At 35.1% G+C, this 69,295-nt stretch overlaps 2 protein-coding genes and 3 long non-coding RNA genes across 16 annotated transcripts; 2 read left to right on the top strand and 3 right to left on the bottom strand.

Moving 5' to 3' along the window:
• Positions 1-17,420: 17,420 nt before the first annotated feature.
• On the bottom strand, positions 17,421-26,631 carry LOC128194059 (uncharacterized). The gene is made up of 2 exons (XR_008245339.1): positions 26,383-26,631; positions 17,421-17,814 (listed from the first exon to the last, which is right to left on the bottom strand). It is a non-coding gene; the product is annotated as an uncharacterized LOC128194059 (long non-coding RNA).
• Positions 26,632-27,280: 649 nt separating this feature from the next.
• On the top strand, positions 27,281-33,507 carry LOC108347452 (uncharacterized). The gene is made up of 5 exons (XR_001833898.2): positions 27,281-27,797; positions 31,019-31,063; positions 31,350-31,987; positions 32,545-32,722; positions 33,072-33,507. It is a non-coding gene; the product is annotated as an uncharacterized LOC108347452 (long non-coding RNA).
• Positions 33,508-43,826: 10,319 nt separating this feature from the next.
• LOC108346653 (uncharacterized) lies at positions 43,827-48,081 on the bottom strand. 3 transcript variants are annotated; one of them, XR_008245343.1, is made up of 3 exons: positions 47,849-48,081; positions 46,192-47,766; positions 43,827-46,100 (listed from the first exon to the last, which is right to left on the bottom strand). XR_008245343.1 is itself a non-coding variant. In XM_017585714.2 (2 exons), the coding sequence occupies exons 1-2, from the start codon at positions 47,909-47,911 to the stop codon at positions 47,308-47,310; spliced, it is 522 nt and encodes a 173-aa protein (XP_017441203.2). In that variant the 5' UTR covers positions 47,912-48,081; the 3' UTR covers positions 43,827-47,307. The 3 variants fall into 3 exon arrangements, 1 of the variants encoding a protein (XP_017441203.2); XR_008245342.1 differs by having other exon boundaries at positions 43,827-46,517; positions 46,596-47,766; XM_017585714.2 differs by having other exon boundaries at positions 43,827-47,766.
• A 3,115-nt stretch (positions 48,082-51,196) lies between these two features.
• LOC108347560 (uncharacterized) lies at positions 51,197-57,467 on the bottom strand. Of its 7 annotated transcripts, none has more exons than XR_008245346.1 (4): positions 57,375-57,467; positions 57,191-57,248; positions 56,464-56,979; positions 51,197-56,379 (listed from the first exon to the last, which is right to left on the bottom strand). It is a non-coding gene; the product is annotated as an uncharacterized LOC108347560 (long non-coding RNA). The 7 variants fall into 7 exon arrangements; XR_008245347.1 differs by having other exon boundaries at positions 57,388-57,463; XR_001833907.2 differs by having other exon boundaries at positions 56,464-56,536; positions 57,375-57,461.
• A 665-nt stretch (positions 57,468-58,132) lies between these two features.
• On the top strand, positions 58,133-64,522 carry LOC108346339 (50S ribosomal protein L22, chloroplastic). 4 transcript variants are annotated; one of them, XM_052868865.1, is made up of 8 exons: positions 58,133-58,227; positions 58,311-58,447; positions 58,561-58,634; positions 61,323-61,490; positions 63,222-63,332; positions 63,682-63,748; positions 63,918-64,241; positions 64,385-64,522. In XM_052868865.1, the coding sequence occupies exons 2-7, from the start codon at positions 58,318-58,320 to the stop codon at positions 64,196-64,198; spliced, it is 831 nt and encodes a 276-aa protein (XP_052724825.1). In that variant the 5' UTR covers positions 58,133-58,227; positions 58,311-58,317; the 3' UTR covers positions 64,199-64,241; positions 64,385-64,522. The 4 variants fall into 4 exon arrangements, with proteins under 4 accessions (XP_052724825.1, XP_017440890.1, XP_052724826.1 ...); XM_017585401.2 differs by having other exon boundaries at positions 63,918-64,522; XM_017585402.2 differs by having other exon boundaries at positions 58,142-58,216; positions 63,918-64,522.
• Positions 64,523-69,295: the final 4,773 nt, after the last annotated feature.

Below are 69,295 nucleotides of genomic sequence, written 5' to 3'. Positions count from 1 at the left end.
GTGTTTCTGAGCCTATTTCGTCCAAAGATACAAACCCTAGGACGTGTGTCAACACTCAATTTCGTCCGGATTGACTAAATAATTTGTTTTATTGTTTTATCCTCATAAAAGGAAAAATTAAAAAAATGTGTGTATAAAAATATATATATATATATATATATATATATAATAAAAAAAAAAAAAAAAAAAAGGGGATCAGACGTTCGTCCCCTATGATCTCGCGCTCGTCCAAACAGTGACCGTTCGTCCTTCCCCACTGTGGCCGCTCGTCCAAACAGTGACCGTTCGTCCTGCCCCACTGTTACCGCTCGTCCAAACAGTGACCATTCGTCCTTTCTTACTGTTGCTGAAACTGTTCGTCCTTCCCCACTGTCACTATGGCCGCTCGTCCAAACAGTGACCGTTCGTCCTTCCCCACTGTGGCCGCTCGTCCAAACAGTAACCGTTCGTCCTTCCCCACTGTTACTGTGGACGCTCGTCCAAACAGTGACCGTTCGTCCTTCCCCACTGTCACTGTGGCCGCTCGTCCAAACAGTGACCGTTCGTCCTTCCCCACTGTGGCCGCTCGTCCAAACAGTAACCGTTCGTCCTTCCCCACTGTTACTGTGGACGCTCGTCCAAACAGTGACCGTTCGTCCTTCCCCACTGTTACTGTGGCCGCTCGTCCAAACAGTGACCGTTCGTCCTTCCCCACTGTGGCCGCTCGTCCAAACAGTGACCGTTCGTCCTTCCCCACTGTTGCTGTGGCCGCTCGTCCAAACAGTGACCGTTCGTCCTTTGCACTGTTCAACCGTTCGGCATTTCCTCTGGACGTTTGTCATCAACCGTTCGGCCATTTGTTCATTTTACACGTTCGTCCTTAATCTTTTTATTCTCGGAAATTGAGTTTTAACGTTCGATCTTGGTTCTGTATTGTGAGCGTTCGATTTAGACTGCGAGCGTTCGGTTCATTGTTTTGGTTAGCGTTAGACCTGGACCAGTTGTTTTACCTTGTGAACGTTCGGTCTCCACTATTTGAACGTTCGTTCTTAATGTGGTTGGTTCTCGGTTTAGCGAGCGTCCATGCCGAGCGTTCGGTCTGTATCAGATTCTAAGCGTTCGGTCATGTAATATGAGCATTCGTTCATCTTTGTAATGGTCGTTCGTTTTGGTAGCTGGCCCCGTATTTGACCGTGCGTCCAAACGTTTTTATTGGTCTGACAGTAGAGGTTCCCACCTATCATCATTAACCTCCATGCTCCAACTCTTTCACGTCTAGAGCAACAGCTCTAAGACACACACAGCAGTAAGCAGATTTTCCCAGGAACACGTGTAAGTGGATGCAGTTTGGTCAGCACATGCACGTGAAGGTGGAGGGACATGGAAGAAGGAGAATAAAATGGTGTTTTGATGACATGGAAGAACCACTTGACAAGAAGGCAGTCAATGAGCACATATTGGAGTGTCCCACATGCAACAATAATGAAGTAAAAAATGAAGAAATCAGAAATAATGCAAAGGGAAGCAACCACACGCACAGGGTGTCCACCGTATGAAGAAGAAGACAAGATTGGGAGGCCCTCAACCTATTTTCTCACGGCCAAAAAACTGTAGCTCAGCATGCAAAGAAAAGAGGATCACGGGAAGAATTCTGAACAGATTGGGAGGCTCACGGGTTCTGAGATTTGGCTATAAAAGAAAGCAAGCAGCAGAGGAAAAGGCGGGCGCAGGGGAAAACATTTTTTTTTGGGCTTTTGATCACTCCACAGATTCAGAGAATCCTTCTATTTTCCAGTGCTTCCTTTTCACTCATCAAAATCTAGCTCAAACTTCCAGGAACCATCCCATAGAACCCCTCACCATCGTCCTTTCCCTCATCATTCCGCAACAACATCTTCATCCCTTCAAAAGGACCCCACAGCCAACGTCCATCATCTTAACACCTGCGATCACAAAAAGTAAAGGAAAAGGGGAGGTCAATCCAAAAGAGGAGGAGGCACATCACTTGAAGAACTGGGGAAGGAACTCGTTGAAAAAAAAAAAAGGAAAGCCAGAGAGAGAGGAGGAGACCATCGGAAAGGAGCTCCAAGAGGTAAGTAATGCCTTCCACTCCATGTTTTTCTGATTTTGTTTAATTGACCTTGAATATGCCTCTGTTACGTTGTCTTTGAATATGTCTCTTTGGTTGCTGAGTTTTGCATGTTGCTGTTAAATAGATGCTTAGTGTTGTGAATATTTGTACATGTATGTTCTTACTGCACGATCATCTTGACACCCACGGCTATGAAGGCCAACATCCATCTTCATCGTTGCCATACGGCCAATATCATCATTTCCGTTTCCAATACTACATCATCACTTCCGTTTCCAATACTGTTCCAACACTGAACCTTTAACCCTTATACACAACCAACTTCATCACTCTCACATCTAGCACCTCACAGCCATCACCCTTATCTTCATCCTTCTTCATCTTCATTTTTATCTCTAAACACTTATTCCCACAGCCACCTTACAGATTACCAACTTCATCATCTTCTTTATTATCTCACCCAACATCTATCTCCTCACCCCTATGCCTACTGCTACTAGTAACTGCCCATCCTCCGTATTCACTCACTATCACGGCCATTGTTAACACCTTACGGCCACTACCTATTCTTCACCCATCATCTCTGAATCGGATCCCAACATTCATCTCCATCCTTATACCCGTAATCACCTCCAACTTCCATTCCTCCATCCAATTCCCCACCCCTCTCACTACTCACCTGTATTCACTGGAAACCATCAGAAACCACCATTCAACCCAATCTCACCGTCCTCATCATCTCCTTCTACGTTCAACCTCCCTGCCACCACGACACACATCTTCTTCCTCTCCTCCAACCACGGCAGCTACCATCACCAGCCAACCTTCACCTCCCAACTTCATCTTTCCTTGTGCCTCAATCACGGTGAACAAAGCATGGCCACTGTAAGCCACCACCGCGAGTCACCACTGGACTGACCCCCCCACCTCAGCTCATCTGCAACCCAAACCCACTCCGCCTTCACCTCACCACCGCGAGTCACCACTGGACTGACCCCCCCCCCCCCCCCACCTCAGCTCATCTGCAACCCAAACCCACTCCGCCTTCACCTCACCACCGCAAGCCACCGTGAAGCTTCCATCACGCACCACCACGTTAAAACTCTGCATGTAGCAGTCTTCATCGCAGCCTCATCCACCGCCACACAAACTCACCATTTCCTCCTCAATATATGCTTCTTCGTAACCCCATTCTCTTCCGCTATCTTCATCCCTTACTACACGTCACTGCACCACCACCAACCATCACCAATCTTCATTTTCATCTTTCCCTCATCTTCACCCGCGAACCGTTGTCGCCCGCCACCAAGTTGACCACCACCACCACCTCCGAACCTAGTCGCCGGGGATGAAGAAAGAAAGTGTCCTTGGTTGTTGGCTGCTAGAAGAAATGTTTCTCCAGAATGAGAGAAAGGTGTTGGACCGGCAAAGAGAGGGAAAGGGCCTGGCCCGCTACAATTGAAGAAAGCCAAGGATTTGGGCCTTGGGTCATTTCCTTTCTTACACCTGAATCTTCCATACACACCCCTGACAGTTGGCAGAGAATTCTCCCTCTGTTTAGCCCATTTCATTACATAATAAAAATTAAAAAAAAATTTAAGACATAAAATCATAAAATCCAAAAATAGTTTTTCAAGCTTTTATTGTTTGTTTCTAAAAATAAAATAAAAAATATAAAAATTACAAAAATATATAAAAATTGTAAATAATAAAAAAAATATATATAAAACTTTAAAAAACATTTAATGTAATAAATCGGTATGAGTACTCGTGCAATCGTACGCATCAGCCTAGTACTTATTGCCCAAATATAAAATAAATAAAAGCCGTGTGAGTGCTCGTGCGATCGTACGCATCAGCCTAGTACTCATTACGCAAAACAATAAAAGGAAAAAAGCCGTGTGAGTGCTCGTGCGATCGTACGCATCAGCCTAGTACTCATTACGCAAAAAAATATGTTTCAAAGGTTTAGGCACATGTGTGATCGCACGCATCGTCCTTGTGCTAAAAACCTTTTCTCTTTTCTAAAATTAAAAATCCAAAAAAATATGTTTTAAAGGTTTAGGCACACGTGTGATCGCACGCATCGTCCTTGTGCTAAAAACCTCTTCTCCTAAACAATAAAAATACCAAAAAAATATAAAAATCCTCAAAAACTAAAAAACTTCTACTTTTCAAACTCAAACAATATCGCCTTTGCAGAACTACGTGATCCTTGATTCTCCATCAAAAGTGGAGATACGTAGGAGCAAGGTCAGTCCTTGTCAGGCTCACTCTCCCAAAAAATCCAAATCATTTTCCAAACAATTTCCCAAACAAATTTTCAAACATTTTCCAAACAAATTTCAAGCAGTTTTCTAAAAGAACTACGTAACCCTGATTTCTCACATGAGAATACGTAGGAGCAAGGTCAATCCTTGTCGGGCCCAAAAAAAAGCTAAAAATATTGTTTGTTTCTTTTGAGTTTTATTTTAATGGAAAGTTAAACATTTTGAAAACCACATCCACATTCGCGCATTTAGTTAAAGGTACTGCCTTAGGGCAGGCGTTGTAGGGTGCTAATACCTTCCCTACACGTAACCGACTCCCGAACCAAGAATCTGGTTCAATTTGACCATGCCTTATCATTTTATGGTTTTTCCGTAGTTTTCCAGAATAAACTATGGTGGCGACTCCAAAATCTCTTTTTCAATATATTATTCTTCCTTTTATTGGATCGTCGTCCCGTCGCGATTCCGGTTGCGACAACGTGCAAGTTCTTAAAGAGAACATAAAAATAATAGAAAACGGGTCCAAACCCACAAGACTGGCGCCCAGCGCCCCACTTATGGCGCTCAGCGGTATGTGGGTCAAAAGTTGAGCTTAGGGTCAGCTTAGAAGGGCGCCCAGGCGTGGTGCGGAAAGAAAACTGGCGCTCAGCGCCCTTTTTCTACGCTCAACGCCCTTTTTCTCCATTCTGGTTGACTTGTTTGCACTCTGGTTGACTTTTCTACACTCTTGTTGAGTTTTCTGCATTCTTGTTGACGTTTCTGCATTCCAACTATTTGGTACTTTAACTCTTCTTTCAAATCATTCCAATAGCCTACAAGTGATAAAATCATCAAGTATAACCTCAACTCTCTTATTCACAAAACTAAAGCAAAAACATGAGTTAAAACAAGTTTCTAAGTCAAAAAGGGTGTTTTTAGTATCAAAATTAAGTAGTAAATAACGGTAAATTCAACCGTTATCAGTGACAACACATTAATAGTAACAACACATGAACGTTATCATGTCAAAATAGAAAATTGTTTCTATGTTGTGTTAAACAATGTGGAATATGTACATGCTTACTGTGATAAATGCATATATGTGGAATATGTGGACATACTGTGTTGGTTATGCATACTATTGTGATTATATCTGTATGCACACTATATGTTTCTGTGTAATGAAAACCACAAGCACAAAAATATATCTGCATGACATAATCGATTATAATGTTGTGGTAATCAATTAAGGTCATCAGAGAGTTTATGTTTTTAATTGTGGCAAAACAACTAGTTTGAATTGATTATATTAGTTGTTAAATCGATTAAAACTTGTGTGTTTGCATATATCTTTTTCAAATGTGCTGTGATGAGTTTTTGAGAAGAAAAGTTATCAAAATCTGTTTAAGTGTTAAGCTTAATCAATTACATATGTTGTGTATTCAATTAAGTCTGTTATGTTTTGAAAATTGATTTCATGCTAGTCATAACTACTTTAACGGTCATATTTTTAAATATGTTTGACTAACATTTATGGCAAATCGATTACATTAATTGAGCATTCTATTAAGAGTTGAGTTTGTTTTAATGTAACCGATTACATAAGTAACGTAATCGATTGTTTTGCGTCTGAACTGATAAAAACTATATATTGACGCACTGCTGGCAATACTGTAACTTTTGATCAATTGTAAACTGTCATATATGATATTCTCGTGAGAAATTTTTTTACAGGTTGCACATATGCTCCAAGAATCAAGAACGTGAAGAATTTGAAGAATCTTGAGGCATTCTTGAGAGGAATTTTCGTGGACTACATTGGCTGATCACATTAACACTACTACAGGTGTATTTGTTTTGATCATAAGAAGTCTTTGCAATCTTTGATTTGTTGTTTCCCTAGAAGTGTGCGTCAGGAAGAAGAGTGACGAGCTCTTGGACTTTGAGAGCGGATTCTCAAAGGGTTTCTGCAACAAGGACAAGTGATTTTGTGTATGCATGTGTATATATTTTATTGAGAGTTTGGAAGGTGTTTGGATTTGAGAGAGCTATGTAGAAGCTTTTCTATAATACTTTGATCATTATAGTGAAATACTCTTCATTTTGTGGTTGATTGGAAGGGTGGGTGGATGTAGGCATTGAGGCCGAATCAGGATAAAAATTGTGTTTGTTTTTCTCTCCTTATCTATTTACATTTTCATTGCATACATACATTGCATACTCATAATTTCTAACAATTGGCACCAGATCTAGTTTTTAAAAGTTATTTGAAAAAGAAATTGATTACCCTTTTTGTATAATCAATTATTCGATCCTAAAATGGCTTTTGTTTCTCAAACTTTGCTGAAGGTGCATACAAACCGACCACCTCTGTTTGCGGGTGAAAATAACCCTTTTTGAAAAATTAGAATGAGGATCTTTCTTGAGTCAGTGGACAAAGGTGTATGGGATGTTGTTCTTAATAGTCCCTTTGAACCCACCAAATTGATTGATGGAAAACCTATTTTGAAAATTTTTTCTGAGTGGAGTCAAGAGGAAAATAGAAGAGCACAGTATGATATTAAGGCTAGAAATGTTATATCCTCTACTCTTACTATTGATGAGTTTTTCAAGGTATCTACTTGCAAGAGTGTCAAAGAGATGTGGGAAGTACTTGAAGTAACACGTGAATGTACGGATGAAGTAAGAGAGCAAGAAAGAATTCCTTGGTGCAAGAATACGGGATGTTCCGAATGAAAATAGAAGAGACAATCTATGATGTGCATAAGAGGTTCACACATATTGTAAATCACTTGATAGCTCTCGGTAAGGTCTTTGAGAAGGAGGAAATCAATATCAAGATTTTAAAGAGTCTCAATAGGATTTGGCAACCAAAGGTAACAACCATTTCTAAGTCTAGAGATTTAACTACTATGAATATGGCTACACTTTTTGGTAAGCTTAGGGAACACGAGCTGGAGCTAGGGAGATTGAAGGAAGAAGAGGAGACTTAGCAGAAACAGTCCATTGCCCTCAAAGCTACTAGAAGGAAGATCTCTAGAAGGATTGAGTCAGATGAAGACTCTGAAGCAGACATTTCTGAAAAGGAAGTTATGAACATGATGGTAAAGAAATTTACTAAGCTTATGAAAAATAGAAATGCTGCAACTAACTTTGTAGGAAACTCAAAAGGAGGAAGAAGAAATGAAAAGATCACTACTGTCACTTGCTATGAGTGTAGGAAGGAAGGACACATCAAGCTGGATTGTCCAGACTTGAAGATCAACCAAAAGGTTGATGTAAAATACGTTCAAGATAGGAGGAGGAGCAAACAGAGAAAAGCTTATATTGTCTGTGAGAATAGTGGCAAGGACTCCTGCATTGATGATGATCAGAGTCTAGAGGAAGAGACAAATTTGTATCTCATGGTTGGTTCTGTATGTTTTGAAAGCAGCAACGACAATTTCGAGAATGAGTCAATCGAGGTCAAATATGATCTTCTACTAGACGCATTTTAGGAGTTGCATGGAGAGGCAATGAAACTGCAGTACAAGGATAATCGATTAAACTTTGAAAGAAAGGACTTTGAATATCAAATCAATAACCTTGTGGATGATAATGATAAGCTTAAAAATGAACTTGATATTGCTTTGCAATCTGCTAATAATGTTAAAACTGAAATTAAGATTGTAGAAAAAGATTGTGAAAATTGCAATACTCATGCTGAAAAAATAGAATACCTGACCAACACATTAGCTAAATTTACTCTTGGTAGAGATAATTTAGAAGTTGTGTTGAGGTCATAGGGCAGAGCTATAAATAGGAAAGGAATTGATTATAAGGCTAAGAATGAAAGAATCAATTCTAAGAAATTTGTTGATTTAAGCAAACCTGTAACCACTGCTTGTTTTTACTACAATATTATTGGCCATACTATAAGAAATTGTTATTATAGGAAGGTTGGTGTTCCTAGAGGAAAATACAAATGGGTTTCTAAAGAATAACCTTTTGTGACTAACAAACAAGGCCCCAAGTTCATCTGGGTACCTACAACAAAACCATTTGAAAGTTTTGTAGGGAAGTGAGCTGATCAAGTAGCAGACAAGTGCTCAAGGATGAATTGCAATGGGACATATGAAAACTTCTTGAGTAACATTGTCAATCCATGCATTCATGCATCATTGTTTCTGTTTGTGAATGTATATTGATGTTTATGAGTGTTGCTCACTTGTCTATTTCGTAAATTTGAATGAAAAATAGTTTTAACGAATTTTAACCGATTATGTTATTAATGAAATTGATTATATTTTTTATGTTTCTCTGTTTTTGTGTGAAACTGTGATACAAAACTAAATCGATTACAAGATTAATAAAATCGATTAAAAGGGTTTATCCGGGCTTTCTGTTTCTAAAGCTTTTAAATGGGCCTGATGCAAAAATTAATGTGTGTGCTGTGCAATTAATTAAATAATTTTTGCGTGTAAACTCAAAGTTTAAATTCCCCTCCAAAATTAAATCTGTTGTATTTTAAGCCCCAATCTAAGAAATTTGCCACTCTTACTTTCTCTACAACTCTGAAATCTTACTCTCTTAATACACTTTGCAACCCGTCTATACAAAGTACTAGATTATGGCATCCTCGTCTTCACAAAAGAAAAGAGTCAGGACCTTGGGCAAGAAGAACATATTTCGATGTGCAAATCTTGATGGTTGGATTAGTGATGACAGTGCGCAAGTCAATTTTGTCGACAACTAGAAAATGAGGAAAATAATTCCTCACAAATACACAAAGCTGAATTTCTTCAAAAGAGAAGGATTTAATTTTCAAAGCTCGCTTGGTAGGCAAGGGCTGAAAAAATTTGTAGAAAGGGTAGATCCTTGGTATCCAGAGTTGGTCAAAGTATTCTACTCAAATCTAAAGATTAGTGATGGAGCACTTTGTTTCAGAGTAAAAGGAATAGACATAAAGTTGACAAATATAGTTTGGATAGAAATTGTCGATTTTTGACTGAGAGATGAGTAATGCCATTTGGGCATGGAAGGTTCCAACAAGTTCACTGTATATCAAGATTGTTTAAGGAACCCAGATGAGGTGAGGAATTACTCCTACTACAGAATAGGCGGAATGAAGAAAGATGATCGTCTGTGTGCCTTCATCATCTCTTGGATTCTGATGCCAAGAGGAAGCAATCGTGCACAGGCAACAACTAAGGACTTGTGCCTTCTATATGCTCTCAAAGAAAATATCTAAACAGATTGGGCAGCTATTGTGTCTGAAAACATCCTAAAAGTCACAAGGCTTGAGTTTGCAAGCTTGCCTTAATGTGTATTCATCTCCAAAGTGCTGATACATTTTGGTGTGGAGTGTGTGAACAAATCATGTGAATCATACGGGAAAAGTAATATGATTGAAAAATCTACATTACACCATATGGGACTCCAGCATGGTCTAGATGGGTGGCTGTTTAAGGATGAGCATGTTGGGGAAGAAGAAGAAGCTGCAAATGCATCATCAGCACCATATAGACCTCGCTCTGAATTTTAAAAGAACATGGTGAGGCAGATGCACTCTTTATCCGTCCTATGTCAAACCATTCGTCAAGATATCAATGATATAAAAGAAAACTTGTAGATGAATGCATCAAATGATGAAGATGAAGAGGATGAAGAGCATGAAGAAGAGAGTGAGGCAGATAAAAGTAATGATGACATGTTGATCTGTGAGATGAAGAAAAAATAAACATAAGAAAAGAGTGTAGAAGTAGATAAATTTGAATTAAAATCTTGTGTTCTATTTTTGTTTGTTTTCTTTGTTTTCTATTTTGTTTTGTAATCAGTGGCTCTTAAGTCATCTTTTGATTTCTGGTTATACCCTTTCTTTTGAATATTAATGAAATTATCTTTTGGTATGAAATATGTGAATGGTGATTGATTGATTGAATTGGCTGAGTTAATTAAATCTGATTATATCACTTGTATGATTGCAGTTGAACATTTCAATGTTACATAATTACATTGCATATTATAAATTAATCTATGATAATGGTTATTTCACATTTATACTACATGAGGACTAATGCTCAATTTAGTTGAGATGAAAAGATTATGCAGGAGTGCTGATTGATAACTACGATGAAAGGGATATTTCAAAATGCACTACGGAACCAAATCGATTAAGGGAGATTCATAATCGATTAAATTTCGTCAACTGGTTTGAAATTTCTAAACTGCTGAAACATTTACTTTAAACCATGACTTCTGATTTCATGTGTGTTTACTCATCATAAATCTCATTGTTTGAAATTCGTTGTGAATCTGGTATGAGTTTATGGATGATAATACCAAGATGTTTTGTATCAAGCTCTATCTGAAATGCTCTGATATTTGTAATATACTTTTGATACACTGCTTGAAGATGTTTGAAAGATACATACTCTATTATATCCCTATCATGCAACTCTGATACTAAAATTTGATATGCATATCGATAGGGGGAGTATTGTATTTTGTTACATGTTTTGATCACATGTTAAAAAGGGGAAGAAACTAAAATCATGTGAATATTGATGATAGGGGGAGCATCATATTTTTCTGATAATATGTGTTGATGCATCTCTGTGTAAATCAATATCTCTATGTTTCAATTACATTTTTGCTATAAATCCTTTTTTTGCTAATGCCCAAAGGGGGAGAAATAATTGAATATTGAATGAGATAGTTCAATGTGTATGACATATATGTGTCAATATGTCTATGTTTGAAACCGTGTGAAACAATTTTTTGAATGTGTATTCTACCTCTTGGTTGTTTTATTATTCATAGTTGTGCATCATCAAAAAAAGGAGGAGATTGTTGATAGGGGGAGCAATGTGATAATTAGACAAAATCCCTGTTATGTTGTTTTTTATGATGACAACACATTAATAGCAACACATGAATGTTATCATGTCACAACAAAAAGTGTTTCTGTGTTGTGTTAAACATATGTGGAATATGTACATGCTTACTGTGATAAATGCATATAATGTGTCAATTACAATGATTCTGTGTAATGAAAACCATACGCACACTATATGATTCTGTGTAATGAAAACCATAAGCACAAAAGTATATCTGCATGACATAATCGATTACAATGTTGTGGTAATCAATTAAGGTCATCAGACAACTTATGTTTTTAACTGTGGCAAACAGCTAGTTTGAATCGATTACATTAGTTGTTAAATCAATTAAAACTCGTGTGTTTGCATATATCTTTTTCAAATGTATTGTGATGAGTTTTTGAGAAGAAAAGTTTTCAAAATCTGTTTAAAGTGTTAAGCTTAATAGATTACATATGTTGTGTAATCAATTAAGTCTATTATGTTTTGAAAACTAATTTCATGATAGTCATAACTACTTTAACGGTCATATTTTTAAATATGTTTGACTAAAATTTATTGCAAATCGATTACATTAATTGAACATTCAATTAAGAGTTGAGTTTGTTGGAATGTTGTTACATCTATTTTAATGTAACCGATTACATAAGTAACATAATCGATTGTTTTGCGTCTGAACTGATAAAAACTATGTATTGACGCACTGTTGGCAATACTGTAACTTTTGATCAATTGTAAACTTTCATATATGATATTCTCGTGAGAAGAGATTTTACAGGTTGCACATATGCTCCAAGAATCAAGAACTTGAAGAATTTGAAGAATCTTGAGGCATTCTTGAGAGGCATTTTTGTGGACTACATTGGCTGATCACATTAGCACTACTACAGTTGTATCTGTTTTGATCAGAAGAAGTATCTGCAATCTTTGATTTTTTGTTTCCCTAGATGTGCGCGTCAGGAAGAAGAGTGAGAAGCTCTTGAACTTTGAGAGGGGATTCTCAAAGGGTTTCATCAACAAGGACAAGCGGTTCTGTGTGTGTAGGTGTATTTTGTTTCTATATTTGATTGAGAGTTTGGAAGGTCTTTGCATTTGAGAGAGCTTTGTAAAACCTTTGTTGTAATACTCTGATCAATATAGTGAAATACTCTTCAATCCGTGGTTGATTGGAAGGGTAACTAGATGTAGGCATTGAGGCTGAACCAGCATAAAAACTGTGTTTGTTGTTCTCTCCTTATCTCTTTACATTTTCATTGCATACATACTTTACTTACCGCGCAAGAAAGATTTCAAGATCATTCTATTTCTGCAAAAAGATTTTGAAAGTGAACGATTTTATAAAGATGTAAAGAAGTTAAGCTCCCTTATGAACAATCTCCCCCTTTTTTTATAATGACCAACAAAAAACTATGTTTTTCATTTACTCTCCCCCTTTGGACATTACCAAAAAATGACAGAACAATCAATTATAATGGAATTCACATGTGTTGAACATCGAAATAACTTACAAACCAATGAAGTATGTGATGCTCCCTTTATCAAAAGGAGTTAAAGCACTATAGAATAGTGTGAGCAATTTTATGAAGTATGCCAGGATAAGGAATAACTCAAAATTATTATTCCAACTTGATGGATCAGAGTAATTTTACATGTATCAAATTAGAATTTTCTTAAGACACATGATATAGCAATGTTATCAAATACATTTTTCAATACTCGTATCCAGTATAGAAGGTAGATTTATGCATGGAGTATATAATAGCATAAAAATCATCTGTTATGCAGTAGAAAATATGATGCATGGCAGCAGATATATGCAGCAAAATGTATATGCTTAAGTTGGATCAATATGATGCGTATAACTTCTATATATTATGGATTTCAATGTGAATGTGTAATAGATCCAACATATAATGTGTATTGAATTCAAAACAGATATTTAATGACAACTTAAATTTGTGCAGCAGACCAGAAATATAGTTAGATGCTCATAAAAACAGAATTTGTCACCTACCCGATTACATTATGGGTTTACTAGATTAAAATCTGTAGAAATGGTCTTTTAACTAATTATACCATCTGTTTAATTTGTTAAAAATGTGCAGTTTGGTCTGAACAAAGCATAATGATGTCTGAGTCTATTTCACTCAAGTTTTGACCTGCAGAAACATCTTTCACTATAATAAACAGTGTTAGTAGCTCAAGAACAAGTATGTACAGGAGTTTATGCTACTATGAATGAACATTAAATAACAGTGAACATTGAGTCATATCACTAAGTGCTAAATAAAAGATTTACCATTCTATAACAGAACAAACTTAATAGTTGAATATATTTAAGCAAGCACCAATCAGTTCACTCAATCATACATGATAGTCAGTATCAATAGAACTTTTAAACATTAAACATATATCCATATGATTCACCAATAGAATTAAAAATTTAAGACATTGTTCAAAACAGAGTATTTCTGATAAAAGACATATCCTAAACAAAAGTGTTTAAGCTGAAAGCCTTATGGCTTGAGTTACAACAATAGCAAACAAAACAAATTATTATAGACATTATATAGTCAGATTAGTTGTCATTTTCTTCGTCTTCATCTCCTTCTTCACCATCTTCTTCTCCCTCATCTTCTTCCTTCCATTTCCTATCCTTCTTGATTCTTATTTTCATTCTCTTCTTCTTCACTCTCATTATCCTCATTATGAGCCTCATCACCTTCATCATAATCATTATTGTCCAGATTTTGCATACCCAATTTTCATTGTATAACTCCAATCTCCTTATCAATCTTGTAACCCCTTGATTGATATATTGCATGATGGTTTGTTAAAGAGTGAATCTGCCTAACCATATATTTTCAAATTCATTCTTGGGTCTAAATGGATCAGCAGTAGGGGTTGCAATGTTAACATCTTTTGCTTCATTTTGGCTTTAAGCTTTAAACACCTAACCATTTTCACTATTTCTTAAACCCATATGATGGAGTGTTGTCTTGTTAACCATGTTCTTTTTGTAATAGCACAGGGATGCTTCATCAGTTACGTCAACATTGAAGTGCACAGTGACATTGGAAATGAATATTGCATACGATAAACTAGAAACATCTAGCCTAGTTACCTTTATCATGTTATCTGAAATTGAAGTTGCCCAATCAGCTTGCATATTCTTTTTCAACGCGTGAATGAGACATATGTCTTCAGTGGTTAAATACACACAGTTTATCATCACGTTTCATGCCCCCAGTCCTATACAGTGAATAATCTCTAGGTTGTCTAGGATTTCTTAGACACGCTTGATAGATAGAAAATTTATGTAAACCTTCAATTCATAGGTGTGACTTTTCACCCCCTAGGCAAACTCCTGCTATGGAGTTCCAGACATCTTCTTTTAGTTTTATATTCACCTCCTTTAACCCTGGAACAAAGGGTACCCTCACTTATTTTTCAAATTTGCATAGAAAACTCTTACCAGATCAGGGTACCAGGTTCTTGTAAGCTCAACAAAGGGTATCGGTCTTGAAAAATAAACCTTTATCTACATAAGAAGTTGAGGTTGAGATATTTGTGAGGAATGATCTTCCTTAATCTCCAGTAATTGATGAAATTTGTTTATGCCTCTTCATTGTTAATCCATCCATCTAGAGATGCAGGGCGAGTCTTGCGAGCAACCCTTTTTATTCTCTTAGGCTTAGAAGAAGAAGCCATGGGTGTTTACAAAATAAGGGATGAATTGATATATGTAGAAGAGAGTGGAGGATTGAAAAGGAAATGATTGTTTGGACAGATAAAGAGAATCACGAGTTTGAGCAATAGAGAAAGAGAAGAAAATTTTAACAGATTAAGGTTTCTTCCTAATTGATTAAGAGAATAAGGAAGCCAATTTGAAATTAAAAAAAAAAACAACTCCCTGAAGCTGATTTAACCAATTATTTTTTAACGTAATTGATTGTATGAGTTCTAGAGCACAATTCCAACAAAATAGAGAAAATAGCCTAATCGAATAGACTACTTATATGACTGATTAAAATTCGCATAAACTATTATTTTGCATATTTTCATTCGATCTTTTCATGTCAAGCAACAAGCACCCATCACACACATCAAAATGTCTATGCAAAATGGGAATTATGCATGTTTTACTAATACCAAGGCTTGTTACCAAGTTTGATGGCCTCAAGGTGTTATAAGCACTTGAATTGTGTGTTATACTTCAGCTTTGTGCTTTTCCTTGAACAAATCCATTTCCAAATCATCTGAGTTACCTACAAAATAGTTAAATAATTTGGGTGCAGGTACCCAAATGAATTTGGGGCCTTTAATGTTAGTTGGTTGTGGTGATTCCTTAGGAATCCACCTCAATTTTCCATTAGGCACTCCAACATTCTTATAATAGCAAGATTTTGATGTATGACCAATATGATTGCAATAAAAGCAAGCTATAGATGAAGGTTTGCTAATGTTAGTGAATTTCCTAGCATTCATTTTACTGCTCTTACCTGTATAGCCTATTCTTTGCTTATTAAGTACACTCCTTTGTGATCCTAACAAGGCTTAAAGATTAGAACTACCTAAAGTGAATTTTGACAGTATGTTCATTAGGTACTTAATTCTTTCTAACTCTGTTGGACAGTTCTCACACTGTTGAACACTTACTTTACTTTCTTTTGTGCTCTACCTAGGTGCATTTTTCAAGCTTTCTAGTTCAGATTTTAGGCTTTCATTTTCTTTGTGCAGATTTTCTATTCTATCTTCTAGGCATCTCTTTTCACTCTTAAACCTATTAATTTGGTATTGTATTTTCATAGCCTCTTCATGTAATTCCTGAAAGGCAACAAGTAATTGATAATACTTGTCCTTTATGCTCTCATCTTCGAAACTACTAGCACTTCTTTTTTAACATATTGAGCCTACCATCAAGCAAATATTGGTTTCCTTTTCAATGCTCTCATCTAAATCACTTGAGGAGAAACTCGAAGCATTGCCTTCCCAAGCTATATAGGGCTTTTTCTTCCCGTTATTTCTTCCATCTTGACTGCTTTTCTCTTCCAGCTTTTGTTTCATTTTGGTTACTGGATATTCAGGCTTGATGCATCCAACTTTACAACATTCATAATAAGTTGGTGCAGCAGTTGATATTCCTTTCCTTTTATTGGTCATTGTATTTCCTACAAGGTCAAAATTAGTTTTGTTTTTGAACTTCATGAATTTAGAGAACCTTTTTACCATAAAATTCATTGCTTTAAAATAAGAAATTTTAGCTTCAAAATCATGTTCTGCATCATGTCTCCTTGAGCTTGCCTTGCTCGCTGTTTTTGCAACTGTCTCGAAAGAAATTGTGTTCTTTTGCTCTCCTTCTTCTTCTTCTTTCAATCTTCCTAATTCAAGCTCATGTTCTATCAATTTTCTAAATAAGGTGGTCATATTCATGGTGGTCAAATCTCTGGATTCAGATATTGCATAGAGCTTTGGTTGCCAAGTCCTATTCAAACTATTTAGAATCTTGAAGTTTAGTTCTTCCTTATCAAAGGTTTTTTCCAGAGCAAGAAGATAGTTTACAATGTGAGTGAATCTCTTTTGTACATCATATATTGTCTCACCACTCTTCATCGTAAACATTTCATATTCTTAGATTAAAGAATTCTTCCTAACTTTCTTCACCTCATATGTACCTTCATGTGTTACCTCTAACACATCTCACATCTCTTTTGCAGTTGCACACATAGATATTCTATAAACCTCATCAATAGTAAGTGCATAAGAGATAAGGTTTTTGGCTCTAACATCATAAGGAGCTCTTCTATTTTAATCAGGAGTCTATTCAAAAAAATCCTTAATCATGGTTTTTCCCTTCTAGACTTTGATTGGTTCAAAGGGTCTATTTATCATTGCATCCCATACTCCTTTGTCTACTGATTCCAAGAAGATTTTCATTCTGATTTTCTAAAAGGGATAATTCTCTCTCGCAAATAAAGGTGGCCTATTTGTGGAAGCCCCTTCTCTGAAAGTTTGAGATATAATGCTTATCAAGATCTGTTTAATCGATTAAAATTTGATAACCTTGCTCTAGGGCCAATTGTTAGAAATGAGAGGCATAGTATCTCAATCTAAGAGGGGGTTGAATTCGATTTTACCCTTTTTAAAATCTTTTTCAAATCTTTATGAGTTCTTGGATCTTCAAATCAATAATCAAATAATTATGAATTGACTAAGTAAAGAAGGAAAAGAGAAAGATCAAGACACAACAATCTATACTGGTTCAGCTATCACAAGTCTACATCCAGTCCTCCTTCAACAACCTTAGTAGAAGGGAATCCACTATACTGATTAAGTTTACAAGAATACAATGACAACCCTCAACTGCACTCCTGACACCACTCAAATCAAAATACTAAACACAAGAGATGAACAGACTCAATCTCTTGCAAATCACAAGAGCAATCCCAACTCTCAAATTTGGCTATCCTCACACAAGTATTCAATACACAGATTGATGATGAACTTGATCTTCAACACACTCTTCAAACTGCAGATGGAATCAAATTCAATGAAGTCCAATGTCTTGAAGTAAACCTTAATCTGTAATCACCAAATGAAGCTTAGATTCTCCAAGAACGTTTCTTGAGATCACCTGTAATCAAAACTCAACAAATATGTTAATATTTGAAAATTATAACATTGTAGTCATTCATTTGTTATGTTTTTCTTTTTGTTTTAACAGATTATATCATGTGTGTAATCGATTATTTGAACTCTTATGCCTATAACTGCTACTTCAACAATCTTAACAAATTAGGCTATTTGTGTAATGGATTGGACTATTCTTTTTGTTTTAATCGATTATCAAACTTATGTAATCAATTATATCCACACCTAGCCATATTAGTCATTCATTAGCCATTCTTAACAGATTGTGTTGCTTTATATAATAGATTATGGTTTTCTCTCAGTTTTAATCGGTTATGTAACTTATATAATCGATTATAACAGAGTAATTTGCCCCTGTTTAGCTTTCTAAGTGTTATGGCTAAATCTAACAGATTATTACACTTATGTAATCGATTATTTATACCAAAAACTAGACTCCTAATCTGTTTTAGGCTTGATTCACTCATCATTAATGGATTCAAACATCTAGCATTAACATGTTAAAGATATACACATTTGTTATGCCATTTTGTTGTGCAAGAAACCATTTAAACAATTAAGCTATTCATCATAAAAAAACAAAGATATAAAGAAGCTAACCATTTTTTGTAAACTGATCACTACTAGATTGGCTTGTCATATTGTAATCCACCCCCTTTGGGATAGAATACAAAGTATTTTGATTATTCCCGTGCATTTTCTTTCGATCAATGTTTCTTTCTTTTTATATTGTAACTCGGTGTTTTCTTAAAGCGTTTTGATAGTGATCGTTCAATCAGTGCTCTTTCATAACTCATCCTTAATTGATCACTTTGCATTAATATTGATTTAAAAACTAAGTGACTTTTAGGCCACTTGAGGTCGGTCGTCCGGTGGGAGTTCACTTGAGTGAAGTTGTCCACGATCGTTAACATGCACCTTCATATATTAATTAGATGGATATCAACCATCTTTCGGTGAGCAGTTTGTCAAGTGTTCTTTTTAGAAATCTTCCTTAACTATTTGCTTGTGAGATGATAGGGTTCAGTAAAGCTCTTCCTTAATTGTTTATGTCCATCGAGGGGGTTCGGGTAGAAGTCTTTCTTGACTGATGCAATAAAGGGTACAGTAAGGGCTTACATAAGTGAACTCTTCCTTAACCGACCATGTGTTCGGTATAGTAGGGATTTGTTTAACTATCTTTTGATAAGCGATTTGACAAGGGTTCTTTTTAGTTTTTTCTTAATCGTTCGCTTATGAGACAATAAGGGTTTGCTAGAACTCTTTTTTAACTGTTAGTGTCCATTGACAATGGTTTGTGTAGAACTCTACCTTGACCGATGGGGAAAAGGACACACTAGTGATTCACTTAGGTGAACTTTTCCTTAAATTGCGTGTTGAGTGCGATAGGGGTTCATTTGGGCGAACTCTTCCTTAATTGACGCTAGGATCTTCACAAGATAAGAAAAGGATACAAAGTTGACTTTAAATTCCTCATTTTATTAATAATCAATATGTTTGAAAATTACATTTGCCTCGACTAAAATAAAACTTAAGGTTGGATATGTTCTAAGTGTTTAGTACAACTTTGATGCTCAGATATTCGAGCTGATCAGCATCATTCTTCTTATCTTCAGTAATCTTGAACAGTCTATCCTAGTTCAGTGCAAGTTCCCCTGTGAATAATTCTTCACCGCATCATTTTTCTTTCTGCATACCAAGTGTCCCTTATCGAAGCTCATCGGCTTGACCTATGCATGACCATCCGTTTGCAAGCTTCATTTCACATAAATTCCTTCTCCCTTTGTTCAGATACAGTGTCTAGTTCGATTCTAATGTGGTTGGCATTAACATCCAAGCCCTATAACTACCTCCTTAGAAAAGGCTCTCCTACTTCGACCGACAACATGGCCTTTGTACCGTACGTTAGCTTGAACGGGTCTCACTCATGGATTCATGCGGTGTGCCTCGATAGGCCCATAAGACTTGTATAAGCTCTTCCACCCAAGCTCCCTTAGCTTCCCCTACTCTATAAGACTCAAGAAAAATAATTATCTAGAAAGGTGGTGGGCGTGAGTATCATGAAGTAAAATAATAAAAGATAAGTATTAATGAAGTGAAATATAGCATAGATGATTAGAGCTTCTTGTTATGTGGTCGATGGTCATTAGATTGATTCTTGCTGTGTGTAGAATATATGTTTATTTTTTTATTATTTGTTTTATGTACATGTGTGGTTTGTATTAATATTTATAATAATTATTATCAATGTGTTTGGTAAAAATTAATTAAATTTAGGAGAATGAAATTAACATGTTAATTAAAGTAATTTAGGAAAAATTAAAATAGAGTATATTACGTAGCAACTTATGAGAATCAATTAGAATAAAGATATTAAAATATAATACATTATTTAGGAACTTATAAGAATCAATTAAGATAAAGATAATTTTATTTTAGTTTTCTAAAAGATAATGGGGTTTTTACAAATTACTCTATTTTTAACCAATGAAAACCTCTTTTTGAAATTTTTTTATTATAACACAATATATAGCATTTAAAAAAAAACGTTATCTATTCGTTTATTTCAAACTATAAATTAAAAATTAATATTAATTATCTATAGATAAGGTTTCTTTAAAAAAGAACTACCTATTCTCACACGTATAGATAGGGTTTTGTTAGATTAGCGTTATCTATTGTGACGCACATTCATAAATAGTACTTATTTAAAAAAGAGCTATCTATAAAGCATATCTATAGCCAATTCTGTAGTAGTGATTAATTAAAAAACTTTATATTAACATTAGAGTTAATTCTTACCAATATTAATTAAAACAACTTTAAAAAAACTTTAATATAATTGGATCTAACAAGTTTCATTAATTTCACTCAAAGTTTCATTAATTTCACTCAAAGTTTCATTAATCCAAGCATAATCCAAATTTAATAGTTCAAAATTCAATTCAATCATTTAATTTATCTGATCAATTACGATTAAATACGGGTAGGTTATTCAGATCATTTGTATTAGATCAATTAATAAAAAATTAATGATTAAATTTAAATATGTATAATGACTAAATTTGTAAAATTTAATGATATCAACTACCATATAAAAGCATTGATGTTCAACTGACTTGGTCAATCGCACAAGGAATTAAATAAGTGAGGAAATGAAGTGGGAAATGATGGAATATGGCCTCCACAGAGAAAAGAAAAGCAAACATGCAGTCATCACCATGTAAAAAATTCAAAACATTAACTACTATTAAATTAAATGAATTATAACAAGAAAAAGCAAACTTACAAAAGCATTATACACAAAGAAGAATATACATAGTTTCATCATTTGAAGGAAATGCAAACAATCATCATTTGAAGGACTCAGGTGTCTTAGGTGTCATCATAAAGAAAAGGAAATCAATGTTACATTACAAAGGTTTTGTACCTCAATTGTCCACAACGACTGTTAGAAAAGGAAGAGAACGAGTGTGTGGAGAACAAGTGTTTGGATTGAGTGGCCTAACCGAACGGTTTGTGATGCCTTGTGCGTCTGACCGAACGGTAATGCTTCTGCACCGAACGCTACGAACACACACCAGCAGAGCAATGCAACACTAACGCTAGAGGACGACCCAGCAGGACACGAGCACCACCGAATGGCTAAGCACTTTGTATCGAATGGTCAAGAGGTGTGCAGAGAAAGAAAAGAGAAAACTTCAAACGCAATGAAAATTGTATTATTCACTGATCTCAAAATCAACTATTTACAAGGTATAGAGGCTCGGTATTTATAATAGGAAAAGCAACTGCCAAGGGCAGTTAAACACCAGCTGTCAAGGCTAACTAACAAACAAACTTAGCTTACACGCCAACATCCCCTAAGCCAAGTACCTATGGAGGTAGCACCCACCTCTTCTTAGAACAACCGAGCGGTGTGATGGCAAGACCGAGCGGTGTATGGTCGAACGATGTGTTCGGTGACACACAGAACTTGCACTTGCCAGTCCGTTGAGCAATTGTCCCTTCCAATCACGTGGCGAAGGCGGATGCTAATTTGCGTGAGTTGTGCGACCAAGACCGAACGGTGCGAAAGAGCGACTAAGTGACGTGACCGAACGGTGTGAGTGTGGCGTGACCGAACGGTGTGAGTGCGGTTGCCAGTTTGACACTCCTGAGCGACATCCAACTCGGTTGAATGAATGTTGTGGTCAGGTGTTTTGGTGTTCGCCATGACTCGGTTCACCTGTGACACCTCATGCTTCTTTGGCAGCATTCCCTTCAACGCTTATCTTCTTCCCAGCTGAAATGTCAGTTGAATTCCAGATTCCATTCTTCTCAACAGAGTCAACTTCTTCTTTCATTGCCTTCCTCCACACGTATTTCTTCAAGGCTTCTGTTAGACCGACCGGTTCTGCATCTGCCAAGGCTTCCTTTTGACCGATCGATTCTGCACCTACAAACATAGCTACATGCACCAAACCTTCCTCATTACCAGTCTGTGTATACGTATTCATCTCAGATTTTGTAATGCCAGATTCTTCACACATTGTGGACTTCACTAGGCTGATCTGAAATGTATTATCCTTCGAGATCTTGCTCCTCAAAATCAGGTTTTTGCTTTTATCAAACACCTCAACCTTATTGAAGCCTCTCATTACTACTGTAAAGCCCTTTTGAATTAACTGTCCAATACTCAGAAGATTGTACCTTATTGCAGGCACAAACAACACACCAATTAGAATGGCACGCAAGCCATTCTTCCTTCTGATAACAACATCACCAACTCCCTCTACCTTTGAAGTGCTGTCATCAGCAAATTTCACCATACTCTTCTTGGTTTTATGAAAATTTACCAACCATTCTCTATGGCAAGTCATATGATTCGAACATCCCAAATCCAAATACCACAGTTTATTTTGAGAATGTGAACTTACTTTAGATGTAGTTGTCATCAATATGATAGGTTCTGAATCAGACTCCACTTGAGCTGCGTAGGCCTCCTTTCCTTGATCCTTCTTCTACTCTTTCTTTTCAGCATAGCACTCATTAGTGTATTGCCCATACCTATGACAATTGAAACATTCAATATTTCTCTTGTCCTTGCGGAAATTCTTCTCTGGTTTGCCTTCCTCCTATGTTGAAGACCCATTTTGGTCATCTTTGTTGCTATCATTTCTCCACTTTCCTTTACCATGTTTCCCTTTCCATTTCTTGAATGTCTTCTTCTCTACATTTTTGACATGTTAAACCTTCAACGTCTGCTCCTCGAGTTTGATGGGATTTCTTTCCCACATCCTCATCTCATATGCCTCCAGAGAGCTTTGAAGTTCTTATATCTTTAGTTTTTCAAGATCTCTCAACTCCTCAATTGCTACCACAATATGATCAAACATCGGAGGCAGTGACTGCATAATTTTCTCAATCACCATGAGATCAGTAACAGTGTCACCACAGCCTTTCATCTGGTTAGCAATTTACAGTATTTTGTTGAGAAACTCACTCATCTTATCACCATCCTCCATTAGTAAATGTTTGTATTGTCTTCTCAACGACTGAAGCTTCACCTTCTTAACTTTTTCCCCTCTGGCATGGCAGCCCACCAAGATGTTCCATGCTTCTCTTGCTGAAGCCACATTTTGTATCTTCTCAAAATGCATATCGTCCACACATTGATGGATAATCAGCAAAGCTTTATCATCTTTCCTCTTAAACTCCTCTTTCTCTGTGTCGTGCAAATCAGACACAGAAACCACTCCCTCCATCACGTTGCTGACATCTTGAACACGAAACAAGACTCGCATCTGTGTGCTCCACCTGCTCTAGTTCATGTCTGTGAGAACAGGTAGATTAACGGACATATCAACGCTGGCCATTCTTTACACACTCGATCTTTCACCAAGAAACACAATCTTGATCTTCTTCACACTTCAATCACCTTTCCGCCAAGCCCTTGATGATTTCTGAAGCTCCCAAGTCACGAACCTGAAGCTCTGGATACCACTGTTAGAAAAGGAAGAGAACGAGTGTTGGAGAACGAGCGTTTGGAGAACGAGCGTTTGGATCGAGTGCGCCAAACCGAACGGTTTGTGATGCCTTGTGCGTTTGACCGAACGGTAATGCTTCTGCATCGAACGCTACGAACACACACCAACAGAGCACTACAGTACTAATGTCAGAGGACGACCCAGCAGGACACGAGCAGCACTGAACGGCTAAGCACTTTGTACTTAAAGGTCAAGAGATGAGCAAAGAAAGAAAAGAGAAAACTTCAAACGCAATGAAAATCGTATTATTCACTGATCTCAAAATCAACTATTTACAAGTTATAGAGGCTCAATATTTATAATAGGAAAAGCAACTGCGAAGGACAATTAAACACCAGCTGTCAAGGCTAACTAACAAACTAACTTGGCTTACACACCAACAACGACATCGTTCAAAACCTCATTCCCAAGGATGCCTCCTTTGCTGGTTCTCCCTCCGCGCCATATGAGGCCACCTAGGACGTTCTCCTACGCATCCCCAGTGTGATCCTCAACCTCATCGATAAGGACTATAGAGTGAAGCTTGTGTGCGGTGACTTTTCAGTTATCCACCTTTGATAGGGAGACAATGTGTGCACGCATTGTCGAACAAATCCAATGGCCACTAGAGAAGGATGAGATCGTTGTGACCCAAACGATTTACACTACTTTTCGTTTCACATCCCTAAGGTCTCCGATCCCGAGGAGGAGGAGATTGATGCGGTTTTGGAGAGCTGCAGCTGCTTCTCCATGCAGAGGGTTTCAAAGAATGCGCAGAAGGGGGAGGCATTGAATGAGAGCATGGTGAAGGATTTGAAGTCGAAAAAGAAGAATGAAAAAGAGAGTTTGTTCCAAAAGAGGGTTTCCACTCTTAAAAAATTAGAAAATGTTTTTTTAACAATAATTTTACAACGTCTATGTGGTAGTTCGTGATTGGTCTATTTCAAATATACAGACCAATAAAATAATGACACATAATTTATTTTCAAAAAGTTGTTAAGAAAAATTGTTAACATATCATAATCCTAAAAAATTATAACAATAAAATATTACTCACGGGTCAGGTTGAGTATTTTCAAATAATTTTTTCATAATTCGTATTCCACCACTTATTCTCATTTTATCAATATTATTTATCTGAATTCGTGCAAAACCAACTCACCACCTATTTTTTTCATTGAAAACGTTAGTTTGACAACTTTATTTTGTTAACTTTTTTTATAATGTGGCGGATGTCAATTGGACCATTTGAAATTAAAATTTTTTAATGTGTAATGTAACATTGGGGTATTTTGGGAAGAAAGAGAAAGACCAAAGTCTTTTTCGCGATTTCCCTTCTACTCTTCCATTTGTGGTTTCTCTTCTCCTTTTCCCTTCTCCTCTTCCTTGTCATCTTCCTCTCTCTAGCGAACCACCATTGATTTCTCTTCCTCTCTCGCGTTATCTCTCTTAGACGGTTTCCACCGAAGCACATCCACCATTGTTCTTCCTCTGTCGCACGAACAACTAGTCTCTCCACCGGTCATCCTCTCTCGCACTCTCTTACACTCTTTCCACCGAACTAGTCATCCTCTTTGCCGCTCTCCATCAACGATTGAAGGTTTCTCCTTTATCTAAGGTTGGGGCTTTTTATAGTGTGAAGGTTGGTAGAATTTTTTTTGGCTTATGCTTTTTATTAGTGATATTGTTACTGTTGATGTGGATTAAATTGTTAAATCCTAAAGAAATCATTAAGGAATTATTGTATTGTCATTTATTTTGTGTTTTTGTATCTTTGCTTAATGTGTATTGTATATTTAATAATTGTTGCTTAATGTGTTTTTCCTTTACTGCAATATTGTTATTTTTGTGATTCATCAACAAAATAGAAATGTATGTATAATTGTATTTTTTTTATTTTTATTGATAATGAAGATGTAAAGAAGTAGAAGCAGATCTCCTACTCTCACCTTGTGAGGAACTCTCTCCAGGTGTGAAGATGAACCTCCTCGAGTATGAGCCATATATATTTTCTTTTATTAACAACATTATAAACAAAATAACCAATTCAAAATAAATAAAATTAATTACAATATTTATATAAATAAATAATTAATCAAAATATACCAATTTAAAAAAATCAAAACTATAAAACAAAATTTAACATAAAATAATTAAAAACAACATAACTTCATCAATATTCAAATATTTATTTCATTACAAAAAATATATATATGTATAAAATAATTAAATATTATTAACCATAATAATAATTAACAGAAAATTTAAATTTTATAAAAAAAACATTTAGAATGTCAAAAATAAAAGCACACGTTAAATCATTAAAAAAAATTAAAACGTTGTGAATTTGTGCTATAACGGATTTAGGAACGTAATTGGGACTGTATCGGATCTGAAAAACCTATTCAGCCTCAATCGCGTCTCTAAATCCGACACAACACAAATCTCCAACGAAACATCTTCAAATCATCTAAAATAATGTCTCTCTACGGATCTATATCTACAACACATTATTTAGTTGAAAAAAAATTGCAGAGGCCAACCTTTGAGCAGCCGGGATGAAGGGAACAACACAAAGATGTGGTGTGGTGTGTGCCTCGGCTGTGCCTGGAAGCACGGGAAGAACACGAAGCTGGTGTGTGTTTGTGAGGCTGGAGCAATAGTCTGGTGTCAGTGAGGCTGGAGTGCTGCGTGCAAAGAAGGAGAGGAGGAACATAAGAGAGCAAGAGAGAAAGTGAGATGCTATAGAAAGTGAGATGCCATTTTCAAGATGCACAGATATAAAAATAATAACCGAGAGAATCTTTGACCATTATTAAATATTAATACAGTTTTAAGTAGGGATAATTTTGGTTTATGATAATATTTGGAAGTGCATAATAAAATGCTTGGAGATGGAATGAAACATCTTGTTAAGAGTGGATTAGAACGGATTCATGGATCATGGATTAAGTTCACACTTCTAATCATGACCAAGTGTCATCCATTAACAAAATTTGAAAAAGACACTTAAAGGAATATATACAAATTTTAGTGCCTCTATAAAATTTGAAGTCCATCTATTCATTAAATTATTTTCGTTAACAAAATAAAATATATATATATATATATATATATATATATATTAATAATAACGTGACAAACATATATTAGAAAAAAAATACGATATTTCTAACCTGATTTCCATTTTTTAATGTGTAATTTTGGTCATGTCAATTAAAATATGAAAAAATACTTTTTAATTTTGAAAAAGTCAGTAACTTAGTTCAATCAATCATATAAATTTAGAAAATATCAATTAAAAAGAAAAACAAACTTTGAAAATATTAATACTAACATGGATGTAACGTCCTAATAAGTCTATTATTTTTTATTTATTTTAAGATGATTAAGATTATTTTAACGTACATATTAAATTAAATATATTGTTTAAATTTCTTTTGACTTAATCATGTAATTTCTTTTTCTTTTAACAAGGACTAATATTACGATAGAAAAATAATGCACCAAAATTGTATTTTAGAAAAAGAATAAAAAAGAAAGGTGAAAAATAAAGATGAAAGAAAGACCCTGATCATAAAATGTCTTGGATATGTTATCAATATAGAATCTTGTCTAATTTAAATAAAATAATAAAAATACTATATTGCTTATTTGTTCAGAGCTTAGTGTGATAGGTTGAAAGTCTGGTCACTATGCTTAAGTGTTGAGAAAATTAATTGGATTAAGTTAAATAATGAAATAGGCAAAGGAAGATACGTTAAATAGATATTAAATGGTTATAACATTAGCAAATTAAGTTTGATATAGTGGTAATATGCTCTGTGTTTGTTTGTGTAACTAGTTTGATTACAAAACTAGTTTGTTTGTTTTAAGAGAGCTGCGCTAGGAAGAACACCAAATGCTCAATCCGTGACGAGCGAGATCGGTGACGAATGAGAGGCACTGAGAGAACAAGGTATGGGAGCTATCTTTGTCTAATTTGAAAAGTCTGGGTTGTTTGACAAATTTGATTGTCCTATTGACAAATTTGATTGTCCTATATTCTAAGTATTTTTTCATGTATGAGTCGATGAAATATATTATACTATATTGAGTTGTTCTCTCATCTAGCTGATAAATTGTAGTCTAGGTATGTTTAGAACGGTAATAAGAAATGATATGTTAAATGGGATTAAAGCATTGAATGAATTCATAGAAAGTCCGTTAATGATATAATAATTTGTGCTTTGTCTTGGGTGACTGATGTTTGAAGATGACATATTGTTAAGTAAACCGATTAGCTTAAATTTGACATTTTACTGGGTAATATTGATAGATATTGTGGTCTGTACTGGTTGAGTTTAGTGGAATCCAGTTGCTATGGGGTATTGGGGAGATGTTAATGGTTAGGACTTGTCTCGATAAATGTTGTATACCTTCCTATGAGTATTGTGAATATAGTTAGAACTATAAGAGGACCATGATTGATAACAATGAACATCACCATTACTATGTTATAAAATAATTATACACAAACTAAACTTGAGTAAGCACGCCGAATTTTTGAGTGGTTTTAAGCTGAAATAAGTCTCTTACAGTGTGATAGGCTACTATAATATAATTAAAAGTAGAATTGATATAATCCCTGTTCATGTGAAAAAGCATCATCATTATATGGTGTTAGAGTAGGTGAATGAAGGTGTTACGAATTTTGAATGGTTGTTTCATTTATGAAGCATATGAAATAAACTGTACTGTTTGGACTGAGGTAGTATATTTTATTATATTTGGTTCTGACTAGAGATACGAATTGCATATGTTCTGATTGAATTATGATGCATTGGTAATATTTGAATGGGTAAAAAGGAAATGTATGAGTTACTTAAGTGGAAGTGAACACGCTAATTTATGCTTGCATATGATACGGAAAAAGTATCATCATGTATGTTTACCTCAGTTTAGAATTTTAAAATCAAATTTGAATGGAAGATAATATTCAATTTGAAACTTATATCCCCATATTAGGATGATAAAGATTAATGAATTAAATGTAGGTGGTTGCTAATAACTAATACCTTGCCACGTTAATTTAGGAAATTTTGGCAGAAACGTGATGTTTGATTGCACTAGACCTAGGTGGTTACTATATTTAATACATTGGCACGTTAATCTAAGAATTTTTGGCAGGTACGTGATGTTCCAATAGGATATGTTATATTACTTTAAATCTTGATAGTTATGGTAGTAATATGGATGTAATTTTTAGTGTATAAAATTAAGGGAGTGAGATTTACGTTGTTAGATTAATGTATTAGTTTTCACTGGGTTAGTAGAGTTTAACTATAAAGATAAAATATGAATAAATTAATAGGCATTGTATTTATAAGAAGATTTTTAAGAAAATATGTCTTTAAATGTGAATGTATAAATGATATAACATGTCGTGTTAAGGGTATATTATTAGGAGGATTATTCAAGATAATGGGGGGTAGGCGTAGGCGTAGGTGTCTTTAGTGGGTGTTAGTGTTTTAATTTGTGGATTGGAAATTGGAAGTATATATACTATGTTGTTTCAATTGATTTTGGTTACATGTGTATGTGGATAGTTTGTATGGCCCTGAATTTAATAATATTGTCATGCTAGATTTACTCTGCTTTCATAAAGTAGGAATAACTTAAATAAGTTCTAGAAATTATTGATTGTTCTAAGTTTACTAATTTTTGTGTTTCCATCATGCTTGATGATATGGACTGTTTTATTGGAAGTTAATTATTCTCCCAACTGGTTGTTAATGTGAATGTTTGAGAATAAATGTATATATCTCGTCCACTAAATTATGTTGCTTTAAGGTTCATTATATGAGTAGTTTGCTTGATTGAAATGGTTTTGGATAAGGCTAAGGGTCTTATTTTGTTGCTTAATTATTAAATGAACCAAAGTTAATTGAACTTAAGGAAATTTTGTATAATCTGGATCAGGATGGTAAATCCGGATTATGTGTATGTGGGGAATGCTAGTTATGAAAATTTTATGTGTTTGAGTTGATGGGTACTTTGTTAATGATCGGGAGGTATATCTATGTGTTTATAACTAGTGTGAATTATGCACATACTGAGTTTTGAGAATGAAGATTCGTTGAAGGTGTATAAGATTTTACTTAGTTTTGGTTAAAAGAGAAACCTTATTTCATTACTAAACTCTGATCTATAATGATTAATAAAGATAAAAGTAAAGGTCTTAATCAGTTAAGGTTTGATATGTCTCTGTTACTTTAAATAGATATGTTGTAAAAATTGTTGGTTTCAGAAACATTCTTATATGAAAGAATATTATTATGAGTGTTAGTACTATACACTTGTATGTTTGAGGATATTTTTTTATTGGGTAATTATTGGTCTTAGAGACTGAGTTACGGTGGTGGGAGTGACTGTTGCTATAGGTCATTGTGGGAATAATGGTGCATGTCATTAAATGAGATTGTATGATTGGATGCTATGTATAATTGTTTACATTGTTTAATTGAGGATGGAAATGTAATGGTAAGATTACAAGTAAGATGACACTCTGAAATGAGGTTTTGCTGTATGAGAAATTGATAAATGAATAGTTAAGATTGGTTCTTGGGAATATGACCTTATTAATTAATGGTAAGGTTAAATTACTTTTGCTCTAAATGGTGATGTCGTGACGTGTGAATGCTTTGGATAATTGTTCTAGTCTATAGTTAGATATTATATTAATATTACTAGTGCATATGGCTTAAATATCTTAAACTAGTTATTGTGTTGAGTCTTTGCATTAAATATAATGAAATAGACGCAAAATCACTCTGTTTTGCATAATAGAAATTTAAATCATAGATTGAAATATTGTGATGCAAGGTATGATATAACTGAAGTGATTGATGGTACCCAATGTGTTTGTGAACGTGAGTATAAATTGGTTCAACCTTGTATGTGAATGGTTATTTAAAAAGGGCTTATTAAATAATTGCAATAATTTAAATGAATCAAGGTTGTGTGAATGCATTACAAGTTGTGAAATTGTTTGATATTTAGTTAACTGTTTAATTTGTTAATTTTACTATGTGATCATAAGTTAGTAGATTTGAATTACATATTAATTGAATTTCTTAGCTCACCTATACTTATGTGTTTACTAGTTTGTGTAAGTTGTATAATGATCGTATTATACAGGAGTCCAATGAAGAACATAAGCATTGCGGAGTAATATCTATTCATGTAAGGGATTGTATTAATATTTCTTTTGGGTTGGATTTGGATAATTCCTAATTTCAATTCATAAACATTTTTATTTATGATATGATTTTAAACGAACATATTTATTAGATTATAAAAGTGATAAATTGAGGAATGTGAGAGAATTTTAATATAGATTTCTAAAATTTTAAAATCAAATGATTATATTAAAATAGAATGATTCTATTCACCGAAAATTTTAAATTCTACACGTTTCCAAAAGGATAATGATACTTTGACACCAATTTTTGACAACATTTTGACACAGTCACGCGATGTTAGTGGTCCATGGGTACAAGAAATTAGAAAACGTAAATGATGTGGAAATGAAAGGCATAGGGATTTCAAGTGGCGGACTTCATTTTAGGATTGGAGAGAACCTAGAGAGAAGGAGCACCCAGCTTGGCGGGCTTCATTTTGGGGTTTCAAAAATTGGAAGCTCATTTGTGCGAGAGAAGTCGAAAGAGAACGTTCTTCCACCTGTAGACCCCCTTTCGCAGAATCTATCGTTCACCCACTTTGCACGGTTCACCGGACTTTCGTCGTTCACCGAAGTCTTGTCCGCCCCCATTTCGCCATTTCAAAGCACCAAAGTCGTTCCACTATTCGGTTGCGCGTTTAGGGTGTTCTGTAGAGCCTATTTTGTTGTTGTCATTGGTGGTTTTTGTTGTGTGGGTTTATGAGAGAGTGGGGTTGACATGGGAAGGGTTTTTCTTGTTGATTAGGATGGCAAATCTTAAGGATGCACATTCTTTCCAAACATTCCACCATTTCGAAGCACCCTTGAAGGTCGAAACCACCATTGACATGGGTTTTGAAGTTTTCCACCGTTCGTTTCTCTGCAACCACCATTTGGAAGCACCGTTATATCCGAAAACCACAATTGAAGACGAAAAAACACAGATGGTAAGTTTTCGTTATTCATTTTGGTTTTCCTTTATTGTGTTATTCAGTTATTTTCATTTAGAAAAAGAAATTAGGGGTTGATGTTTTGATTCTATTAAGTGTATTAATTGGTATGGGTAGTTAATCCTATGTTTCTGATAAATGACTTAGTGTGTTTATAATTGGGTTTGTCATGTGAATAAATTTGTTTTCACAATTAATTATTAGTTTGAAGGTCGAATGGGTACTTGTTTGTAGTTCACTCTAGGATTATAAAAGAGCAATGAGTTTTTACCTAATTGTTGCTCCTTTGAATCCTAAAGATTAATCTCTTTGGAAAAGGATGTTTACCTGATCCATGTGAGATGGCTTCTTAGTTTTGTTGTCTCTGTTATTTGTGTGAAGTTATTTTTCTGGAATAATTTGGCTACATGAATCTATACGCCTACCTTAATTATGATGATGGTTAAAATTTCATCTAGGCCTTGAAATATTATGCATATATTACTTTTAAACAATGTTGAAATAAATATTATGATTATTGAGTTGTGAAAACTTTTTCAAATGTGGAGAACAAGGTTATATTGATCAGGCACGATAGTGTGGTTTAAAAGCAAATACAGCAGATCCCAAAGATGTTACTCTTAGAGGTCTTCTTGCAAGGCTTTATGTTGAACTTGGAGATTATCAAAAGTTGTTACATATGAGCAAGTACATCAACTCTGATATGAGAATGTTGATCCAGTTGCAGCTAAGGTTAGTCTTTGCTTTGAGATACCATGGACATGGATTCAATTTTTTCAATAATCATTTGCCATTCGTTTCTTTGTTAACGATTATTTCCTATGGAAATCATAGTTTGCCTTGTGATGTTTTATTAATGCATTTATTGTATCTTCTTGTATTCCATATAGACTGTATCTATATATTGTAACTAACATCTTTGAAATGGTAAGCAAATGTGTATAAAATGTAATGTACGGTGTCTTATAACCTCACATTGCAACCATATGCACAAAAATCAGAATTTGTACTAGTTTTTTAAGACACCGTAGGATGTTATGAATAATGTATGCATTGGTCTGATCAATATTTGTATGTGCAGGATTATGACACAATAGTAGGGGAAAGAAGGATTCAACTATCTGGAGGGTAGAAACAACGGGTGACAATTGCACGAGAATAGTGAAGAATACAAAAAATATTATTACTAGATGAGGCCACAAGTGCATTTGACGCATCTGAAAAATTGGTTCAAGATGTACTATAGCGTTTTATGGTGAATCGAACCACAATAGTAGTGGCTCACAGGCTATCCACTACAAAGGGTGCTAGTTTAATTGTAGTAATAAAAAATTGTGTGATAGCATAAAAGGGAACACATGAAGCATTATTGAGCAAGGAAGGTGATTATGCTTCCTTAGTAACATTGCACACAAGTGCTTCTACATTTTAGTTTGTTTTCACCTCCTTTTGATTTTATTCGAGAAATACTACTCTGGAATATTTCCATATCAATAATTTTGCAACTTTAAATGTCACTCTTTGTCTTCGTTCTGCATGGATGTTTACAATAAATAAATATATATATATATATATATATATATATATATATATATATATATATATATATATATATTGATTGAGTTTTCAATTTTGTTATTAAATTGACGACGTCATTGTTAACATATATTATTAATGATTTTATTAAATTTTTTTTATTCATTGACTATCCAAAATTTGTATTACTGTCTCAATTTGTAGTTTGAAGCTAACTTGGATAATAATATAAAATTGGTTTAATGGCACGTTGAGCTTCGTTTTAAAATGACATGGAATTTAATATATTCTGACATATCTTTTTTATTTATTTTTTTTGCAAAAAAAATTGGCAACCATCATAGCATTGTCGTTATCTCCTCTACGTTGCCACAGCCATTGTGACTATCGTCTTCCTCTGTGAAATTCTCACCATTTGCAACCACCATTAATCAAATCACACACATAGAAATCACAAAGCAGAGAAACCCTCGCGAGCATCTCCATTACGCCACTACTTATTCTGCAGATTGGGGAAGATGTTTTTAGAATCAGGGTTTCGCCCCTTCATTCACGGCGGCCAACAGTGGATGCGAAGGGTCTCTCATTTTGCGATTTGAAGGCTCGAAGATGGCTCTCTGGTGGCTCTGTGGTTTTTTTATTTGCAAGGTTTCCATGGAGGCTTCAATGGTGTTTGGGTGGCGTCATGGTGGCCATGGAGGCTTGCGGCTGAAAATGAGGTCGATGGTGGCGTTTCACGAGCTAGGGTTTATCGCGATTAGGGTTTAGGATGAGCTCTTTCTGATGATGGACGAACACCCAAGGAGATGACGATAGAAGTTGTGCGAGCACGATTCGAACTCCTCGAGCCTTCCTCGACGAGAGAAGACGCAACGGAATGGAGAGGAAACGCAAGATTGAAGGGGAAAATTGAGATCGAACACTGGAAAACCTAGGATATAGGGTTTAATCGGTGTAAGTTGAAGGTAAGGAGGATGACAGTTTTGGACGGTGCAAAACCCTAACCGGACGCGACGAAACTATATAACGGTGAGGAAACTCAAAATGAACCGATTAAATGGTTCAAAGGCTCGGATGATCGATGGAAAGTGAAGATCGAAGGGATTAAGGTGTTTGAACGGTGGAAAATGGAGGAAGGGAGTGGAAACCCTAGAAGAAGATGTGATAGTGTGATGAACGAAGATAAAAATACCTTCGAAGACGCGTATGGAGTGCGGATCTATGGTTGGCAACAGTGGAGCTCTCGAGAACGAGAAGGAGACGCTCTGAAAAGTGGACTGATGCGCAATGGATGCACGAGGGAAGAAATGAGAGGCGCGGTCTGAAGACGTGGCTGATGTGTTGGAGTGGAGGCGTAATGGGAGCTGACGCGTGCGAGGTGGCAGCGAAGGAGAGGTAGCATGGAGGAATGAAAAACACCGTGAAATTTGGAAAATGAAAGTGAGAGAGGTGCTTGGAAGGTGGCTAGAGGGAGTCTTTGGACTCTCTAGCATGTGACTTTCAAGAGAGAATTATTTCTGAAGGTCAGAAAATTAAATTCTCATTAAGCTCAAAAGTGCCAATTACAATAGAGAAGCTGGGTATTTATAGTAACCCATACTCCTTACAAGCTAACCTATGAAAGGTAAAAATACAAAAGAAGGACTATGTCGGGCAGGATTACATCATACCCTCCCTCTTAAAAAAAAGATTTGTCCTCAAATCTGGCATCGCCTTATGAAGAAGCTCCACACAATCTTGGGAGCAGAGCCATGAAGTGGCCTTATTCCTTTAGATATAGTTTTCTTCCTCCTGGATCGAACATGAATCTGTAATAAACATCAAATATATTTTCAATTAATATCAATCCAAGAAGGAATTTTTCTATAAAAACAAGGAAATAAGGACTTCTATTTTTTTTTATCACATTTGGAATTTCTAGAAGTCCAAATTCACTTTTGTCTTGAGTTATTTCTTTCCTAAAAGATAAGAATAATTCAAGATTTGAATTGTCATATTTTGAAAAAGTTTGCATAGAATATGAGATGACAATTTGTTTGAAAGAGAAGTTAAAAATTGAAAAATATTCAATTATTGGAAAAGAAGTAAAGATTTGGAAACCTTCCCTTTTAGGTTCCATGGTCTTTGAAACAATAGGATTTGTCATCAGTAACAATTTCTCCTTTTCTTTCTTCTCTCTTTCTTGCCTTTCTCTCTTTTCTTCTTTTCTCTCTTTTCCTTTTCTTTCTTCTTCTTTTGTTTTCTCTTCTTCTCTGTCTTCCTTTTCTTCTCTTCTTCTTCTCTCTTCTTCTCTTCTTAATTCCTTTCTTCTTCTCTCTTCTCGTTTTCTTCTCTCTCTCTCTCTCTCTCTTCTCTTCTTCTTTCCTTTCTTCCTCTTCTTTTCTCTCAATCTCTCTTTCTTTTTTCTTATCCTTGATCTCTTTAAGTCTTGCCCCAAATTCTATTTCTCTACGAAGAAACCCATGATCATTTAAACTCTCAAGAAATAATTTTCCATCATCAATGCAATCCCTAATTAGTTCTAGGTTTCTTTTAATGCTTGAAGGCACAAACTTTCTTCTCATGCAAGATTTTAAATCATGCCAATCAAGTATGGAGGACTTTCTACCTTTCCTAACATGATATTGTCTTTCATCCCACCACTCACTTGCATGCTCTTATAACTTAGAGAGATATATGCTAAGAACATAATATTCACTCTCTCCATAAAACCAAGGATTTATTTTATCAATTTCTTTTTCCCAAGCTAGGTATGTGAATGCACCTATGTCTTTACCAAAGGATGGAAGATTCCTAGCTTGTTTAAACATTTCATCAACATTATCTAACCTAGAAGACCTATATGAACTATAACAAGACATCTTTGTTTTTAAAAGTTTTCTTTGTGTGAAAGGTATAAGAGATTCACACTTAGACAAGTCCCAAGTAAGAGAGGTGAGTCATGAAGACTGCTTAAGTACCAAGTCTTACCTTGCCAGAAATGTCTTAGGTTACTACTAGTTACCCTTTAAACAAAAATCACCTTTAAAATCAAAGAACACAACTCACAAACAATCACAAACAATTAAGCAAAATTAAAAGACTAGACTCTCGGACTCTAATGTGATAAGGCTTAGAGTTTAATCCCTTTTAGCCTAAATCAACCCTAACGTGAAACACAAAGCAAATCAATATTAAAGTCTACTCCTATGGTGAGGCTTGTTGCTTTGGCTAACAAAACACACTCACTTGTCTAGCTATGCTAAAATTAAAGCAAGTAAAGTTGCCAAGAGTTTGAAAGAGCACCAAGGACTCTTGCAAAGAACTTGGACTTTATAAAAGGCCTTTTACAAAACAAAAGCTAAAGCTAACAGTAGGCTAACACAAGCCTATTACAATCCAATATGAACAAATCAAATTACAAAAGAAAAACAAAAATTATGCTAGGCTGCTACGATCCTGCTCCACTTCATTCAGCTTTGTTGCTCAACTTTGTTGCTTCTGGAATCAACTCTCTTGAATCTCCTGATCAGTTCATTCCTACAAAGGCAAATGCAGATCTGCAATCAAAAATTCCCTTAGCTAGAACAAATTGCACAACGAAAACACATAACAGTAAGAACTTCCCTTTTATTCTCTGGCCTTCACGGTGCACTTGTTAATCCTGGCAGCGAATAGAATTGCTTTTGCTCCCAAATGACAAACTGCAATCAAATATTCACACTCAATTCAGCAGAGCAACCATCGATGCTATCAATTTCCAGCTAAAATAGAAACAGTTAAACAATCCAGAGGTAAGAAAGTTAAACAACTCCCCTAATTAAATGGTTGGTCTAGCTTGCTCTAAACTCTATTGAGATTCTGCTGCTGCTTGAAATTCTTGACTCCAAATATTTATCAACTCTGCACACAACAACACACCTATTCTACACTTTCTCCCTGCACTGATTCAGTTCAAATCTGCACACAGAAATTACACCAATTCCAGCAAAATACACATAAACATGGATATTAAACCAGATGCAAATGGGTGTAATTCAAGGCTGAAACCAAACTGATTAAACAATCATTCCAAATTAATCAAAACCTGATCAAGCCAATGGACAAAAAGAGATATGATGTAATGTAGAAAATTCAGCTAAGATTACACAATGAATTTAAACAGAATGGAAATCTGCACAAATAAATCTCAGTTGTTTAAGCTCTCAAATCATCACATTGAAATTCTGATATGCACTCATAGGCCAATGTACTCAATCTTCATCAGATTCAAGACCCCACTTCCAACCTGTTGCAACTATGTTAAAACACAGTTATGTAAAAATTGATTCTCTCATACAAAGTGCCAAGGAAATTAGGCTAAATCAGCCTTACAAAACTCACAACACTCAGGCTTCTCTTTTGAAATTTAAAGCACATAATGAAAAGGTTTGGAAGGGAGATTCTCCCTTGGCAGTTCAAGTTGGAGAATCTTTCAGACCACCACCACCTAAGATGCTATCAAGCACACAAACCTTCTTTCAGATTCCAGAAACCAGAGTGTAACAGCTTCTCAATCAAGAATGGCTAGGCTAAGGTCAAAAAATCATAAACCAGAGCAGAACAGGACAGCCACAAGCAATGGAATGACAACACAGAAGAGCAACTGACTCAAGATCAACTCTAGACCAGATTACAAAAGCAAACAAAAGCTCAATTAAAGAACAACAGATCAGAGTTCACACGTGCACTGAGACAAAACCAGAACATTCAACAATGACAATCAAGAAACAAAGCTTTTGATCAAAGTGAGCACTCAAACAGGATCCTAAGATCAGTTCTAGAGTAGATTTCAAAAGCAATAAAAAGATCAAGAACAAATTGCAGAATTTTTGTAAACAAATGTTCAAATTGATTCACTTTATTTCAGAATTGTAGTGCATCATCTAACATTGTTAATTTCAGCCTTATGCATTGTTTTACAATGAAATCAGTAGAATCAACTCCAATTACAAATGTTACTGCTTGGTTTAAATTTAAATCACATATTTAGTGGTTGTTTTGTACAAGATTACAAGTACTGCTGAAGTGATGCAGATTTTTTTTTTGTGGACTTAATCATCAACCACTTACAAATCTTAAGCCAAAACAACTTTAACACAAAGGTGCAGTAACACAAGTCAAATCAAATTTAATTCTGCAGAAAAGAAATTAAAGCACTCAGACACAATGACTCTAGGATGTACTGATGTTAGAACTTAGTAATGATCTAATACTAAGTATAGAATACAACCACACACATAAGACACTAAGACAGATTCAATCTCGGTGTAATTGAAACAAGAGAATGTTGTGTTTTCACAAAGTACCACCAAGCTATGCCATGAATTTCATTGCTTATGAGATGTGTACTTGTTACTGGCTAGCAGTTCAACTTATAGAACCAAACTTAGTTCACAGATAACACTGAATTCAAAGGAAACATGCAAATCAAAAGTCAATTTTAACTACTGCCAAGTACAAACACCCGAGCTCTTAGTTAAACTTTTCATAGCTCATATGGTGTGCATTTATGAGTAACAGCCAGACTCAAATCAAATAAGACAATGCAATCATTCAAAATTGCCAATGGAAATCTGTCAGCCAACTTATTCATTCGAATGAGTCATAGCTTTTGAGGCTTGACAGAAATTACACCAAGGTTAACTTCAAGTACTCACGAAATTGAATACTAAACCAGTTAAACACAGATTTAAAATGACAAAATAAGCAAATAACAAGACTAAACATGACAGGATAAGATTTAGAAAATGAAAGACTCAAACAAATTGGATTCACCGAATAAAATGATAAAAACATTGACTCAAGGCACAGACTTAAGCACAGAATCAGAAATTGGAAACCTAAACACATGAAAACAAATATCACCGAATAAGATGCACAATAGTTCAACATCAAACCAGAACAAACATATGGAATTGATTCAATGACGAACAAAAGTTAAACACAAGACAGTACAGGAAAATGATGAACAACTCAGAATCAAATGAACAACAATAAACGCAAAATAGAAACGATGAACGAAACAAAAATAAAAACAATGACAGAGATACTTAGCTTTGAAGTGTGCTCGACCTTTCTCTGAATACCAACTGATGGACGAACACCCGAGGAGATGACGATAGAAGCTATGCGAGCACAATTCGAACTCCTCGAGCCTTCCTCGACGAGAGAAGACGCAACGGAATGGAGAGGAAACACGAGATTGAAGGGGAAAATTGAGATCGAACACTAGAAAACCTAGGATATAGGGTTTAATCGGTGTAAGTTGAAGGTAAGGAGGATGATGGTTTTGGACGGTGCAAAACCCTAACCGGACGCGACGAAACTATATAACGGTGAGGAAACTCAGAATGAACCGATTAAATGGTTCAAAGGCTCGGATGATCGATGGAAAGTGAAGATCGAAGGGATTAAGGTGTTTGAACGGTGGAAAATGGAGGAAGGGAGTGGAAACCCTAGAAGAAGATATGATTGTGTGATGAACGAAGATAAAATACCTTCGAAGACGTGTATGGAGTGCGGATCTATGGTTGGCAACAATGGAGCTCTCGAGAACAAGAAGGAGATGCTCTGAAAAGTGGACTGATGCGCAATGGATGCACGAGGGAAGAAATGAGAGGCGCGGTCTGAAGACGTGGTTGATGTGTTGGAGTGGAGACGTAATGGGAGCTGACGCGTGCGAGGTGGCAGCAAAGGAGAGGTAGCATGGAGGAATGAAAAACACCGTGAAATTTGGAAAATGGAAGTGAGAGAGGTGCTTGGAAGGTGGCTAGAGGGAGTCTTTGGACTCTCTAGCATGTGACTTTCAAGAGAGAATTATTTCTGAAGGTTAGAAAATTAAATTCTCATTAAGCTCAAAAGTGCCAATTACAATAGAGAAGCTGGGTATTTATAGTAACCCATACTCCTTACAAGCTAACCTATGAAAGGTAAAAATACAAAAGAAGGACTACGTCGAGCAGGATTACATCATCTGATTTTGTGGTTTATAGGTTTGGGCTTGGCGAAGGTGATGGAGGTGTGTCGCGGCGACACGTTGAAGAAGATGAAAATGGTCTTTTGCGATGGAGGTTGAAGCTTTGTGCATCAATGGAGTTTGCGATTTTTGGGTTCTTCTGCAGGTTTCTGATGCGGTTGATGATGGTGAAACGTTGAGGGTTGCGCATGACCTTCGCGAGGTTGATGGTGGCACTGAAGCGCTTCTGCGTCGTGGCGGAAAATGCAGCGGCTTGCGACGGATTAGAGTTAGGCGACGGTGGCAAGGTGGCTTAATGCTTTCGGATGGAGATGCCATCGTTGATGTGGTGAAGCACGAGTGTGGTGGCCTCTCGCGGAGGAGATAGTGGTCGCGACGGCTTAGGGTCTGGCGGAGGCGGTGCGACATGGTGATTTTGGACGATCTCTAAGGTGGCGCGATTCATGGCTATCTCGTAGTGGTCCGACGATGAGTTATTGATGGTGGAGAAGATGAGTGTTGCGGTCCGACGATGTTATCTGTGGTGGAGGTGATGAAGGATCCCCATGGCGATTTGCGGCAGCTTTGCTACTGGTGGTCCGACGATGGATGGTAGGGAAAGGGCTAGGTTTTTTGGGGTAGAAGATGATGATGTGTCAAGGGTGATAAACTGGCCCAGTTCAATGTTTAATAAAAAAAAATTCCACATCAGCGTGCCATGTCAACCATACGTTAACGCCATTGGGTCCAATTTAACGGTAGGAGTCTAATTTTTGCAATTTTCACAAAATAATAACTCAATTGAGACGTCGAAAAAGAAGAGGATCAATTTGAGATTCTGAACTAAAATAAGGACCTACCGAAACATTAAACCTATAAAATTCTTTTCTAGCCTTGTTCACATTTTTATTATTCACGTCATTTTATTTTCTACACTAGAATTTTATTTTACTGTAATTCACTTTAATTATTCTATTTTTGTTTGATAAATAAATAAATTTTTATTTATAAAAAATATAAAAACAACATTTAAAATCATAAAAAATTATATTTAAAAAATAGAAAATTAAAAATATAACAAAATCTCAAATTTTTAATTGAAATTTATAAGAGTTTTAAAATAGAAACCTATTAAAATTTATTAAATATTTATAAAAATATAAAAGTAGAAAATTAAAAAAATAGTAAAAATATAGAATTTTTAATTGAAATTCATAAAATCTTAAAAATAAAAAATATATAACCATTTAAGATATTTGAAATAAATTTGTCTATTTTTATTTTATTAATTCTCCACTTCAAACTCAATGTCATTTTCATAGTTGACTTTCCTGTACATAACATTTGCTTAAAGTCCCTAATTATTTAGCTTTTGGTACCAATGTTGTCTGTGTAGCATGAATTTTACTAAATATAGTTCCTAGGCCATGGACTTCTATATAAATGGCATAATAATTGGTTCCACATCACTTTTAAGTTGAAGAAATTATGAGAAATAAAAAATAAAATAGACAGTCCAAAATGAGTGTCATATTTGTAATTGACCTGCCACTGTTGATTCTGTACCATGAGTTTTACTAAATATGGTTTCTTTGCCATGAAATTCTATATAAATAGCATAATAATTGGTTGCACATCACTTTTAATTTGAAGAAATGATGAAAAATTAATCAGGCAGTCCAAAATGAGTGTCATCTACGTAGGTTACATGCATGTGCAAAACCTTTGTCTGAAGTACCCACTTATTTTGCCTTTACTACCATTGTTGTTTATGCATCATGAGTTTTACTAAATATGGTTCCTTGGTCATGGACTTCTATGTAAATGGCATAATAAAAAAAAATTAAGCACTCTAAATTAATGGACATAGAAGTCATCTTAAGACCATGATAACCAGATTTATATCCAATTCCATCACCAAGCAACCAAATTTTGTATAACTTTTGTTGCAAAATTGAGTGGAGACCAAAAGCTAAATGGGTACATAGGAAATGATGACCCATTTATAATCAACTTCATCCTTAACAACCCAAATTTTGTATAAGTCTTACTGCAAAATTGGATGGAAACAAAAGCAAAAGAAGCCAGAACCTACAACTAACTTTTTTTTTTCATGCTTTATAATAGAAAAGCATTTTAATTATTCTTTTATCTTCTGTTTAACTTTTTATTCCTTAAATATCATTAATGAAGTTCATGTTGTTTTCTATTTTAATGATTAAATATTATCTATGGAAACAATCATACAAATATTTTTAATTTATTTAATTTGCACTGTGAATTTAATAAATTTTTATATTTAAAATAAAAAATGTATATTTTAATAAATTTAAAATTTTGTTTGATTATTAACTAAAATAGTGGTATAAGTAATTAAATTTCTTTTACGATTTACATAAAAAAAAAGAGAGACAAACTTCTGAATTTTTAACAACTTATGTATGAGAGTTTTAATTAAACACTTTTTATTTATCTTTTGAGAATCAATTTAAATATTTATACATATTTCTGTCAAAATATTTAAGATCGAGATGATTATGTAATCAATAAAAGTTTCAAGAATTAAATGTTTGAACCAGTGAATATAATATTGAGTGTGAAAGAATTGTTTGAAATTGTGTGAAATAATTGTTTCAATAACAATTCCCATCAAATATTGCATTATCAAAAGCTGCAACAATATCAACAGAGCTGCATCCCCCAGTAGACCAACAAATTTTGTACACAGCTAACCAAGTTGATGGAGCACCACTTCTTGCCAACCTTTAGCTAGTCCCATAAAGCTTGCATTTTCCACTACAACACCCGTTGCACTAGATGATGTGTGAGTGCCATGGCCTGATGCACTACAAAATCTTTCATTTTGCATGGAACTTGCTGCTAACCGATTCATAACTTGGGACATTCATAACTGCAAGACAAGCAGATTGCAACAGCATTATCAGAAACTAAACCAAATGCTTGAATTAGATTATTAATTAATTGAAGATTACCATCCCCATAGGATGCCATAGTGAGAGGCGAGGTGATAATCTTCTGAGAAAATTTAGAGATATCATTCAAAGTGATTGCATCTACTTCCTTTAAGAACTGCTCTAGTGGCTTTCTGAAAAAAGGTAATCACACAAATTCTCATTACAAATTATGCCCATGATTTAATAAGTGATACTTCTCAGTTTAAAGTAGCAGCAGCTGGAGGATTTAAATAAATGGAAAAAAAATGTTGATAAATAAATCAAATAATAGGCCTCTGATTGAATTTTTTTACCTTTCCCCGTAAGTTAATATCTGCCTTCCTATATCCTCTGATGCAATCATCTGCAAAAACAGTTAGTCTTGGGCAAACGACAAGTAAAAGCAACACAATTCTCCTTTTTATTTGTGACAAAGCGTGTAGAGAAATCCATGATAGATAATAGAGAAGGAAGCAATGATGCAAGAGTCACAGTATTCTTAATTCCAGTGGGGCGGGAGGATTAAATGAAAGAAATTCCACATCATTCAAACTACCAGTTCAAGTAGAGAGTGCAGACTTCGTGGATTCCTTGGCACGGTCAAGCTGTATCTATGAAACTGCCATTGTGGGAAGACCGTATTTAATTTGACAGATAGCAGAGTTAACAAAAGGAAACAAAAAGCAAGGCAGCCAGATTAAACATTGTCCTTGTGATGCGAGTGCTATTAATTCTCTAACGGACTGCGATATTCTAACAACGATTTTTTAACACTTTTTTTACAACGCCACGTGTCGCATGTTTATTGGTTTAATCCAAACACCAGTGCAAATGTGAGTCAAACATACTGGTTTTGACTATGATCACCCATGTTACCCTGACTGACTACTTCAGTTGAAGTTTCTGTACAAAACATGATTTTCTCTCACGTAATCGTTTACCAGAACTGTGTAAACCATTACAGTAGGGTATTTGGACCACTCTGATTCATCCGTTGCACAACTTGGTCCCCCCACTCAAAATGGGTCACTCCCCACTACTTGGAGTCACATCACATCACCAAGCACCATCTACAAACAGTCAAACACATACATCTTCCAAAGACAAGTGCAGATATGACTGAAACATACTGGTTTTGACAATGGTCACCCGTGTTACCCTGACTGACTACTTCAGGTGAAGTTTCTGTACAAAACATGATTTTCTCTCACGTAATCGTTTACCAGGACTGTGTAAACGATTACAGCAGGATTTTTGGACCACTCTGATTCATCCCTTGCACAACTTGGTCCCCCACTCAAAATGGGTCACTCCCCACTCCTTGGTGTGACATCACATCACCAAGCACCATCTACAAACAACCATAGACTAACAACTTCCAAACACAAGTGCACGTCTGAGTCAAACATAATGTTTTGACAATGGTCACTTATGTTGCCCTCACTGACTACTTCAGTTGGGGTTTCTGTACAAAGTCTGGATTTCGATCGCGTAATCATTTACAAACACACTGTAAACGATTACAACAGGGTGTTTTGAGGAGACTCACTCAGCCCTTCCACAACTTGGTCCCCCCACTCACATTGCCTCATTCCCCACTCCTTCGGGTCACATCACATCACCAACCACCATCTACCAACAGTTTATGACTAACATCTTCCAAATACAAGTGCACATGTGACTCCAACAAACTGTTTTTTACAATGGTCACCCATGTTACCCTGACTCACTATTGCAGTTGAAATTTCTGTACAATACTTGGAATATTCTCGCGTAATCGTTTACGAGGACTGTGTAAACGATTACGAATGTGTGTTTTTCAGCAGACTAGCTCAGGCTTTGCCCAAGTTGTTTCCCCCACTGAAAATGGGTTCTTCCCCACTACTTGGGGTCACCTCACATCCCCTATTACCCTCTAAGACCACTAAAACACCAATATCTTCCAAACACAAGTGCAACTCTGAGTCAAAATAACAGTTTTTGCCAATGGTGACCAAAGTCACCCTGCTTCACTATTTCAATTCAAATTTCTGTACAAAACACACATTATTGTCGCGTAATCGTTTACTAACCCACTGTAAACGATTACCATTTAGTTTGTTCACCAGCCCAACTCAGAACTTGTTCAACTCCCTCGCAGTAATGACCCTTAATTTCACTTATGAAACCCTCCCTTACTTTTGAAATACTTATTATAATGGTGCGTTATTTTTTCAATAAAAGATTTATTCATTATAACAAACACAACGTCAAAACAATTAAATTGAAAGTCCAACCAATAATCTTATTACAAAAACAATGTCTACATTGTCAACTAACATTATGTACATATATAAACATGTTGTGTTACAAGACAAATTTGTTCATGTGTAACCAATCCTAAAGAATGCCATATAGCTCTAGGGCTTCCATTCGTCTTATGTTCTCGTTGTCCAAGATCCATTTACATACATATTTCTTTCTAATCCCAAGCAGCTCCTCTTGAAACCAACATTTTCCCCATTAGAAACCAACACATAAAATAATTTTAACAAACACACAATTGCTACTTACAGTTGTATATTGAGGCATGTTTTTTCCGTTGTATTTGTCGTCTCCATCCCAAATTTCCGTTGCTTTCAAAATTTTGACTCCACAATCATGTCTGAAATAATATATCCACCACATAAAATTACTTTTCACCATATATTCATCACAACACAATATAATACAGCAGTACAATTCAAAAAACTTACAAGTTTGGTTGGGATGGGATATTTGCTTGTTGAACAGTCAAAGGACCAATACTACCTTCCGGTCTATTCATCAAGAGGCAAAAAAACCGTGCCATATTTTCAGCCTACCAGTTAATAAATACAAAAAAAATGCTAAACAATACAGGGTTATCTAACAATCACAGGGTCATCAACAATGAAATATGTGGAATCTTACAACAGATTGTGTCTATCCTTTTCCGGTCTCTGATCCCTTTACCCAAAGAGTCAATCACAAATATCTCTAATGAACTCAATTTCACTGAATAACACCACCAATGATCATCGTGGACAAATGGCATAAACAACTACAAACAATAAAAACAATATCAATAAAACATTTCCGACCAAAACTGGACAAATATTGCACATTAAAGGTTACTCACAAAGTCAGCTGTGGCAATGTCTCGAAGTCCAAACTGATCGCAACGCAGATAACTGTTATAGTTATGAAGCGTCCAAACATGACGATTCTGTGGACGTTTCCTATAATCTGTAAGAATATGGTGTTGTGGACAATTTCAAAATCATCAATCAAAAATCATTTCTTCAATGAAATATATGATACAATATCAAATTTTATTTACCAAGTATAATGGACTAAAATGAATCCTCTTAACAACACCACACAACCTTTTCTCAAAGTACATAAACATCGTACAAGCAAATAACACCACCTACACAATAAAAAATTTTCACATTACTAACATAAACAACAACATGAAACACAAAGAAAACTCACAATACTAACCATGTTATCAACGTATTTTATCGGGGTCAAAGTGTAAAATGAAGTCGTGCTCAACGTTTGCCCAATTATCTCGCATACAACCCTAAACATATAAATATTAGTCCATCACAAAATATAGAGATTCGCCAACCACAACTACAATTCAAAGCAAATACCTGTATACAGTGATCTCTCTGACGCTGACTGCTCTGTACAAATGGTCTACATCAATAGTGGTGCTTGGATCCCCAACAAAATTGCGCAATGGGGGGATAACCAATGGTACGACCTATCGTTCTTCTTCATCACCATCATCATGGATTTCAATACAAACAATGTTATCATGACTTCTTGAAACTATCTCATCTTCATGAGATTTTATCCTCCCCTCTTACTTCCGTATATGCACCTAGGGGGTCATCAACTGCATTATCATCACCTTGTTGTTTAAATATACAATCACGACCAACTTCAGCCTCTTCGTCACCTCCAACTTCAGGTGCTTCATCAACTCCACCAGCAACTTCTTCATCAGTACCACATGCATCTTCTTCAGTAAAGATTGGAGTTTGACAAATTTCAAATAACTCCCTAGTAAGAACTCCAATCTTGGCATTCAATGCTCTGAGATCTTCATTGTTTTTCCTCAATCTCTCCTCGGCACCTACTTCCCATGTGCCCTCATCAGAGCTTTCGTCATCATCTTTCTCAACCTTGGATCCTTCAGCCAAGGATCCTTCACTCATCCCTCCGTCATCCATGTGGAAAGCTGCACGGATTTCCGGGCGATGACGATCTTCCTTTCTTACATACCACTCCAGATTTAACTGTACCATTATCACACAACAAATTTTGACAAATAAGACAATCAATTTTTACATAAAAAATAACGAATATCAAAACAATTACATCTCCGGTCTTAAATATATGTTCAATTTTTTCGGTCCTTGATTTATACGGGAACCATCGCATTATGCGCGGGAAAAACCTGTGTGAAGCATGACCATGCAAAGAAAGTCTTTCAACCGCCCAAGCCTACAATATCATAATATTATTTCATCAAACCTAATTGATAATGTTCTGCGGTACATCAAAATAATAAACTATAAATCATGTTACCTGCAACACTGCCACATTACCACTAAGAGTGAGTGACTGTGCGATACCTCCTCTCATAATTTTCTTCTTACATTTATTTAAATTCTGTACAATATGTTTATATACATCGGTGCACCAATCGTATAGACACAAACTGTCTAAGTCATCTAACACTGCAAAAGGCATGTTACAAACATGCCTTGATTTCCTAGGAAAATAAAAAACAACCAAACAAACTAATATATATATATATATATATATATATATATAACCTACATACTACATCAACATCAATGTTATTATCATGCACAATGACATTAAAGATGTCCGTCAACTCCTTCAAAGTGATAGTTTTTGATTTGAACATTTCACCAACCAATCCAACAACTACTTCATCAAACGGAATCTCTAAACCACCTATTTCTAAACCTATGCTCATGAACACATCAATAACTGAAAAGGGCACCAACTGTTGACTTACTTTAAAACTATTATCATGCTCGGCCCACCTGCAAACCATAACCTTCAATAATTTCAAATTCACCTCCACAAGACTATGAATATTCAAACACCACATAAATGGAGTCATCCTAATGCGCTCCACATGACACTTTCCTAGTAAACGATTCATTTCAATAATGATCGATGAGTCCATCGAGATAAGAAGCCGCCACTACACAAAAATGATCATAACTTTATTAATAACTATAATTTTTATAATAGTAAATTATCTATAAAAAGAAAATTATAATTTATCTTACACTTCGTTTTTGCCCTTTCATTGCACCTGTACTAACAAAATAACAATCCATACTCGTTAAATAATTACGGTTACTGAAACACCAAAAAGACAATGTAAAAGATAGAGTTAGGGTTCGACCATTATGACTTACAACGAAAACACCACCACACCAACAACGAAAGAAAACAATGCTCCACAGCCTCGTCAAAGAGACGGAATTCCAAAACAATGTGACCACACCGAAAACACCACCGACCTTCCAACCACAGAAAAGATACAAGAGAACAACAACTACCACATGAAAGAAGTGAAAAACCAAATCCCACAACACGCCAAAACGCAACTAGTTTTTCAAAGAGAACATACCGGATAGAACGAGAGAGAAGATGGAAGGGAGGAAAGAACTCCAGAGGTTCCAGCGAAAATAAGAAAACGAAAACCACGAAACCAATTTCGTAAAGTTTTAAACTTTTCTTCCAATTATGCCCTCGGTTTGATAACTTCTCCCCATTTTCTTTTATTTTATTTTGGCCAAAGCAAAGACGCCACCTGGCGTTGTCAAATTGTTGGCAAAAATTGGTTGTCAACATAACATTTTCCTTTTTAAAAGTATGAATTTTGAGCTCTTTTTCATGTGTCAATTTAGAGTTCTGATTCTGTGGAAAAAGTTGTGGACCTAGCAGTCAGAGAAGGAAAATGTTATGTTGACAACCAATTTTTGCCAACAATTTGACAACGCCAGGTGGCGTCTTTGCATTAGCCAAAATAAAATAAAAGAAAATGGGGAGAAGTTATAAGGCCAAGGGAAAAATTGGAAGAAAAGTTTAAAACTTTACGAAATTAGTTTCGCAGTTTTCGTTTTCTTATTTTCGCTGGAACCTCTGGAGTTCTTTCATCCCTTCCATCTTCTCTCTCGTTCTATCCTGTATGTTTTCTTTGAAAAACTAGTTGCGTTTTGGCATGTTGTGGGATTTGGTTTTTCAATTCTTTCATGTGGTAGTTGATGTTCTCTTATATCTTTTCTGTGGTTGGAAGGTCGGTGGTGTTTTCGGTGTGGTCACATTGTTGTGGACTTTTGTCTCTTCGACGAGGCTGTGGAGCATTATTTTCTTTCGTTGTTGGTGTGGTGGTGTTTTTGTTGTAAGTCATAATGGTCGAACCCTAACTCTATCTTTTACATTGTCTTTTTGGTGTTTCAGTAACCGTAATTATTTAACGAGTGTGGATTGTTATTTTGTTAGTATAGGTGCAATGGAAGGGCAAAAACGAAGTGTAAGATAAATTATAATTTTCTTTTTATAGATAATTTACTATTATAAAAATTGTAGTTATTAATAAAGTTATGATCATTTTTGTGTAGTGGCGGCTTCTTATCTCGATGGACTCATCGATCATTATTGAAATGAATCGTTTACTAGGAAAGTGTCATGTGGAGCGCATTAGGATGACTCCATTTATGTGGTGTTTGAATATTCATAGTCTTGTGGAGGTGAATTTGAAATTATTGAAGGTTATGGTTTGCAGGTGGGCTGGACATGATAATAGTTTTAAAGTAAGTCAACAGTTGGTGCCCTTTTCAGTTATTGATGTGTTCATGAGCATAGGTTTAGAAATAGGTGGTTTAGAGATTCCGTTTGATGAAGTAGTTGTTGGATTGGTTGGTGAAATGTTCAAATCAAAAACTATCACTTTGAAGGAGTTGACGGACATCTTTAATGTCATTGTGCATGATAATAACATTGATGTTGATGTAGTATGTAGGTTATATATATATATATATATATATATATATATTAGTTTGTTTGGTTGTTTTTTATTTTCCTAGGAAATCAAGGCATGTTTGTAACATGCCTTTTGCAGTGTTAGATGACTTAGACAGTTTGTGTCTATACGATTGGTGCACCGATGTATATAAACATATTGTACAGAATTTAAATAAATGTAAGAAGAAAATTATGAGAGGAGGTATCGCACAGTCACTCACTCTTAGTGGTAATGTGGCAGTGTTGCAGGTAACATGATTTATAGTTTATTATTTTGATGTACCGCAGAACATTATCAATTAGGTTTGATGAAATAATATTATGATATTGTAGGCTTGGGCGGTTGAAAGACTTTCTTTGCATGGTCATGCTTCACAAAGGTTTTTCCCGCACATAATGCGATGGTTCCCGTATAAATCAAGGACCGAAAAAATTGAACATATATTTAAGATCGGAGACGTAAGTGTTTTGATATTCGTTATTTTTTATGTAAAAATTGATTGTCTTATTTGTCAAAATCTGTTGTGTGATAATGGTGCAGTTAAATCTGGAGTGGTATGTAAGAAAGGAAGATCGTCATCGCCCGAAAATCCGTGCAGCTTTCCACATGGATGACGGAGGGATGAGTGAAGGATCCTTGGCTGAAGGATCCAAGGTTGAGAAAGATGATGACAAAAGCTCTGATGATGACACATGGGAAGTAGGTGCCGAGGAGATATTAAGGAAAACCAATGAAGATCTCAAAGCATTGAATGCCAAGATTGGAGTTCTTACTAGGGAGTTATTTGAAATTTGTCAAACTCCAATCTTTACTGAAGAAGATGCATGTGGTACTGATGAAGAAGTTGCTGGTGGAGTTGATGAAGCACCTGAAGTTGGAGGTGACGAAGAGGCTAAAGTTGGTCGTGATTGTGGATTTGAACAACAAGGTGATGGTAATGCAGTTGATGACCCCCTAGGTGCATATACGGAAGTAAGAGGGGAGGATAAAATCGCATATGAAGATGAGATAGTTTCAAGAAGTCATGATAACATTGTTTGTATTGAAATCCAAGATGATGGGGATGAAGAAGAACAGGAGGTCGTACCATTGGTTATCCCCCCATTGCGCAGTTTTGTTGGGGATCCAAGCACCACTATTGATGTAGACCAATTGTATAGAGCAGTCAGCGTCAGAGAGTTCACTGTATACAGGTATTTGCTTTGAATTGTAGTTGTGGTTGGCGAATCTCTATTTTTTGTGATGGACTAATATTTATATGTTTAGGGTTGTATGCGAGATAATTGGGCAAACGTTGAGCACGACTTCATTTTACACTTTGACCCCGATAAAATATGTTGATAACATGGTTAGTATTGTGAGTTTTCTTTGTGTTTCATGTTGTAGTTTATGTTAATAATGTGAAAATTTTTTATTGTGTAGGTGGTGTTATTTGCTTGTACGATGTTTATGTACTTTGAGAAAAGGTTGTGCGGTGTTGTTAAGAAGATTCATTTTAGTCCATTATACTCGGTAAATAAAATTTGATATTGTATCATATATTTCATTGAAGAAATGATTTTTGATTGATGATTTTGAAATTGTCCACAGCACCATATTCTTACAGATTATAGGAAACGTCCACAGAATCGTCATGTTTGGACGCTTCATAACTATAACAGTTATCTGTGTTGCGATCAGTTTGGACTTGGAGACATTGCCACAGCTGACTTTGTGAGTAACCTTTAATGTGCAATATTTGTCCAGTTTTGGTCGGAAATGTTTTATTGATATTGTTTTTATTGTTTGTAGTTGTTTATGCCATTTGTCCACGATGATCATTGGTGGTGTTATTCAGTGAAATTGAGTTCATTAGAGATATTTGTGATTGACTCTTTAGGTAAGGGGATCAGAGACCGGAAAAGGATAGACACAGCGGTTGTAAGATTCCACATATTTCATTGTTGATGACCCTGTGATTGTTAGATAACCCTGTATTGTTTAACATTTTTTTTGTATTTGTTAACTGGTAGGCTGAAAATATGGCACAGTTTTTTTGCCTCTTGATGAATAGACCGGAAGGTAGTATTGGTCCTTTGACTGTTAAACAAGCAAATATTTCATGCCAACCAAACTTGTATGTTTTTTGAATTGTACTGTTGTATTATATTGTGTTGTGATGAATATATGGTGAAAAGTAATTTTATGTGGTGGGTATATTATTTCAGACATGATTGTGAAGTCATAATGTTGAAAGCAATGGAAATTTAGGATGGAGACGACAAATACAACGGAAAAAGCATGCCTCAATATACAATTGTAAGTAGCAATTGTGTGTTTGTTAAAATTATTTTATGTGTTGATTTCTAATGGGAAAATGTTGGTTTCAGAAGGAGCTGCTTGGGATTAGAAAGAAATATGTATGTCAATGGATCCTGGACAACGAGAACATAAGACGAATGGAAGCCCTAGAGCTATATGGCATTCTTTAGGATTGGTTACACATGAACAAATTTGTCTTGTAACACAACATGTTTATATATGTACATAATGTTAGTTGACAATGTAGACATTGTTTTTGTAATAAGATTATTGGTTGAATTTTCAATTTAATTGTTTTGACGTTGTGTTTGTTATAATGAATAAATCTTTTATTGAAAAAATAACGCACCATTATAATAAGTATTTCAAAAGTAAGGGAGGGTTTCATAAGTGAAATTAAGGGTCATTACTGCGAGGGAGTTGAACAAGTTCTGAGTTGGGCTGGTGAACAAACTAAATGGTAATCGTTTACAGTGGGTTAGTAAACGATTACGCGACAATAATGTGTGTTTTGTACAGAAATTTGAATTGAAATAGTGAAGCAGGGTGACTTTGGTCACCATTGGCAAAAACTGTTATTTTGACTCAGAGTGGCACTTGTGTTTGGAAGATGTTGGTGTTTTAGTGGTCTTAGAGGGTAATAGGGGATGTGAGGTGACCCCAAGTAGTGGGGAAGAACCCATTTTCAGTGGGGGAAACAACTTGGGCAAGGCTTGAGCTAGTCTGCTGAAAAACACACATTCGTAATCGTTTACACAGTCCTCGTAAACGATTACGCGAGAATATTCTAGGTATTGTACAAAAACTTCAACTGCAGTAGTCAGTCTGGGTAACATGGGTGACCATTGTCAAAAACAGTTTGTTTGAGTCACATGTGGACTTGTATTTGGAAGATGTTAGTCATTGACTGTTGGTAGATGGTGGTTGGTGATATGATGTGATCCGAAGGAGTAGGAAATGAGGCAATGTGAGTGGGGGGACCAAGTTCTGGAAGGGCTGAGCGAGTCTGCTCAAAACACCCTGTTGTAATCGTTTACAGTGTGTTGGTAAACGATTACGCGATCGAAATCCAGACTTTGTACAAAAACCCCAACTGAAGTAATCAATCAAGGCAACATAAGTGACCATTGTCAAAACATTATGTTTGACTCAGACGGGCACTTGTGTTTGGAAGTTGTTAGTCTTTGACTGTTTGTAGAAGGTGCTTGGTGATGTGATGTGACACCAAGGAGTGAGGACTGACCCCTTTTGAGTGGGGGGACCAAGTTGTGCAAGAGATGAATCAGAGTGGTCCAAAAACTCTACTGTAATCGTTTACACAGTCCTGGTAAACGATTACGCGAGAGAAAATAAGGTTTTGTACAGAAACTTCAACTGAAGTAGTCAGTCAGGGTAACACGGGTGACCATTGTCAAAACCAGTATGTTTGACTCACATTTGCACTTGTCTTTGGAACATGTTGGTGTTTGACTGTTGGTAGCTTGTGCTTGGTGATGTCATGTGACCTCAAGGAGTTGGGAATGACCTATTTCGAGTGGGGGGACCAAGTTGTGCAAGGGATGAATCAGAGTGGTCCAAATACCCTGCTGTAATCGTTTACACAGTCCTGCTAAACGATTACGCGAGAGAAAATCATGTTTTGTATAGAAACTTCAACTGAAGTAGTCAGTCAGGGTAACATGGGTGATCATAGTCAAAACCAATATGTTTCAGTCACATCTGCACTTCTCTTTGGAAGATGTTAGTGTTTGACTGTTTGTAGATGGTGCTTGGTGATGTGATGTGACCCCAAGTAGTGGGGAATGACCCATTTTGAGTGGGGGGACCAAGTTGTGGAAGGGCTGACTCTCACTGGTCAAGAAACCCTGTGGTAATCGTTTACAGTGTCTTCGTAAACGATTACCCGAGAGAAATCCATGTTTTGTACAAAAACTTCACCTGAAGTAGTCAGTCAGGGTAACATGGGTGACCATTGTCAAAAACAGTATGTTTCACTCACATCTACACTTGTGTTTGGAAGATGTTAGTTTTTGATTGTTTGTAGATGGTGCTTGGTGATGTGATGTGACCCCAAGTAGTGGGGAATAACCCATTTTGAGTGGAGGGACCAAGTTGTGGAAGGGATGAATCAGACTGGTCAAAAAACCCTGCTGTAATCGTTTACACAGTCCTGATAAACGATTACGTGAGAGAAAATCATGTTTTGTACAGAAACTTCACATGAAGTAGTCAGTCAGGGTAACACTGGTGACCATTGTCAAAACCAGTATGTTTCAGTCACATCTGCACTTGTCTTTGGAAGATGTTGGTGTTTGACTGTTTATAGATGGTGCTTGGTGATGTGATGTGACCCCAAGTAGTGGGGAATGACCCATTTTGAGTGGGGGGACCAAGTTGTGCAAGGGATGAATCAGAGTGGTCCAAAACCCCTGCTGTAATCGTTTACACAATCCTGGTAAATGATTACGCGAGAGAAAATAAGGTTTTGTACAGAAACTTCAACTGAAGTAGTCAGTCAGGGTAACACGGCTGACCATTGTCAAAACCAGTATGTTTGACTCACATTTGCACTTGTCTTTGGAACATGTTGGTGTTTGACTGTTGGTAGCTTGTGCTTGGTGATATCATGTGACCCCAAGGAGTTGGGAATGACCCATTTTGAGTGGGGGACCAAGTTGTGGAAGGGATGAATCAGACTGGTCAAAAAACCCTGCTGTAATCGTTTACACAGTCCTGGTAAACGATTACGCGAGAGAAAATCATGTTTTGTACAGAAACTTCACCTGAAATAGTCAGTCATGTATTGGTAGGTCACGTGTGGACAAAACAATTTAATTTTAGCCACAACTCCAATGCTATGGAGTTCATGTTGGTATTACAGTTGTGATAGAGGGTGGGAATTGATAACAAAGCATGCCAACAATTAACTTCAAAACATTTTTATAACACAATCAAATTCATCATAACACAACATTAATAGAAATTAAGGTACACACCATACACAATAATAATACATTGTAGGTTTGAAAGTGATTGCTCTACTTCCTTTAAGAACTGCTCTAGTGGCTTTCTGAAGAAAAGGTAATCACACAAATTCTCATTACAAATTATGCCCATGATTTAAGTGATACTTCTCAGTTTAAAGTAGCAGCAGCTGGAGGATTTAAATAAATGGAAAAAAAATGTTGATAAATAAATAAAATAATAGGCTTCTGATTGAATTTTTTTACCTTTCCCCGTAAGTTAATATCTGCCTTCCTATATCCTCTGATGCAATTATCTGCAAAAACAGTTAGTCTTGGGCAAATGACAAGTAAAAGCAACACAATTCTCCTTTCTATTTGTGACAAAGCGTGTAGAGAAATCCATGATAGATAATAGAGAAGGAAGCAATGATGCAAGAGTCACAGTATTCTTAATTCCAGTGGGGCAGGAGGATTAAATGAAAGAAATTCCACATCATTCAAACTACCAGTTCAAGTAGAGAGTGCAGACTTCGTGGATTCCTTGGCACAGTCAAGCTGTATCTGTGAAACTGCCATTGTTGAAAGACCGTATTTAATTTGACAGATATCAGAGTTAACAAAAGGAAACAAAAAGCAAGGCAGCCAGATTAAACCTTGTCCTTGTGATGCGAGTGCTATTAATTCTCTGACTGCTAGTTCCACATCTTTTTCCACATAATCAGAACTCTAAATTGACACATGAAAAAGAGCTCAAATTTCATACTTTTAAAAATACTCTGTCGAAAATTCAAAAGAGCTTAAAAGAAGGAGGAAAATGAAGAAGTAACCGATAGGAAACCTAGTCTGTGCAACTTCAACTTGCGGAATCTACAATTTATTTTATTTTCGGATCAACGTTCAAGACAACTTCAACTTAGAAGTACATTTTAAATATCTTGTGCTGTGTTAATAAATTATAGAAGGGAACTTATTTTTCTAGACGAACTAACCCAACCATTCAATGAATAAAAAATTCAGAGAAAATTAAATAGAGACATCACATCTGTGTTTTAAGAAAAGATTGTGCCTTAATGTGGTTGCATATAAGCCAAATAACCCTGTATTGTTGAAGAGACTGTTGAATGCAGAAAAACATTGAATCTGCTGGTATTCATTCAAGACACGAAGATCTGGATTCCATTATATAAAAGCACAAGTTAAGAGATGATCTACTGATATATGAACAGAAAATAGTGAAATTGACTTCATATAGCAATTAAAAAAAGTGAAAACTATACTCAAACGGAAAAACTTGAAAAGTTCAAGATCATAGTGGCAAAGGTAAATCAAATCACTTATGAAAGTCAGCTGTAAACTAGAAGATACATAGTGAAAGCTTACAAAGCCTTGAGTGCATTCCCTTTCCAGCTGAGAATGACCCACTTCCTCCCATAAGCATCTGCGGTACTAAGAAATGTTACTTCCATTCAATTCCTTCTTTCCTCCTTTTCTTGTGCATGAATGCCGACAAAAGAAAATATACAAATACATAGACATGAGATCTCTTGAAATCATAATGACTCACACAAAAGGAGTACATGTAGAACGGTCAAAATAATAGCTTCTTTCTCTTTTTTCCAGCCACCAGGCACTTTAAAGGCTATAGCAACAGTTTTTTCGGAAAATAAGTAATAATATACAGCATTTGAGTTAAAACCGAACAAAAACAAAAGATTACCAAAAGGAACGGCGAGGAGCTTCAAAAACGACGTGGTTTCGGCGTTCGTAGGTGTTTCGAAATTATTTTCACAACATTTTTTTTATTTGGTTCAAAATTATTCTACAAATAATAATAATTATTATTAACACGAATAATGGACTGTAAAAAAATTGTTATCAAAAGTACAGTTATCTAACTTCCAACCCTCCGATTTCGAATTCATTTTCAATTTTTTAAAGGGTTAATAGGTTCCGAAGTCCCATTTGCAGGTTCGTTTCAATTGGGTCCTTCAATTTTGAAAGTGATCAATTGGGTCTTCATCACCGGTCTAATTTAATATTTTTAATAATTTCTAATTATATTTTCATTTATTAATATATTTAACAATTAAAAATATTAAAAATTCATCTATACACCTCAAACGGTGCCACCTGGATGTCATCTATATTTAATGAAAATGCTATTATTGAATTAAATTGACCAAAATTAGGACCCAATTGATCACTTCCAAAAATTAGAGAACCCAGTTAAAACGAACCGCAAATATAAGACCTCCAAACCTATTAAACTTTTTTTAAAATATTTTTTCATATGTCAAAATGATATCGATTAGTTGTAAAAAATGTTCTCAAATTATCATAATTCATATTTTGGAGTGTTACCGGTAGCCCCAGCTCTGAACAAGTAACACAACAACACAGTGGAAGGTATTGCCTTGGTATGTTCCATACACTTTTGTTCATCTTTCTCGCTTTTTCTAGATTGAGTATCTAACTACATTATCTCTGTTCCATTCCACAGACCAAAGATGGTGAAGTGGCAGAGACTCATTTTTCCCTTTCTTCGCCACATTCACAAGCGAGTTGTGGATCATCACCATGCCAATCCTTCAGCTCCAAGCCTTGCCATTTCTCGATTAGCCTCTTCTCTTTCACAAGGTTAAGACTTTTCTCTATTGCCCTTTTTCGTGTTTCCGCTTTTGGGGTCTTAGTTCTGTGAAATTTGTGACTTTTAAGGATTCGTTAGGGTAAAACTTGCTTTGGTATTGTAGGTCAGATAGGGAGGATAACGATGCCAACTTTGCCCTGTTTCTCAAGACCCATTTTCCTGGGTTTCCAACATCAGGTAAAATTATCTTTTGATGGCATGATCACTGGTATAGTAAAACTAAGGCTTTTTGTTTTGAATGACTTGTTAGGTCGTTTTGGCACTAAAGTTTATGGTTTTGAAAAAGTTTTGTGGACATCCAGTTGCGGTGTTTATACCCAGAGAGAGAGAGAGAGAGAGAGAGAGAGAGAGAGAGAGAGAGAGAGAGAGAGAGAGAACTGGGACATGTGATGGTGATGTTATAAAAAGAGAGAGAGATGAAGGGAAATAATAGTGTCATTGGGTGTGAGAGGTGTTAAAAAATTGGAGTTCTTTGGATCACATTCAAATCACAAGTGCCAGTATAAGATTTTTTTTGTCAAAATTAATTCTGCCAAACTTTAAAATTAATGGATGCTAAGGCATTTTTTTTAACCTCTCTACTCTAACAGTATGAACTGGGAAGGTATTTTCATGTACTATAGTGAATTTGATAGGGTATGGAGGGTTTATGAGAGGAGAAAGAAGAGTTAGGAGGGAAAGCAGGAAGTGTTTTAGAAGCTTAACTGTAATAACAGTTAAGAGGGCGGGAATAAACTCATATAAATAGGGTTGATGTACTTTTGTATGAGTTAGTTTTGGATTCTTTTGTAAAGATAGGAACCATTATCCTGTGGAGGGGGAATTAGGCTCCCTTGGAGGTGATAGAGTTGTACATTGGTTGAGATAATAATACAGATACATTCTATTTTCTGTCTAGACTCTTGTTTGTGTGTGTGTGTGTGTTGAATTAGATAGGTTTCGTAATCCAGAAACCTATCAGAATTTTATTTTTCCAGCAAGGATGTATTTAGTAATAATAGTAACCCAGTTAAAGTTAACTAGTGTATATTAAATAATTGCAATGGTTGTCTCTTGCAATGGAATATGGATTCTCATGTTTGCTCCTATAGAGAGGTTATATGTCCTTTGCTGTCATTAGTGGAGGGGAAACCATGTTTTTGGTAGCAAATATTCTGGGTATGTCCTGATTGGCACAGTGAGTGCAGTGAAGAGAGGGAGAAGATGAGTTAGCAACATTATTTTTGGCAATAGCAACAACAAAATTTTACCCATTAGTTGATGTTCTTGCTGTTGCACAACATAAGAGAAAATCTTAGAAATAGGAGAACAGAAAAGAGAACCTGTTACAGAGAGAGAAAAAGAAAATAACCTGAAAAGATGCCATAAAAAACAGAAAAGATCCATGCAATGCAGCCACTCATAAGTTACCCACAGCAACACAACACAATCATGCGTGGTCGTGCAAATCGAAAACATTAGTTAAGAAAAGCAATTTGACTGGCATTTACATGTTAAATGATGAATGCAAACCCTTTGCTTCTATGGTTGCTAATCGAAACTCTCAATGGAGTTTGATTTAATTTGGGTATTCTTTTAAGAGAAAACCCAAAGGCTTTTCCTTTTTGGATAACGTATAATCTTTAGGTGGTTGAATTTCATTTTTCAGTTTAAATTCTTGAACAGTCCCCTCTATATTAAATTGTTCACTAGCCATTACCTAATAGTATATAGCCTTGAGATCATTTGTCATTGACATGATATCATATTGACTATGACCAAGTGAAAAGTTCAATCCTGTCTGGCAGTTCACTAGGTTTAAGTTAAATTAAGTACAAGGTTGGATGGGGATTTGTGCATTATCAACACTTCAAACTTCCATCGGGCTTGCATGAGGAGGTGCTTTACTTATAAACCATTTTTGAGTTTTCACATAGTAGCTTAAAGTTTTTGGATTAGTTGGTCTCAAGTCATCAACAAAAAAATATAAGATGGAAAGCCAAGACGGATGGTTTTGGGTTAGTACAGGAGTCTGCAACCACGAGACACAAAAAGCCTTATTCTTTCCCAAAACATTTGGGCAAGGGTTGTGTTGGTGGCTCCTATGTCATTGAGGTCTTTCCATGCCTCTATAATATTCCCTCTTAACAGAATCACTCTATCTTTTTTATTTTCTTCCGGATGATTATATAAACAGGGAATTTAACTTTTGGTAATCTTAATCATAGCAAAACCCTAGACATACAATCTCTCCTTATGTTAGTCTTTCATCTATTACAGTTCAGAGAATGTGATTCTCGACCCTTCTATAGTTACAGAAGTCTGTAACCACATAGCAGACGCAATAATGGATGAAGTTGTAATAGAAGGATTTGGAAAAAATAATGTTTTTGAGGTTGACCACTGAAATGTTTTGCGAAAGAATAAGGTTTTTGGCTTCTCTTTGGTACTAGATACTTGGTCTTTTAAGTGGGTTGTACGCTGTTAGTCTTGACTTCTGTTTTGTTGGTTCTTTATAATATTTTCTTTAATTAGTTGTCCTCTCAGGGATATCTTATCCTCCTATATTTGTATATCACTTCTTTCTTTATGGATTTGTTTTTTATTTGAAAACAAAATTACTTTCACAACAATTCTTGTTGCTGCGCCCTAAATTGTGCAAACACTTTCTTAGACTTTGTGATCATACTCAGTTATGTTTGGAGATTTTAATAAACAGGTTTGTTCATATTTAATATTTTGCAAAGCATCAAACTAAAACCTCTGGGTTTACTAAGCTAGTGTTATAAGTTTCATAATTTTATGTCTATGCATGGATTATTGTTGCTTTGCTACTCTCTTACCTTCATCTTTTTTTCTTTCATTACTTGATTATTTCCGTTTCAGGGAATTTCAACTACTGCTCCATTGCTGGCAAATTCATCTGAGGAAGCACCTGTTTTGTCACCTTTAGTCCCAGTTTCATCTTTGGGTGGTTCAAAAGGTGAAGACCAGAAGCAGAAAGCTGTTACTAAGCCAGAAACGGTTCAAGCAATATTAAAGGGAATAAAGCAGGTTTGAGATCCATATCACTATTCATGATTGTTTGCTTTTGGTTTTCTTATTTGCGGCAGTTGGTTTCCCTTCATTAAGGGCATGTTTGGCAGACCTGACCAAAGTATATGTTGAGTGAATTTTGTTTGAAATGATTCTAAAGTGCTTAAAAGTACAATATGAAAACTTATAACATTTAATACACCCAAAATGGCAACATCAAAGGAAAATAGTCTTTTAATTGCTTAAATAGTTTAACAGATTCTACTTTATTCATTCAGTATAATGCATGTGATGATTGTATTTAGAAATGTGGCCTTCTCTAGCCGCTCTATAATGCTGTTCTGTGATTACACCATTTTATGAGGTGCTATTGACAAGCCAAAAAATATTTAAAGAAAAAAAAAACAACTTTTTTTTTTATAAAGTTAACTAATTCAAGAGCATGCTATTATCGAAACTGTTTTTCTCCTTCAAAACAGTTTTGAGATTGGATAAAGTAAAAGAATTTGCTGTACTCTATTGGAATGGACTAGTTTCATCTTTCCAAGTGCAACTAACTGCCACTGCCGAACGCAAGAATTGACAAAATACCAGTGGAACATCTTTATATCTCTGATATCATTTCAGGACATCTTTATATCTCTGATATCATTTCAGAACTGCTAGATATGATATAATAATGATGACAACGACGTGAATATGTAATCCAAATGACATACTTTTAAACAATGCTTGTACTTCTACAACCAAGCTAGTAAAGGGCACTTATTGCTTTTGATTGAATAATCAACTGTTGAGTGTCGTGACAAAATCAAGTACATGTCTAACTCTTAAACTTTGAGTATAAGTCTAACTCAACCTCAGTCTTATAAATCAAGGTTTGGACCCCACTTGTATATATATCACCAAACAATGTGAGACTGAAACATCATCGTTTAGGTACCAATTGAGGGTTCTCTACTTTATATACACTATAGGTTGGATATACCCTTGTCCATGTGGGACTAAAGTATCTGCTTTGAGGTTACAATTTAGGCAATCCCCAATGGCAAGGTGGGGGTGATTCCAACAGTAACAAACTTTGAAGTTAATTACAATCTCAACTTTCAATATTTTAATCAGCAATTGTTAGTGCTGAAGTGCATTCCTCTCACTTTAGAGGAGCTAAATTTATAGACATTTTCCCCCGTGACTGTCCATATGATCCTAATCCGTTAGATAAATAACAATAATAAGGTTGAACGTGCCTCTTTTAGCATTCAAATGATTATATTCCATTTTTCCCTGTAGTTTCATAGTCCCCCCATCCCTGCTCTCCTTACCAATCTATCTTTAACTGTATCTACTATATTATTTTATCTCTCCTTTTCTAACATTCGATGTTTCCACCAATTTGTGCGTTTGGTTTTCTCGTAAGCACTGGTGCAGGCTAAAAGAAAACCATTGATTTGACAATATGAATAAGTATCTCAGTGTATCTTCACAAGTATGTTCAGCATAGCTATAATAGGAATATTAAAAAATTATAAGTCTTTATTTCATTTATGTGGTGTCCTTGCATACCTTTTATTAAAGAAACTTCTGTGATATTTTAATCAGCATGTCAATTTTTTCTGACATGTTAGAACATATTTTTTAAGCTATTGAAATATACCTTCCTTGATTTGATGTGTAAACTATCGTAATTCATTGTTTAGTTCATATCTGATTGAAGCTGATTTTTTAATACCGTCTTCAATGGTATTTAAGAGTCCGAAGAAGGTCAACCTAGTTGCTGCTCTGGTTCGTGGCATGCTTGTTAAAGATGCATTGATGCAACTGGAATTGACAATAAAAAGAGCAGCAAAAACTGTTTATCAGGTAGTAATACTAGGCGTTTTTTATTGTCACCACATTGGCCAAGATTGCAAAAACTATAATTTTTAATTGCTTTCAAAGTTCCTCTTTGATTGCATCAAATTTTAATAATTTTTTTTTCTCAATATTTTTTCCTCATGCCCTAGCCATTTTACATTTTCTCACTTATAATACCAAGATGAAATTCTAAAGTAATCTTACTCTTCATTGCTTTTTGCCTGCGTTTAACACAACTTGTGACTGTTTAGATTCCGGTTATGTTCAATTTCACTGGAGAGAAAGGTTATTCTATTACTTTCTATGTGGTAAAGCAGAGGTTCCAGCATATGTTTTAATATCCTACACATTGCAGGTTATTCATTCAGCCCGAGCAAATGCCTCTCACAATCATGGTTTAGATCCAGAACGTCTCATCGTAGGTAATATCTTGAAGTTCAAAATTGTTAGAACTTAGAAGTGAAGTTGTTCTGTTACATTATTTAGAACATTGCAAGATTGTTTAGTCCATGTAGCTGACCTCATCTAATGATAAAAGGCTTAATTGTTGTTCTATCTCTGATGATCCTGGTTCCTTGTTTCTTCTTGCAGCGGAAGCATTTGTAGGAAAGGGGTATTTCAAAAAGAGAATTGCCTTCCATGCCAAAGGAAAATCAGGGCTCATAATGAGACCAGAATGCAGGCTAACAGTTGTAGTGAGAGAGATAACTCCGAAAGAAGAGGCTGATATTGCTAGGTTGAGAGTTCACAACTTTAAGAAACTAACTAAGCGGGAGAGACGACTTGTGCCTCATCAACTTATTGAGACCACTCCTGTTTGGGGCCGCAAAAACAAATCTAGTGGTCAAAACTTGAGTGCTGCACCTGCATGAGCCTCACTTTGTTTCCAAGTTTTCATGCTTCATGGCATTTTGTGTAATAGATTATTCTTCTTGGACATTACATGATATGGAAACTATTGAGAAATTTGTCTGGCCCTTGTTTCAAATCATAGAAAGTTTGTGCTGGATCATGTTAAGTATTATTCTCATTCACTAGCTTATTTTTCTTTCTGCTAGGTACTAAAAAGGATATGCCCTGTTCAATTAGCAGCAAAAGAATCTCCTCTCGTTTTGAGTGGAAGTATAACCCTGTGATTTTCAAGATAAGGGTACTCTTGCATCATTTTATTAAATGTGGTTTTATTATTTATTGAACTTGTTAGCAACATATATATCAATCGGTAAATGAGTTTACTATCAGTTTTAACTTTAATTTGATATGTCAAATCTTGGTCAGTGAAATAAAAAATTGGTAATTTGAAATTGCCAAGAAATAGTTTGTCTTACTTGTGCGTTAATCTAACTGATATTTTCACTAAGTTTGTTCTTGGGAACAGCAAGTTCATGTAGTGTTTACCAGTAGCAATTGCTCATCAGCACTGATATGAAAGAATAAGGTGGGGAATTGTTGAGTTTATTTTATCTCTTCATCAGTTGTATCATTTAATGGGTAGCATGTAGCTGGGGCATTTGATGGAGGTCCTCTCTTGGATGTTGTCTATCTTATATAGAATCAACACATTTGCTTAGTTAGACTTTATGTTACTCTGTTATATTTCACTATGCGTAAAGAAGTTTCTCTTTCTTGTTCTCTAAGAAACGTGCATCAATTTTATGTTTGGCTAGAAACTGCTCATGGTCACACATAATTTCTTTTCTCCTTCATCAGGTAATTATCATAAATATATTTTACTATCACAAATTTTCCATATAACTATGCAGCAAACATATTTTTCATTTCCAATTCCGGTATTTATTGGTTTCTTCTTTTGTTTTTGTATTTCTTTTACTGATCAAAATACATAACCACTATGATTGCACAAATCATTATAATGACTTCTGGTGTTGTGTTTCTAACTTTCTCTCTAGAGATGGTGTTGTTGATTTTGTCTGTAAGAAAGTGGCAAAATGTTTTGAGTAATGAGATGGACTTTGCATGTATGTAAGTAAGAGCTACACTTAAAACTTCTTTGTTTCATGTTGCACTAACATGAGAATTCTAGCCAAGTTAATTTATGAAAAACTAATAATAATTATAATAGTTTCAGCGTAAAACTAAATACCTTATGATAAAACCAATATAGATTATGTGAATATCAAGTATTCATTGTCTAAGACACTGCATATAATTTTTATATTAAATCTCAAATTGAAAATTAAAATTTACGAAATATGATATACGTCACAAAACAACTATAAATTTCACAATACAGCATTTTAAAACTATCCAAACTAGACCAAATAAAATTTCCGTGATTTAGTATAATTTTTTTATATTTATATTGAATCACGTGTTATGTTCGATTTAAATGTATTTTTAATAAAAAGTTATTCAAGTCTCACGGCGATTTATCAATATTGAAAGAATTTTTCATTATTGAATAGCATACATTATTAAATTTCTTATATATAATACAAAAGTCTTCCACAATGACAGTTGCAAATACAAAATTATATGAATAAAATCACTCAACTATATAACAAAATGGACTACATAATCATAATTAATAAATATTTATGATTAAAGATAATTTAGAAAAATATGTCTTAAGATATTTTATTTGATATTATTAAATAACTACCTTATTCAACCATATTAATAAATATCAAAAAATAATATTTACCAAATCTTTTTTAATCTAGCATATATCTTCTCAAATATTTTTATATCTCCACAACAATCAAATATATTTTGAAGATATTGGATTATTCAAAAGATAATTTGAGGAGATTACATTATCATAAAGAATATTATACCAACAGAAAAGCTTGAAACAAAGCCCAATCCAATTTCTATATAAAGAGACTTAAGGAAACACATTAGCAGAGCTTAGGAACCCTTCAGGGGTTCAAATTTCGTCCACCCTCTCTTTTCTCATGTTTGTCACCCTCTCTTCTTCTACTGCATGTTATTTCTACATTCCATGGAGTGTTAAGTCTCTAGGGTTGATTCTACTGTAATTTCTTAATTGGATTTTGAGATTAGATGAATAAATATGTTTGTTCTTTTTATTCTTGTTGTGATTTAATTTTATCTATGTCTTTTGCTTCTTAATCAAGTAAAAGTAATGACTTTTACATTATAGCAAGTAAGCATGGTGTTAAATCTACATAACATATCAATCGTATGAGTTCAAAAGATTTTAATTTTAATTGAGAATTTACTTTGATTAAATTTAGAAACTTTCATATGATTGAATGAGTTTTTCTACCAACTGAGAATGTACTTTGATTAGTGGTAAAAACTTTAACAAGAATCAATCAAGAATGTAATTTGGTTAATTAGTTTTTTAATTGATATAAGAGGTAAAAGAATAGACGTGATTTAGCATAGTAATATTTAATTGAGAATGCACTTTGGTTAAATTTACTATGACTAATCTATAAAATTCTTGCTTTTATTTGAGAATGTATTATGGTTAATAGTGAGAACACCAACAAATTAATTGAGAATTTACATTGATTAATTTGAAAATCTAAGACAATAATTAATTGAACAATAATTTTTAGATAACTAAACGATGAGTCCTATTTTGAAAACGTAGTGAAATTAACCTATTTTCTTTATCATTATTTTTATCTTTTGAAATCTCTTTATAAATTTCTTTCTTTCTATCTTTTGTTACTTTGTTCTTTGATCTTTTATTTATCCTTATCTTCTTTACTATTTTACTAACCCTTATGTATAGTTTTTATACAAACTAAATTATTAAAAATCAATTTCATATTCATTGGGAGACGACTTAGGGTTGAATTTACTCTTTCTTTTTTGTTGGCTACTGTCTTAGCAATATTAAAGTTGTTATAGTTTAGTAGTATTAATTTGATTGCATCAATGATAGCGTTATCAAGTCTATTGAGAATGTTAGAAAAGTAGCCCTTATATATCAAGCCAAGAGGGGGGTGAATTGAATCAACCAAGTAAAGAAAGATGAAAGAAAGATCAAAACACACAGATTTATACTGGTTCAGCTTTTCACAAGCCTACATCCTATCTTCCTTCAACAACCTTAGTTGGGGGCAATCCACTAATCAAGATTTGAGTACAAGAATACAATGATGCTCTCAATTGCTATCCTTACACCACTCAAATCTGAAAACAATAACACTAAAAAGGATACACTCACTCCCAATCAATACAATAGATGATTCACTCAACCTCTAACAATACAAGAGAGGAAACACTCACTCTCTAACCTGGCCTACCCAGCACAGGTGCTAAATCAAATACAAAATATAAGAACCTGATGAAATCACACTCCTATAGTGCAGAAAAATCAGAACATATGAAGTCCAATGTATCTTGAATGAATTCTTGATTTCTTAATCACCAATGAATCTTTAAATCCTCCAAGAATACTTCTTGAGAAAATTTGTACTCAAAACTCAAAGAGAATGTTAGTATTTGCCAATGAAAACGTAAAAGAGTCAAGTCACAAGTTTGGTTTATATAAAAAACTAAATATTGTCGTAGTTTAATAAATTATGTTATAGCATAATCGATTAGGCTTTAGCTTCTAGTTTAATCGATTATATCACTTATATAATCAATTATATTGACATTTATGCTTATAACTGCTTCTTTCCACTAACCTAACAGATTAGGTTATTTGTATAATGGATTAAATCTTTCTCTCTATTTTAATCGATTATGTAACTTATATAATCGATTATTTTTACTATTGTGCCTTGTTTATCATCTATTTGTCTTTCTTAACAAATTATGTTATCTGTATAACAAATTATGTCTTTCTCTCTATTTTAATCGATTAGGTAACTAATGTAATTGACTATAACAGGATATTTTGCCCTGTTTTGCATTCTAAGTGTTCTGGCTTAATCTAATAGATTATATTACTAATGTAATCGATTAATACTATCAGAAAACTAGATTCTTAATCTATTTAGGCTTATTTCATTTATCCTATCAAGATTGATACATCTAGCACAAACATGTTAATGATTTAAACAATTTTTATGTCATTTTTATGCTATGATGATTAAAACCTTTTCTAATCATTATTAACCATTCATCATCAAAAACCAATAAATGTGGAGTCTCATGCTCCCCCTATCAACAGAGAGATTTCAAATGAGAGACACTTGTTCTTAGACGTTGGTTATGATTTTCTAATTCGTTTAGTGTAGAAAGCATTACTTCATTTGGCTTTAGATGTTATAAGATGCTTCTTTGCTACTTGTTTCAAACAAGTTTTCCTACATAGTAATATTTTCTTTTGATGTTATTTGTTAAACTTCAAAACCTAGGTTGCTTATATAGTCTACTCTCTAGAAGTTTTTTTGTCTTAACACGTAGATTATACCTTAGTACCTTAGGAAAAGAAAATGACTAATGAGAGACAAAGGTAGAAAGTGAATGAAGTGTCATGGGCGTCAACCTCTTTCCCTCAAAATTTCAAAGAAAACAAGTTTGCTTGTGTTTTGGGTTGGATTATTAAGTTAAGAATGATATAGTTTTTTTCTTTATGTTCGGGTTGATGAGTGATAACGGTAATTCTTACCATTATTTAAGCATAATTTTAACAACAAAATGACCTCCTTTCTAGCTTATAACTTGCTTAATCCTCTAATTTATCTTAGTTTTATGAATAATTGTGTTTTGGGCTACTTTGATGTAATTTCATCTATAATCCCTTATTTTGTAGCTAATAATGTGCTTGGAAGGGTCTCCAATAATGTTTAAAGCTGAACCAACCACTAGAAGCAAGCACATCGGCAGAAAAAGAGAAAAAGATGCAGTGCAGAAAAATCAGGTCGGGCCCCCCCTAGTTTAGGGGGGTCGGGCGCCACCTGCACAGAAAACTGACCAGGCGCCAGTTTTGCGCACTGGTCGCGCCCGGGCGCGACAGAAGGGGCGCCGGGCGCCAGTTTTTGCGAGAAGCTCGCGCTCGGGCGCAACAGAGAGGG

This window comes from Vigna angularis, chromosome 9 (genome assembly GCF_016808095.1).
Source record: "Vigna angularis cultivar LongXiaoDou No.4 chromosome 9, ASM1680809v1, whole genome shotgun sequence".
In the NCBI taxonomy this organism is placed as follows: domain Eukaryota; kingdom Viridiplantae; phylum Streptophyta; class Magnoliopsida; order Fabales; family Fabaceae; genus Vigna; species Vigna angularis.
The sequence above is the reverse complement of the archived record's forward strand: the minus strand, read 5'-3'. Positions and strand labels throughout refer to the sequence as shown.

Bases quoted from the DNA above. Each gene is read 5' to 3' on its own strand.
- LOC108346653 (XM_017585714.2), bottom strand. From the start codon at position 47,911: ATGCGATGGTTCCCGTATAAATCAAGGACCGAAAAAATTGAACATATA. The intron at 47,767-47,848 runs GTAATTGTTTTG...ATAATGGTACAG, and splicing joins ATATATTTAAGACCGGAGAT to TTAAATCTGGAGTGGTATGT.
- LOC108346339 (XM_052868865.1), top strand. From the start codon at position 58,318: ATGGTGAAGTGGCAGAGACTCATTTTTCCCTTTCTTCGCCACATTCAC. The intron at 58,635-61,322 runs GTAAAATTATCT...TTTCCGTTTCAG, and splicing joins TCCTGGGTTTCCAACATCAG to GGAATTTCAACTACTGCTCC. The intron at 63,749-63,917 runs GTAATATCTTGA...TTCTTCTTGCAG, and splicing joins TCCAGAACGTCTCATCGTAG to CGGAAGCATTTGTAGGAAAG.